We start from the raw sequence: 72,089 nt of genomic DNA, 5'->3' as shown, positions 1-72,089 counted from the left end.
TCTTAATCCTCTTACTAGAGCCCTTTATAAGAGGATAAAAGATAGAGAAAAACATAGATAAAAGCTCCAGAGAAGCTCAGAGAAAAAAATCCAGAGAAGCTTAGAGAGAAGGACACACAGAAGCTAAAAGAGATAGAAGCTAAAGGAGTGAAACACACAGACGCTCAGACAGGAAGTCACTGAAGACTGGAACTGGAAGCAATGAAACCTAGAAAAGAAGGAAGAGACAAGCAGACACACCATGTGCCTTCCCATGTGACAGAAAAGCTGAGGATGACAGCAGCCTTCTTCACAGTCCAGATATCATCTTGTTGATGCCTCAATTTGTACATTTTCATGGCCTCACGATTGTAGACTTGTAAGTTAATAAATCCCCAATGTAATAGCCAATCCATTTTTGCTATATTGCATTTCTCAGCTTTAACAACCTAAAACATTCTTATTGTGCAGGCAAGGCTCTCTAGTGCTCTGTGGAATAGGAGTGGTGACAGTGGGCATCCTTTATTTTTTTTTGTAATATTTTTTAAATTGTGGGGCATATACACAGCATAAAATTAGCTATCTTAACCATCGTAAGTCTATGATTCAGTGACATTAATTACTGCTACAATATTGTGCTACCTTCACCACCATTCATTACTAAAAATTTTTTATCATGCCAAATAGAAACTCTATACATTAAGCAATAACTCCCATTCCTTTTCTCCCAAGCCTCTGATAAACTTTAATCTACTTTCTGTCTCTATGAAGTTGCTTAATTGAGATATATAAATGGATTCATACAGTAGTTGTCTTTTGTGTCTGGCTTATTTCACTTAGTATGATGTTTTTAAAGTTCATTGATATTGTAGCATGCATTAGAACTTCATTCCTTTTTATGGCTGGATAATTTTCCATTATACACACACACACACACACACACACACACCACATTTTGTTTATCCATTCACCTGTTGATGGACACTTGGGTTGCTTCTACCTTTTGGCCATGGTGAATCTGCTATGAAGAGCAGTGCTTAAGAATTTGTTTGAGCTCCTGCTTTCAATTATTTGTGGCATGTACCTAGGAATAGAATAGCCAGGTCATAAGGTAATTCTATGTTTTTTTTTTTTAAGGAATGGACACATTTTTTCACAGTGGCAACACCATTTTACATTCCCACAAGCAATGCAATTGTTCCAATTTCTCCATCGTCTCATTATCTTTTTTTTTAATAATAGCCATTGTACTGTGTGCAAAGCAGTATCCCACTGTGATTTTGATTTGCATTTCCCTAGTGACTAATGATGTTGAGCATCTTTTCATGTGCTTTTTTTGTCCATTTGTACATCTTCTTTGGAGAAATAGCTATCCAAGTCCTTTGCCTATCTTTTAATTGGGTTGTTTGTCTTTTTTGTTGTTGAGTTATAGTATTTCTTTATATATTCTGAATATTACAACTTTATCAGATAAATGGTTTCCAAATATTTCATTCCATTCTGTGGGTTGTCTTTTCACTTGCTTGATAATATCCTTTAAGGCATTTTTTAGTTTCCTCATTGCTAAAGTAAATACCATGCAATAGGCTGTCTTAAACAATAGGAGATTTTTGGCTCATGATTTTGAGGCTAGGAGAAATCCAAATCAAGACTTCATCAAGGTGATGCTTTCTTCCCAAAAACTGCTGTTCTGGGGCTGGCTGCCATTGATCCTTGGTCCTGGGCTTCTGTGTCATAGGGTAACACATGAGGCAGCCTCTCCTAGCCTCTTCCTAGCTCCACTGACTTTCGGCTTCTGGCTGTTCCATCTGTGACTTTCTGTCTGTCTGAATTTCATTGTGCATATAAAGGACTCCAGTGAAAGGATTAAGACCCATCCTGATTGAGCTGGGCCATAACTTAACCGCAGTAACCCCTCAACAGAGGGTCCTAATTACAATGGGTTCACACTCACAGTATAGATTAAGTTTAAGAACATGTTTTTCTGGGGTACATAGCTCAAAACCACCACAATGCACAAAAGTTTTTAGTTTTGTTCCTGATATTAAACTACTGATTTTCTAATCTGTCTTCTCTACTCACTTTCAGTACCCAGGGTAAAGGGACCATATTTATTGGTTAGAATGTCTTTGGCTGCAAAAAAAATACAAGTGTTCCTCTTGAGAATGGCTTAAACAATAAAGACATGTAATAATTTACATAATAAAAATATCTGGACCTAGTCTCTTTTTGTCATTCTTCTGTGTCACTCTGATGTATTTGCCTTTGGCTTGACATTTGGGCAAGAAAAAGAGGCAGGCCTTCTCACTGATTTATATCTTTTAGGCAGGGAACAAATTCTTCTCTTATGTACATTAAATATATTTTTCCTCACATTTCATTGGCCACAACTGGGTAAAAAAGTATGTGTGGGAGTTGGTGTTGGATACCATACCTTGATTAGACAGATCATGATTCAGCCATGGGGTTGGGGTTCCTTCCCTGAATATGTGCAGCATACTCAGCAATAGTCAAGATTCTCAAACTAAAGATACAGTATATGCTGGGGGGGGGGGGGCGGGTAGTAGGGGGAGAGAGTAGGAGAAAGGGTTTGTTGTGCCATGAGCAATGTCTACCTGACATTTGATTGACTTTGTATTCCTGTGCCTGGCAAGTGAGGCACCTGGTGGATACATCTGGAGGTATTTGTCCAACTTTTTCCCCTTCTTTAAGAACTGCCTCCGACCCATGAATCTAGTAGAACTTAGGAGCCTGTTTATACCATACAACTTGCCCCCAGCCATAGTTCATCAGACCATTAATTTAGTTAGCATATATTTATTGGACATTAACAACCATCAAGCCACCATGCTGCACTATAATAGAATACGAGTGGTGTGTTCTGGAATTGTACTTCATGGAGATTCTGACCACTATACTGGGCACTTGGGATAGAACAGTGAGCAGAAGCAGATGGTCCTGGCCATGAGGGAATCTAGTGGTGAATGCAATTCTCAATCAAATATTAAGTTATATTTGAGGTAGACACTCTGGAGAAGTAGTAGCACATAGTGCTATGCAAAGTATGATAGGATTAGACTAGGAGTAGACTGCTCAACCAATCAGATCTTTTGGGAATCAAAGATAATAGCTAACACTTATAAAGTATTTACTGTTTTAAATGCTCATAAATAACTTAATGGATTTAATTGCTCCCATAATCCTATTGAAGTATGTTTTAGTTTCCTAGGTTGCTCCAGCAAATACCATGAAATGGTTTGGCTTTAAACAATGGGAATGTATTAGCTTACAGTTTTGAGGCTGCAGAAACGTCCAAATCAAGGTATCATCAAAGCAATGCTTTCTTCCCAAAGACTGGCTACTGGTGCTTCTTGGCTCTAAATGGCAAGGCACATGGCTGCATCTCCTGGTCTTTCCCTTCTCTGCCTGGGTATTTTAGTTTGTTAAAGCTGCCAGAATGCAACACACCAGAGATGGATCAGCTTTTAATAAGGAGGCTTATTTAGTTACAAATTCAGTTTTTCTGAGGAAAGGCAGCTGGCTTTCCTCTGAGTTTCTCTGTCACATGGGAAGGCACATGGCGATCAAACATCTGGGCTGAGCTGTGAGTGCTGAGATGAGGTATACTGAGCTACTGAGCTCTCTCCTGATTTCTCATTTTTATGCCTCCAGCTAATTAATTATTGCTAATCAACTATTTGCTGAAGGCATTCCCCTTACCTGATTGCAGATGCAATCAGCCATAGATGAATTTCATATGCTGGTGATTTAAGTCCACAGCAACAGAACAGGGCATCATCACCTGGCCAAGTTGACACTGAACCTAACTATCACATATGTACCCCTTGTTAACTTGGCAACTACACGCATCACCTTAAACCATACTTAATCTCTAAATAGAAAACAATAACAGACTTTTTTTTTTCACCTAACAATGATCATCTGTCTTGCATACAATGTACTAAATGTTTCCATATACAAAATACATTCATTTCATCATAATGTCACAAAAGCCTTAAATCATTTCAATAACAATACAAATAAAATACCAACAAGGGCGGGCCACAGTGGCTCAGCAGGTGAGAGTGCTTGCCTGCCATGCCCGAGGACCTGGGTTCGATTCCTGGTGCCTGCCCATGTAAAAAAAAAAAATACCAATTCAAAAATAGTACAAAATCTCAAAGCCATTTGTCCTAAAGAAAAATTATCCTCTGGCTGTGGACCTGTGAAATTAGAGCAAGTTATCTGCTTCCAATATATAAAGAAGGAAGAGTCATAGGATAAATTATCTCATTGCCATAGTGAGAAACTGGAAGGAAAACAGGGATTACCGATTCTAAACAATTCTGAAAACCTGCAGGGCCAACTCCATTAGATTTCAAAATCTGAGAGTCATTCATCCTAGCGGCTTTAGAAAGCAGCAGTCTCACCCTTTCCAAGGGTGTTTGCAGTGGCTTTGCTCCCCCAAACACTGGCATGGTTGCAATCTTTGGGGACATTGGGGAGACCATCTTTTTCTCAGCTCCACCCTTTCTAAGCTTCGGGGCAGCCTCTGGGATCTCTGCCATCTCCAGGGCACATGCTCAACCTCTCCAGAACAATGGGGTGGCAGCCAAGCTCCCCCAAATCCCTGGTTTATGTGCTCCACCCTCTCCAATGCCTGGCTTGGCACAACTCTTCCTGAGCAATGAAGTGGCAGGCCTACCCTCTGCTTCTGGGGGCAAAGTCGCTCTCTCCATGTATATGGGTGGGTCTGCTCTCCTGGCCCCTGGTTTCTTAGCTTCAGACTTTAGCTTCCATGGTTCTGCCTCCAAAGCTATTTTTCCTTCAGTTTCTCCCTTTTCTGTCACTTTTAGTCCAGATTGGCAGTGGTTCCATTTACACAGATCCCACAACATTCTTGTTGATTTTCTATGCAGTATGCTGGGATCATGCCCATTAGACAAAAGGACTTTCCACAGATCCTTTCTGGATAACACCATCTCAAATTCTCACTTGTCCAGTAATGGCTAACTACTTCTAATCTTGGTCAAATCCTCACATGGGGCACTACTCTTGGGTCTCCCTTTCTGGAAGCCCAGAATTTTCCAGACCATCGATTTCTGGTTTCTTTGTTTCAGTTTTCAATTTATCTCTTTTCTATCGCATTTCATTATAAGCTACAACAAGCAGCCAGACTGCATTTTCCACATTTCTACCAACAGTCTTCTCAAAGCAATTCAGGCCTTCTCTATCAAAATCCTCACATCTCTTCCAAAATCTTCTTATCCATTTAATAAACTGTTCTGATGTACTGGTATTTGCAAACTGCAGCAGCACCCCCACCTCTCTGGTACCAAAATCTGTTTTAGTTTGCTAAAACTGCCAGAATGCAACACACCAGAGATGGATCAGCTTTTTGTTTTTTTGTATGCTATATTGCGGAATCACATTTCATTATTTTTCCATGTGAGTTGGGTGTCCCATTATTACAGTACCATTTGTTGAATTTTGTTGTTGTTGTTTGGTTTGCTCGTTTGTTTTTTGGGGAAGTGCATGGACCAGGAATTGAACCCAGGTCTCCCACATGGCAGGCAAGAATTCTACCACGGAACTACCCTTGTATCCTTTGGATTGGCTTTTAATAAGGGGATTTATTTAGCTACAAATTTATAGTTCTTTAGAGGAAAGGCAACTGGCTTTCCCCTGAGTTTCTCTGTCACATGGGAAGGCACACAATGATGACTGCTGGTCTTTGCTTCTGGCTTCTTGGGTGCTACAGCTTTCCCTGGGGTGATTGCTTTCTGAATTTCCAAATGTCTGGGTTGAGGTACGAGTGCTGAGATGAGGTGTACTGAACTGCTGAGCTCTCTTCTAACCTCTCTGTTAAGCCTCCCCTAATTAAATTAAACGTCACTCATTGCAGAAGGCACTCCCCTTACCGGACTGCAGATGTAATCAGCAATAGATGCATTCGCTATGATGATTTAAGTCCACAACCACAGGACAGCTGGGCATTATCACCTGGCCAAGATGTCACCTGAACCTAATATTACAGTGGGTTTCGTTGATTTCAGCTTCTTGCTTCTGTGGCTCCTCTTTCTCTCTCTGTTCATTCTGCTTACAAAGGACTCTAGTAATAGGATTAAGACTCATCCTGAATGAGGTTGGTCACACATTAACTGAAGTAGTCTCATAAAACGGTCCTATTTACAATGGGTTTATATCCACAGTAATGATCTGATTTAAGAACATGCTTTTCTGGGGTACATACAACTTTAAACCACCACAAGATATATAGTATTATCACCAATTTGGTGATGAGGAAATTGAGGTACAGAGAAATTGCTCCAGATCATATAGCTGGTTGGTGGTGGAGCTAGGATTTGAACCCAGGTAGCCTGTTTCCAGATCCTGGGCCCAGCATAACTGGGAATGGGAGGTGGGGCAGACATCTCTCACCATCTCTGGGAGAAGCACAGAGTGCCAGTTCTCAAACAGAAGAATTAACTGAGAAGAGGAGAGAGATACAAAAGTGAAGTCCCTTCTCTCATTCTCAATTACCTCCTGTAATATCCTGAGACACCTTCACCAGGCTCTTCTAGAAATGACATAACTTCTGAATTTCACCAGCAGGTGTATCCGTCTATCAATCCATCCACTCATAAAAGGTATATATTGTGTCAGGGTATGTTCTGTTGCAAAGTTCAGAACACCCCACCTCCAACAGCTTAAGTAGAGTTTCCCATCACTTTGCTGCCACTACTTTGTGCCAGTAATGGGTTACAGGTATGGCCAACTTTTTGATCCTTTCAGCTTTTTTTTGGTGCAGCTGGGTAGAGTCTGTGGTGAACTGAGTCTCTAGATCAGTTAGCTCTGGCTGCAGGCAGCCTGTCTGTCCATCCCAGTGTGCCACAAAAATAGTATCATTTTCTATGTGTGCCATGACCTGACAAGGTGGGGAAACAATGGCTTAAGGAACGGACTTCGAATTTCCTCATGAAGTAAGATGTTCAGTGGTAGGAATTTCCAAATTTGGATGTAGCAGCTCAGCAAGGTCATCCAGTCTCTTTCTCTGTGCTTATTTTTCTATTTCCAGAGTTCTGGGTTTGTCTTAGGCCTTTTACCTCATAGTTATAAGACGGCTTCCCCCACCCCAAGTACACCTTCCTACACAACTGTTCAAAGGAGGACAGGATGGTACGAGGGGAATATAAGTCATCAGCCTCTTCTCTCAGGAAGCCACCTCTATCCTAGAAGTCCCCCATTAGGAATCTCCCTCACATTCTTCTGGCCAGATGCACGGGGGCCTGGGAGTTTGAATATTTGGCTTTTCTGGTCTCTACTTTGCAAAATCCACAAGGGAGGAGGGGCTTGGGATAGTTGGTAAGTAACCCATTGTCAGTGTCTTATTTTTCTTTTTTTGTCTATCATTTTTATTATTTAATATTAAGAGATTTGTTAAATGACAATTCCTGGATTTCATTCTAGTGGATTTTTAATAAGGTTTTTTTGTCTTGGAGAATCTACCTCCCTGTGTCATTGAATATATAAGTTGCTATAACTCTCCCAGACAAAACAGGAGTTGCCAAGTCCACCCTGAACTGCAGATATGCTGGGGCATTTATTACCTCTGTTCTGCTAATTTTGTTGTCAAGAGATTTCTGCTCTATGTTATGGACACCATTTATTTAAAAAACTTGTCCTTTAAAGTTCTTATGAATAAAAAGTTAAATTTTAAAAGTCCATGTGTGACAATGCAGTCTTACTTGTTTTGGATTTTTCTAGGATAATTATAAATGTCATCTGTATTTCATTCATGGCTTGTAATTAAAAAACTTCATTGCTTATTCCAAAGATAATGGAATAGAAAAACAAGAAATGATCAGAATTACAAGATTAGGAGTGATTGTCCAGCAACTAGAATATTGGAAATCCAAGGATTTTGATTTCCCCCTACACCTCCAATTCTGTACCTATCTCCATCTTACTTGTACTAGCAAATGGTATTACCAAATCTAGTTGCTCAAACCAGATGACTAGAGGAGTTTTTCCATAGGACTTTCCCTGACCACCGACATCAAATCTATCAATAAATTCTATCCATTTGTTCTCCAAAATTTGCCTAAATTGTATCTACTTCTCTCCATCTCCACTATTCCCACTCATTTCTCTTTTGGACTACACAATGACAGCCTAACTGTATTTCTGCTTTCATCCTTAAGTCCCCTATAATTCATTTTCCCCACAGCATCTAGAGCATGTGCAACAGTTATCTACCGCTGTTTAACAAAACCACCTCAAATCTTAACAGCCATTTTATCAGCTCACAATTCTGTGGGTTGGATAAGCAGGGATAAGCTGGAACACCGCAACTCTGTTTCATATGGTATGAGCTGAGCTTGTTCATGTAGAATGCTCTTGCCTTTGCTTGCTTCAGGAGGGAATTATTAAACCGGGACATGACTTATAGGGATGAGCCTGGTTTCTGGCATCATGGGATTGACAATGCCTTCTTGAGCAAGGCATTCCCTTTGATCAAAAGGGGAAGAGAACTGAAACAAACTACAGTTTCAGTTGCTAACAGGTTTCAAATAGAGTCAAGAGGTCATTCTGGAAGTTACTTCTATGCAAACTTTGGCCAGACATTGCAAATTGCCACAGTATGCCAAGCCCCAACCAACAGTATTCCTGAAAACCCTAAAGAATACCCTGGGCTCTAAAACTCTATACAAGTTTTACCTATTAAGCTTGTTTTTACAGGAACTTAAAGCCTCCAGGGGGCTCCAATGCCAGATAGATAAACCCTGAAACCCAGAGGTATCAATCTCTCCAAGAACATCAACTAATTTCATTCCACTACCCCATAATGTTGACACCCATTTTCAGCACAAAAAGTTAGAATCGTCATTGCCCAGATAGCCCTGAAGATTAAGAGAATGATCAAATAAGAGAGATCAAATAATTGAGAAGTTAGGATTTAATACATGATTTTGACTATTGACTCATTATAAAGATATTTCTTTTAGTTTCCAGTGTATTAGAATAACCAGAAGGAAATACCTGGAATTGTTGAACTGGATTCAGTAGTCTTGATCTTTGATAATGATTGTAAAACGATATAGCGTTCATCTTGTGACTGTGTGATTATAAAAACCTTGTAAGTGACAACCTCTTTATCCAGTATCTGAGTAGATAAGTAATAAAATAAAGACATGCATGAAAAAAGAGGGTTGGGAATATGGAGAAAAAATACTCCTACACAAACTGTGGATAGTAGTTACAAGTACAACTTTAATAGCCTTTCATCACTTGTAACAATTGTAACTACTGTTAAAAAAAAGTAGAATTACTGTTAAAAAAAGTGCTATCACCATTTGTAACAAATTTTCCTCACCAATATTAGTGTTGGTTCTGGGGAGGTGTATGGGAATCCTGTATTTTATGCATGATTATTCTGTAAATCCACAACTTCTCTAATAAAAATTTTTTTAAAAGGGAGAATTATTAGTTTTCAATACATATATATTTTTTAAAATTTTTAATTAATTTTAAATTTAAAAATATGACAACAGAGAAACACAAACATTCTAATATATAATCATTCCATTCTACATATATAATCAGTAATTCACAATATCATCACATAGTTGCATATTCATCATCATGATCATTTCTTGGAACATTTGCATCAATTCAGAAAAAGAAATAAAAGATAACATAAAAAGAAATAAAATGAAAACAGAAAAAGAAATTATACATACCATACCCCTTACCCCTCCCTTTCATTGATCACTAGCATTTCAAACTAAATTTATTTTAACATTTGTTCCCGTTATTATTTAATTTTATTCCATATGTTCTACTCATCTGTTGACAAAGTAGATAAAAGGAGCATCAGACACAAGGTTTTCACAATCACACAGTCACGTTGTAAAAGCTATATCATTATATAATCATCATCAAGAAACATGGCTACTGGAACACAGCTCTACATTTTCAGGCAGTTCCCTCTAGCCTCTCCATTACATCTTGGATAACAAGGTGATATCTACTTAATACATAAGAATAACCTCCAGGATAACCTCTCGACTCTGTTTGGAATCTCTCAGCCATTGACACTTTGTCTCATTTCACTCTTCCCCCTTTTGGTCGAGAAGGTTTTCTCAACCCCTTTATGCTGAGTCTCAGCTCATTCTAGGGTTTTTCTCAATCCCTTGATGCTGAGTCTCTGCTCATTCTAGGATTTCTGTACCACGTTGCCAGGAAGGTCCACACTCCTGGGAGTCATGTCCAACGTAGACAGGGGGAGGGTAGTGAGTTTACTTGTTGTGTGGGCTGGAGAGAGAGGCCACATCTGAGCAACAAAAGAGACTCTCTTTGGGGTGACTCTTAGGCCTAATTTTAAGTAGGCTTGACCTATCCCCTGTGGGGTTAAGTTTCATATGAACAAACCTCAAGACTGGGGGCTCAGCCTATAGCTTTGGTTGTCCACAATGCTTGTGAGAATATCAAGAATTCAACTAAGGGGGGTTGAATTTTCCCCCGTTGTCACCATTCCCAGAAGGGGACTTTGCAAATACTTTACCACTCACTGATCAAATCACTCTGGGATTCATCGGGGCATCACTCTGGACAAACCAACAAAATCTCATGTCCTACTCAAGGTTCCATGTACTTATGTTGTTCAATCAACTATCTACATAAGTTATATTAGGACATGCACTAGTCAAAATATAAATTTTGTACCAAATAAACATTTTTTGTTTTAGTCTCACACATAAGTTGAAATTTTAAAAATTAATTACCGTCAATTTTCAGCACCCTGCAGTAATGACATTCCTTTATTCTTCCTCATGCAAAAACATTTTTTAAATTTGTACATTTAGTCACTATCATTATACACTCTAGGCATTCCTAGATTATACCATCTCAATCTTTATTGTCTATTTTTCTTTGTGATTTCATTTATGCCTCCAGCCCTCCTCCCTCTATCATTCTCACATTCAGCTTCATTCAGTGTTTTAACATAATTGTATTACAGTTAGGTAGTATTGTGCTGTCCATTTCTTCAATACATATTTTAATATGTGAATTCCAGGAAAAAGATACAATGCTATCAGCTGCCTCAAAATATGCAAGATGCAGATTCTATTTAATCACTTTTCCTATTTAGAACTGAAATTATGTTGCCTAAATTATGCAGGTTTCTTTTAAATGGTTCCCATGCTCTTGGTTACACAACACTATATTGATAATAGGAACATAATTCACTGAAATAAGGACACAAATCTCTGGCTTTTGAAATTCAAATTTTAAAATAAAAATACATTTAGATTTTATATTTTGGTTTAGCCTATGGTACATACAAATATTAAAGGTTACTAAATAACTTGCTATTTATGTTCCCAGTGAAAGGAATGATGATAATCAACAATTTTATTACGACAAAAAGTTTTCTAACTTTTACTACTTAGGAGACTATCCAATCTTTTTTCCTTTTGGTAAATCATGTCAGGCTGTCTGAGTTCCAAAGTAGTTCCACCATCTACTCCATGTGACACATTGGGTAAATTGTTTAATCTCAGTTTTCTAATCTATTACGTGGGGAGAAGAGTAGTGCTTACTTAATAGGAATATTTTGATGTTTATATTATTTTGGAATAGTGCCTCACTCACGGTAAATCTCAGTGAATGTTAGTTTCTTAACTTTTAATGGGCAATAGGCAAGCTCATCTTTCACAATATTATAAAATGTCTAAAAGGTATACGTTTTTCTAGAAGGTAGAATTAACAAAAATAAAATCATCATTTATCAGTCATCACATTATAATCCCTCCCAATCTTGAGTCAGTCTTGAACTGATAATGGTGTAGAAGTTAAGGGTAAGAGTTATACTCTCTTGCATGCTAGTTCATTCCTGGTTGGTTTTTTGTAGCTACTTATTAATATCAGTAGAAAATTTGACCTCTGTCTCTTCTTGAAATTTCTCTTAAAAATATGCCAAGTCTGTGTGGACACCTCGCTTCTATCTTCCTTCCTCTCACTCTTCTTTCCTTTTTTCATTCATTCCACAAACACTTATTAAGCATCTATCACGTATAAGGCAACTTGCCATGGTTACAACGCAACAGCAAAAACCCTGGAGAGCCCAGAGACAGATCCTCACAATCTTGAGAATGCTCTCCCAGGGAGACATCCACAGACACAGCCTGACCTCCTGGTCAGAGCATGGTCAAGCCAGCAGCTAACTCACTGAACAGAGCCCACACCGAGTTTATCAAAGGTTTCCATGGTTCCCTTAGTGTTTTTCAATTTATATTTAAATTCTGAAGGAAAAAAAAAACCCATAGATGATTTTCTTAAATGGAAGAACTTCTATTTCTAAGATATTTTTCCACATATCTCTTTTTTTTTCCTGAAAGCTGTCAGTGGTGAAATAGTAAAAGAGAAAGGGTATTTTTCTGCACTGTTTCCTCAAACTTTATCAATATTACACATTTCTGAAATGACAGCGGATATTGCAAGCCCATTATGAGATTCTTTTCATAAATAAGAATTTGTTCCTCTTATTTTCTCAAACAATGGTTGAATTCTCAAACATCTTAGAGTATGCTTCCATCTACTGAAAGGGTTTCCTCCTAAGGTCTCTTTTTGGGAAAGGCAGAGGACCATCAAACATTTCTTCCCTCCTGGGTCTTAGGTGGGACTGTCCAGTTGTAAACTGTCCTGTCCTGCACCTCTGGGGCATACACACTGTGCATCCAACCCAGAGATGCCCTGAAGATTTGGGGTGACCTTGGGCAGGCTTTCTAGGATCTCACAAGTAGCCTTCTTAATTCAGGCCAGGCAGGTGGGCTAGTAGTTCTGGGATAGCCCAAAGTCTTCACATCCTTTTTAGGAGAGCCTTCCTCCTTGCAACTTACTTTTATAGAACAGATGAAAAGAGTCAACAGTTTTTGAGCACGTATCTTACACTCTTTTTCTCATATAAGCCTCCTAATAACTCTTGGAGGGTAATGCTAGTTTACTGATGAGAAATCTGCTGTAGACAGGTTAAGTAACTTCTCTGTGATGAGAGTAAATAGAACCTACTTGCCTTGGTTATGTCGTTTTACCTCCTCCCACGCTCACCCCTACTGTCCTGGAAACTACTGTCTGCCCTTCCTACCCAATCTGTGTCCTGAAACTGACCTCCGTGGACTAGGTTCCAGGGCTCCTTTGCCCTCTGGCTTCCAGCTGAGTTTGGCCAATAGATGGTACTTATAGGACAGTAGAGGGTAGGAGGGGAGAGAGGTCGTGGTATTTTTTTCCAGAGCTGCCCTCTTGATGTGCGGTGGTTCTGGCAGCTCCCTCTTTGCAGCTGTTTTTCAGGACACCAGCTCCCTTCTTTAATCCCTACAAATTTAGAGGTAATAATCTCTTCCCACTGCGTGGGTTTCCTAAACCCTGCCCACACCCCTGTAAATTGTCCCTTCACAAAAAGTCTTTTTAGTTAAAAAAATCTCTGCCTGTGCCTTCTCTTTCTTGCTAAATAGTCTCTCGACCGATGCAGTTATAACAAGTTATATTACCTTCATTTGGAAAACTCGGAGAACGTCTCCAATTAGAAGCAGCCACACCCTATACAACTTTAACACTCAGAGCTACTGAAAAATCCCGGACATAGATCGTGATTTGATCGTGTGTGAACTCCAAGGATGGAGCAGCTTTGGACCCCGATTTACCCACTGAGCTCAGCAGGAGCAGCACCCTCAGACACAAAAACCTCCAGACTCAGCTCCCTTCCCGTTCTCCTCCCCCACACCACCTGCTGAGCTGCTGGCACCTGTAGGATCTGGCTCACCAAGCCAGGCAGCCGGTTTATTTTGTATTGTGCCTGACAGAAGGAAGTTCATCCACGTGATTTTTTTGCAGTACTCTGAAAGGGTGGGTACAATGTGTCCCGTGGTGAAAAGCTTATGAAGAAGAAATACAGGTTTTAGACTCACCCCCACATTGCTGCTATTCCTGAGACACTCCCCCACTCCCCTACATAAAAGCCTTGAAACATTTTATTTTGAGATGTGGGATTACAGTCTGTGTAATAACGAGACATGAGGAGGTGACACACGAATGTGTTATAGACCTGAGACATCTTCCAAAAGTCTGTAGAGGAATTATTATTCCGTCTAGTCAGCCGCGAGGCATTTCTTCGGAAACACTTACATCTGGGTAGGCCTTTTTTTTTTTTTTTAGTATTCCTGACGGGAAGCACTTTGAACAAAAAGACACAGTAAAAGGCAACTGCTATGGAAACTGCGCCTCTGCTGTACATTTTTTCCCCAGTTCTCTTCCAGGGGCGCTTCAGCACCGAGCGGGTGTCCTCGGCGCGCTGCTGGGGGTGGAGGCCTGGGCGCAGCGTGAGGGGTGGGAACAGCTCATTTGGCACCGGAACCCAAGTACAGGATTGAAAGCTGGAGACGCCAGCCAGGGTAGAGGCATTGCCGGTGTGTGAATATCTGTGTGCACGCGTGTGTGCGTGTGTGTGGTGGTCTGCAGGGCGTGCAACCCCCACCTCGCCAGCCTGTGCGGGGAGCACGTGCAGGAGCGGCCGCTGGCGCGCAGCCGCGGTGGAAGACTGCGCCGCGTCCTGAGGGCCCCGTGTTCGGGGCGTGTGTCTGTGCGTGTCTGGGCGGGTGGAGGGGCCCTGCGCGCCGCTCCCCTCGTGAGTGTGTGGCCTCGGCCGAGCACCCCGCCGAGAGCGCGCGCGCCCGTGCGGTGTGTGTGTGTGTGTGTGTGTGTGTGACAGTGTGTCAGGTGACTCGGGTCACGCAGTCTCTCTCTCTCCCTCCTCGGGAAGGAACTGCCGCGCTCCGGTTGACTCCTCCGCCGGCGGGCGGGGCGGGGGAGGGGGCTCTGGGCGTGCTGGGAACTGCGGGACCCAGACCTGGCAGCCGCGGGCTGCGGGGAACGCGCGGCTCCCGCCTCCTCCGGCTCCAGCGAAGCTCCAGGCAAAACCCAAATTCAGAAATAGATTGCGGGCGGCAGACGCAGAGGATTGAACCCCCAACCCGGGACTCCCACCGTCCCCAAGACGGCCGGCCCGCGGGCGCTATGAGCCAGGTGCTGGGGAAGGCGCAGGCGGAGGAGGACGACGACGACGAGGAGGATGAGCTGGTGGGGCTAGCGGACTATGGGGACGGACCCGACTCCTCCGACGCCGACCCGGACAGCGGGGCTGAGGAGGGAGGTGAGCGCCTGCCCCCCGCCTCGCGTCCTTTCCCTTCCTTCGGCCTCTTTCCTCCCCCGGCGGGGCCAGGCACGCGGGCCGCGGACTTGGAGGGGATCCAGTGGCGCGCTGTTGAGGGGAGGGGGTGGGGGTGGGGAGGGGCGCCGGAGGAGCGACCGAGAGCTGAAAAATAGGGGAGCGCGGATCAGCGGAGATGGAGGGAGGGAAGATGGAGGGAAGCGCCTGGGCTAGAGGAATGCGTGCTCTCTGGTTCCTCCTTCACCCCGAGTTCTCCGTAGGATCTGGGGTTGGGCAGGGGAAAGGAAAGGGAAGCGCCCGGCGCGCCCTGGGACCTCTCCTTGAAAGCTGCTGTTGGAGCCGGGGTCAGATATCGCGGCTAAAAAAGGCAGCCGGCTGCAGCGTGACTGGCAGGGTAGTCAGCAGCTGCGGGTGTCAGTCTTGCCGGTGTCGGCGGCGGGGGGGGGGGGGGTCCCGAGGGCGCCCTGATCTGCAGCGTGGGGAGACCCACGGGGAGGTGGGGGAGGATATACAGGTGATCCCGAAGCCGCCGAGTCGCGGCGGGTTTCTAGGGATCCGGGCAGATTACGGTTGTTAGGACACCTTATCTGCGCTCGGTGTCACCACCTGGCCCAGGCAGTTTCTGCCCGGGAGTGAGCGCAGGGCGGGGAAATACATTGCCCCTGAGAAGCAAACTCGATTTCCTGTTCAAGAAGCGGGATTTAGCAGTCGTTCAGCCTGCGGGGGTTTCCTGCCTTTTATTCTTAAGGCCTAAGGAAGCTGAGGTTTTTAGGATTCCAGAGAAGCTATTTTTGTTTTCCTCAAAAGCAATGTAAAGATCCTTTATTGTAAGGTCACTTGAAAAGGTCAACAGAATGCAAGTGTTAAACAGAACTTCTCGGGGAAGCTGTGTGCATTCTAGAGAAAGAACCAACTTTTTCAATGTTTCACATAGAAAAAAAAGTGTGTGAGGGGTAAACGTACCTTTGTGACTGTTGGTTGCTTTTTTTTTTTAAGAACTTAATTGAGAATCCATTGAATTTATTTTAAATTCCTCATACAAAGTCTTTCTCCCAAGGACACTGTTTTGCATATGGGAGGCTCTACTTTCAGTGGATCAGAAAGGCAAGAAAGTTAACTCAGCCTTGCCCCTGATAGATGAGAAAGCAGCTTTCTAAGTCTTTTTTTTTTTTTTCGTGTCCTGTCCACAGGGAGAATTTGTGCTTAAACTGATGCATGCACTTGTGGGCTTCCCTCTTCGCTCTGTTCCTAATTGGTCCCACGGTTGAACACACTGGCCATATTTTTGTGGAAAAGGCTTTCAACTGCTTTATTGGAGTCTCTGGAGCTACCTTTTGTAATTAAATTGTTCAGTCGCTTCATTATTATTCAAATTGCATTCCTTAGCTCCTCCTGGATTCTTAGGAGACAGCACAGATTTAAAATGGGAATGTATTTGCAAGGTATTTGAAGTGGTAGACACAGGGTGAATATGTGATACTCTTAAAAAAAAAAAAAAAAGAAAAAGAAAGAAATCACTACGAGGAGGAAAAGCCCTGTAATTTGATATTGTCTGGAGGGTCAGAGGGGTTCCAGGAAAAGCACAGGATCTTCCTATTTATTTTGCAATTTTTGATGGGGTAAACTTTGAGATTTGATTTGAGGGGCTTGAAATTTAAGTGCAAAGCCCTGCCTGAGGGGTGGGATTTCCTGAACAAAGGGCTCCCTAGAGGCTCTGCTGCTAGCCTACAAGCAAATTCACCTGTAACTGGTACCTTTGCTTCAGTAATGAAATCCTCCACATGAGTTCTCAGGATCAACTTGGAATCTTACTATAAAGGATTGAGTATATTTATGTGTAAAGAAAAATTAATATTTATTCTGGCAGTCACTACTTAAACCCTGGCCTCTTCTCCTGGGCCTGCTGTAGACAGGTACCTGTTTCTTAGAAGTCTTCCTGCAACTATCACTTGGCTCCTGTTCTTTCCAGGTTTTTCTGATTTTGATTTTGGAATTTAGGCCTTATGCAGAATTTCTATTAGAATATTGGCTTTGTAGAGTAGCAGATAGAAATCTGAGTCAGCAGTTCTAGATAGGACTATCTCTGACAACTTTCCTGCCAACCGGGGAGCTGGGATTGGTGGTGTTACATCTGTTCTCAAAACTGAGTTGTGGAACCCCAGAATTCCTACAGTGTCATCCTAATTTCTGAAGGGCTCTGGGCACATTTTGCATTATAATCCTGTTCTATTTTTGGCAAAATACATATTTATCTATTCCCCAAACTCTAAAAACAGAAAATGAAAAATAAATGGACTTGTTTGTTCTGAGAAAAGATGGGTATAGGTGTCATTTATCTAATGAATGCTCATTGGGTTAGTACTTGGGCTTACGAGAGACCTGGGGCTTTTCCACGAGGCTCCCCAGGTGAGTTGCAAAGCAAGTTGTTAGGAGCTGCATGAAAGAACGTGGTTTGAAGGTGCATAATGTGATTTCCTTTTCCCTTTGTTTTATAAGGAAAGCTCTGATTTTTTAAAAAGCATTTTGTAGGTTTTACCATATTGTGCTAAGTTTGAAAATGTGGTGCAAATAGCAGGAGACTTCTCTTCTGGCTTCCCCTCTGAATTTTATTCATGACTGGCAGGAGCATTCCTGGGCACTTTAGTTTTATTAAGGACTGATTTGGGTACCCCACCTCTTTCAGGGTAATTAATCAGAGATAAGGTCTCTCTCTCCTTCAACTTCCCTCCCCCCCCCCCCCCCGATAAAACGACAGAACCATAGAGCAATAATTAAGTCATTAAAAACAATTGTGCAGAAGATAATGATTTTTTTTTAGAGGCATGACTGTTAAATCTTTAGTAAATACTCTATTTCAGTAACAAGGAAAGCAATGAAAAGATGATATTTAATCAGAGCGTGAAAAACTTTTCCCTTCAGAATTCATCACAGTTTTCAGGGGAAACTTGACTAAGGCAGCTGCCCACCCACAGTCTGGCTAAGTGCGGTCTTTGTTTCCATGGCATCCTGTGCATTCCCTTTGGGTCAGAGGAAGTGACTTTTTTTTTAAGTGTTTACTGGGTGCACGAAAGATGCAGGAGGTCAGCAGTTGATACTTCCCTGATGGGTGTAGATGGGGTGAATCCAGCAGTTCACATTTCCTTATTAATTGTTAGTCACAGCTTTTTTTTCTTCTTAAATAATTTGAAAATTATTGGTACTTTCATCTCCTCGTTATCCCTTGCAGATATGTAGAAATAATTATTCTGATACTGAAACCGTAGTGCAGAGATGCCAGGGGACCTTTCTAAGGCCACAGCATGAGCTAAAAGTGAGCAGGGTTTAGAAGAGAGTCAAGTACATGGTGTGTGGAAATGTAAACTCTTTTCCTTATGATTCTGTCTTGTCCAAAAAAAAAAAAAAAGTGAATTGACTGCAGTTCTTGGCCACAGCTGCTACCCCCTTGGGTTTCCTTCTGGCCCCGAAATTCAGAGGTACAGAGCAGTTGGAATAGATGGAAATACATAATAGTTAAAATTATTTGACCAAGGTCACACTGTGCTTGTTCAAATAACTATATTAAGGGAGTATATTTTTATTAGAAACTTGCTTCAGTGATTGAAGATATAAAATTTTGATTTTCTATTTTTATCAGAAATCTTGTACATTTTAATATTAAAGCCAAAGATAGACCTAATGTAAATAGGGGTAGAAACAATAGGTTCTGGAGTTCTGGACTAAAGACTAGCTTTTTCAGTCCTCAGATGTCTCTACCTCATTAGTTCAGCTACCATGCTCTTCCAGAGCAATTATCAGTGGCATTCCCTACCACAGCTCCCTCTTCCTTACTCAGGTTTCTTATTTTCTTTCTTTTCTACCTCTTTTATTCTTGTATCTCTTACCTTTTTTAAAAAAATTTTTTCTTGTGGTAACTATATTGACGCAAGTTTTCCCATTTTAACCGCTTTCATTTATACAATTCAGTGATACTACAAAATATTGTGCTGCCATCACCACCATCCTTTACGAAAACTTTTTCATCACCTTGACGGAAACTCTGTACCCATTAAGCAATAGCTCCGTATTCTTCTCTCCTACCATGCAGCTGGTAAACTTGTAATCTACTTGCTGACTCTATGAATTTGCTTATTCTAGGCATTTCATATATGTGAGGTCACACGGTATTTGTCTTCTTGTGTCTGGCTTATTTTACTAGGCATGAAGTCTCCAGAGTTCATCTGTGTTTTAGCATGAATCAGAACATATTCCATTGAGTGTTTATACCACATTATGTTTATCCATCTGCTGAGAGACATTTGGGTTACTTCCACTTTTGGAAATTGTGAATAATGCTGCTGCGAACCTTGATGTGCAAATATCTGAGTCCCTCCTTTCACTTCTTTTGAATTTATACCTAGAAGTGGGATTGCTGGGTCACATAGTAATTCTGTATTTGATTTTTGGAAGAATTGCCAAACTGATTTTCACAGTTGAATCAGTTTATATTCCCACTAGCAGTGCATAAGGGTTCCTATTTATCCCATCCTCTTTGTTCTCTTTTTTAAATAATAAATAGCTTTTCTAGTGGGTGTGAAGTAGTGGCTTTGTTTGTATTTCTTTAATAGTTAATGATGTTGAGCTTTGTTTTATTTAAAACTTTTAAAATTCTCCCTTTTTTACCAAAGCTTTAAAGCTGTCTTTTGACAGTGACTTTCCCTAGTTCTGCTGTGATACTCAAGACAAACAGATTTCTTACTCCTGTTCTAAAGCTTCCACAAACCATACCAGTTTTCTTTTAAAGACCTCTAGGGAACACTCTAGTTGGTTTTTTAGTGTGTAAAGTAGAACAGTACATAAAACCAACCTTGATTCATTGTCAAAGCTGTTAAAAAAGAAAAAGAAAGAATCACAAGAACACCTTTTGCTTCTTGTAAGACCATTGGTAAATTGGAATACATTAGAAATATGTGATTAGGGAGGACCCATAGAGAAAGATTTGGTCTTCATACAGAAATAAAAATGACCTTCAAAGTCCTTTATGCCTATGTAAATCTGTTTGCATTTAATTTTCCTCCCTAAGTAATCAAATGGACAGTGGGGTTCATGACTTTTGTGTGAAACCCACTATGCACTTGGGTTGGAATTTCTTATTGAATTCTAGGTCTTGAATGTATAAGTAATTCATTGACCAATCCACCACTCTAAGAACATAAGGGAGCCACATGTGATGTTGCAAACAGAAACAAACCAGAGACCCCTTCCTTAAACTGAAAGTATATAGCCCACCCAGCAAAATACTACTAGCAAAGAGATTCTAACTTTCCCTTCAGACCCAGTGAGCTTCACTGTTGTTAGATTCCTAGTTGCCTAGCCTTGGGTTGGGAAGAGAAAGAAAAAAAAAATGTGCGTATGCCGGTAGATGAGGAAAACTCATGGGTTACGTACACATCTGGGATTACACAGCTAGTAAATGGCACAGCTAGTACTTGAAACCCAGTCTGGCACTAATCCAGTAATTTTTCACCAATTCCATTTGCCACCACAGTTTCCTAATTGCCTCGTTAAATTTTTATTTTGTTTTCTGGTTTGAGACATGTTCAAAGGTGACATCTCTTAGATAACTGTAATTATAATAGCTTACAAATACAGGGTTTCTCATTCTTCCTGGAGAGATCCCTTGAGCTCAGCAATGCAGGGCCAACCTAAGGAGGTGCGCTTTGGCCTTCAAGTTCCATTTTCCTTCTTCCCAACCCTCAGGTGTGTCCCCCATGCAGCCCCAGGCCTAAAAGTGCTGGTTCCTTCTCTCCTTTCTGTATTTACAAAGCCTGTGAGCTTTGACCAGGCTTTGCCAATAACTGGATGGTCGTTGGGGATTAAGTAATCAGTAGAGGTTGATAATGGCTCAATTAGATGACCCCTCCCCATAATGGTGTTCCTTGTGTGATTGAGTTTTGCTAGGGTCTTCAGGAGCCTAGTTACAAAGTTGAAGTATTTAGGAATTTCTGGTCCTGAAAGGACTAAGGGTCAGTTCCTGACCGTAGTAAATAAACATTACCTAGGCATAGAGCTGATCCTTTTGATATGCATTTGCAAGCGCAAGTCTGGGCCAAAGTCAAATGAAATTTGTTTTTAAAGTTTGGGTTAATTTTGCTTCAAATTCTGCTCTGTCACTTTATTTAGTCCAACCAACAAATGTTTTTGGTATTGTGGTAGTCAGTGAGGCCTCGGTTTTTACATTTGTAAAGGATAAATAGTATCTCCTTGAGGATCAGAGATGACATTGCCTGACATGTAGGTGGTCAGTAAATTGTAACTGCTGGGTGACCCTGCCCCCCCCCCCCCCAACTCCTTGGAGCCAACAAGATTAGAAAAATAAAGGACCTTCAAGGCATGGCCTGCCTCAGAGACCTCCATTCCCCCACCACAGGTGTGTCTGCTTCCTCGCATTTGTACTGCCCTTCTGAGGCACCAGATCCTTTGCCTACCCAAGCTGCACACTCACGGGTACCTCAGATTCCACTAATTCAAACACCCATTCAGCCTCTTCTCCTTCACCAAGTTGGTGGACGGGGCCCTTGTTCACTCGGTCTGCCAAGTTGGGAAACCAGGACTACTCTTGTCCCTCACATCCGGTGGGTTGCTAGGTCCTGTTGAGTTTATTGAACATCTCAAGTAGGGCTTGTGCCCTATTTCCATGGCTGTCTTGGTTTGCCTGGGCTACTGTAACAAAGTACCGGGTTAATTGCCTTAAGCCACAGAAATTTATTATCTCACAGGTCTGGGGGCTAGTAGTCCAAAATCACATAACCAAGAAATTAAGACTTAAATCATTCCTATGACAGCATCATTGTATGGATGCCCTTTTCTTTCTTGTGTATTGTAGAATAGCCAAAAGGAAATACCTGAAACTACTGAAACCTACTCAATTGAAAATTGTAAAAACCTCTTGACTGCCTTTGTACCCCCTTATCCTGTTTTATAACGGTAGAATTTTATGATCACAAAGACGAACCCCTAATGTTAATGAAGAAACTGGAGTCACCCAAAACTAACCAAGGACTTGTTACTGTAACGGTTAGCTTAGTTCTAGTTTAGCTTCACTCGTTTACATTTATAAATTGTAGTTGCTTACACTTGTAATGGCAACACGTCCATCTCCCCTTGTTTGAATCCGTAAAGAACACTAAGCTCAGACTGGGGAGACATATTTGTAGGTAGAGAGGCCTTCTGATCTGCTTCCTACTTAGTAATAAACACTTTGTCTCTTTGAAACCCCAGTGTCATAGATTGGCTGCTCCTTGTATCAGGCAAAGAACCCCAGCATGTTTGGTGTCATTTAGGGTGTCAGTAGGGCCAGAATCTGTTCCATGCCTCTCCTGTGGTGTTTGTTGGGTGGCTGGCCCCTGGCTTGTGCCCGAAGCAGTGCCTGCCTCCCTCACATGGCCATTTCTCTGTCTCTTTTGGTGCTCAAATTTCCTCTCCTTATAAGGACTCCAGTTATATTGAGTTAGGGCTCACCCTAATCCAGTGTGACCTCATTATAACTAATAACATTTTCAGTGACCCCATTTACAAATAAGCTCACTTTCACAGAATCGGGAATTAGGACTCAAACATGTCTTTTGGGGACACAAGTCAATCCATAACAGTGGTCTGTGCTTGGTTCTGATATTTCTCATTTGTGTGCTAGAAAAACTTGCCAACTGCCTCTTCAATGACCTTCTCACCCCAGGGGCCCTCCTTCTTCTGGAGTGAATTTCCTGAAATGTAAATCTAATAATGTTAGTCTCCACCAATTAGTGATTTCCTTATGGTTTTCAGAGTAAAGTCCAAGTTTATGAGGGTTGAATTCAGGAGCTAGCCTGTTATCTTTCTGTAAACTAATTTATTTAAAAAGTATTTGTTGAACTCATGCCACAGACTTTTGTTTATTTTGCTTGTGTATATGTGAGAAAGGCAGACAATAAACAATAAATATGAAAACAAACATAGAAAATAAAAAGGTAATTTTGTATAGTGATAAGTACTAGTAAAACAACAGGGTTATGGCACAGGAAGTGATGGGGCCTGATTTAGATCAGAGGAGGTGAAATTACAGCTGGGCTGAGTGGGGAAAAAAAGCTAGAAGTCTGAGGGGGTGGGGGAAAGCATTCCAGCAAACAGAGGAACAAGATAAAAACTCTGAGGCTAGGTGCAGGATGGCTAGTGTGGCTGGAGGTTAGGGAATGAGGAAGATGGACCAGGTGTGAGGTGAAATAGGGGAACAGACCATGTAGGGAGGGCCTTTGAGGGAAGGACGGCATTTAGATTTTATTCTAATTGCTGCGGGAAGCTGCTGCATACAGTGTAGCTTCCTCTGACCTTTTAAGTATATACTTCCCAAACTCTACTTACCTTAATCAGCCGAATTCTGACTGAAATAACCTTTCCTCCCGTTCATTCCATCTCTTTTGTGCTCCCCTTGAGTCCCAGATGTTGTTTCCCCAGGGAGCCTCCCTTTGAGTCCACTGCACCTAGATAGTAGTGCATTGTAATTATCAGACGTTCCTGTCTATTTTCTTTATTGGCTAAGGGATGAATCCTTTTTTTCCCCTTTTATCTTCATCCTCTAGCTCAGCCGTGCCTAATAATTGGCAGGCACTCAGGGAACCTTTATGAAATGAGAATAAAGTGTCTTGTAAATTTCACCTCATTCCAGCAACTTTCCAAACCTACCTAGCACTTAAAAAAATTTTAATAGGTTTTTTCGCACACTGTACAGCTCATCCAGAGTGTACAATCAGTGGCTCCTGGTTTAATCACAAGGTTGTTATGTTTTCGCCACCACAGTCGATTTGAGAACGTTTTCATTGCTCTAAAAAAAAAAAAAAAGTAGAGAAAAGAAACCCCATATCCCTTATACCTCTCACTGACATTTAGTTTTGGTTTAGTACCTTTGTTATAATTGGTGAAAGAATATTACAATTTTTCTGTTAACTGCAGTCCTTAGTTTGTATTAGTTGTATTTTGTTCCCATATACCGCCCTATTGTTGAACACCTCGTAACAGTACGTAACAGTAACTAACGTTTGTTGTAGTTCGTGTAAGAACTTTCTCATTTGACAATTAACCACAGTCATTTTCCACGGTAGCCTCCAAGCACCTTTAAAGAACCCATTCTTAGGGCAGCATCTCTTCTGAAGTTCTGTAGTAGTTTCTCATTTTATATTTTTAAGCACCAGCCCTTTTATTCCTCCCTTCAAAGTATCTATCATCCCCTATTCTCTTTCACACTTTGACCTTTCTTAGGTTGCTCTTACCTAACTACAAGACAACAGAGTGGGTGATACTCAGGGAAATGCTGGTGTCACCGAGAAGTTGATTTAAAGGATAATTATGATTAATGTGTCATTATATAGATATTTCTTCATACTTTCTGGTATATTAGAGTAGGCAGAGGTAAATCCCTGAAATCTTTGAACTGTGGTCCAAGGTGTCTTGCTCTGAAAATGATTGTATAGCCTTTATCATGTGCCCTTCTGATTTTAAAAACCTTGTGACTAGCCTTCACTTGTATGCATTTATTAGTTTTTGACTTTACAGTGTGGTGCTCACTAAAGACAGTTCCTTATGTTTATTAATGAAGGGTCTTTGGTCAACCTGGAACTAACCCATCCCAAGTTCAGTTACCTTGATAACAAACTGGATTGAACAAAATGGGCCAGCCTGACATGTGCAGTAGTTTAGACTTGTTATGCAAGTCACCTATATCTCATTATAATACTTAAAATCACACCCATCATCATTTTGTTACATACATTCTGTGACCAAGCATATAATCAATCTGCATATGCTTAATAATTAGTTCACCTCTAATCACATAATCTAGAACCATTGTGCTCATTATCTTAAAACCTACCCATCTCTGGATACCACAAAGCTAGCAGAATTACTGCAGTTCTGGGAGACAGATTTTTGTGCCCATAGACCATCTGATCTGCTTTGTACCTAGCAATAAACTTTTTTTCCTCTTTGAAACCCTAGTGTCTCAGGAATTGGTCATTGAGACATCGGGCAGGAATCCATCACCTTTGTCCTGTAACGCTGGTGGAGGGAACACAGCCTGATTGAGGGGTCTAGGAGGTTGAGGTCTTTCCTCTCCCTGCTTCTGTCATGCCCAGGATGGAGTGGAAGGCTTTAGGAAACAGAGCTGCAATCTGTGGGATTTCAGAAGTAGAGGTGCTTGAGGGAAGGGTAGAGAAAGGACTAGAGGGGTATATTGTTTCCACAGACCTTTCCTGATTCAAGAAACCTTCTGATTTTGCAGAAGTGGCTTACAAATATTTTTTTATTGTGGTCCATAGTTAAAAACATATTTTACATTGTAAAGCAATACCCACATACAATTAAGTAAACCTTAAGAGTTTCACTAAGCAATCTTTGTTTGCGTGATGCATTGTTTTCTTTCGTTCTTAGTGAAGTCATAGATGTACAGAAAAATCATGTAGAAAATACAGTTTCTATATACCCCCCCCCAGTTTTTCCTATTAACACTTTGCAGTAGTGTGGTACCTATGGTACAGCTGACAAAACGTTGTTATAATTATACTATTACCTATAGTCCACAGTTTACATTAGTATTCACTGTTTGTATTTATATAGTCTTATGGGATGCTTCACAAATTTGTGTGTCATCCTTGTGCAGGAGCCATGCTAATCTTCCCTGTATTCCGGTTTTAGTATACACGCTGCCCAAGCAAACACCTATGGTTTCTTCTTAAAATTTTTATTCTAGTAATATACAACCTAAAATTTCCCTTTTAAAACCACTGTATAATTCAGTGGTGTTAATTATATTCACAATATTGTGATACTATCACAGTCCATTACCAAAACTTTTCTATCATCCAAGGCTGAAACTCTCCATTCCTTACTCCCATCCTGATGACCCCTGGTAATCTGTATTCTAGTTTCTGACTCTATGAGTTTGCTTATTCTAATTATTTCATATTAGTGAGATCATACAATATTTCTATTTTTGTGTCTGGCTTAATTCAGTTAATATGATGTCCTCAGGGTTCATCCTTGTTGCGTGTATCAGAACATTCCTTTTTATAGCTGACTAATATTCCATTGTAGGTATATACCATATTTGTTAATCCATTCGTCAGTTGATGGACACATCGGTTGCTTCCATCTTTTGACAATTGTGGATAATGCTGCTATGAACATCTATGTGCAAATATCTTTTTAAGTCCCTGCGTTCAGTTCTTTTGGTTTAGGCTTAGAAGTAGGATTGCTGAGTCACATAGTACTTCTATATTTTCTGTAGAATCATGAAACTGTTTCCCCAGGAATTGCACCATTTTATATTGCCACTAGCAATGAATGACTGTTTCTGTTTCTCCATATCCTCTCCAACACTTATCTCCCCCCTTTTTTAAATAGTAGCCATTCTAGTGAGTGTGAAATGGTGTCTAATTGTGATTTTGACTTTCATTTCCCTAATGGCTAATGATGTTGAGCATCTTTTCCCATGTGCTTTTTGGCCATTTGTATATCTTCTTTGGAAAAATGTCTAGGTCTTTTCTGCATTTTCAAATTGAGTTGTCTTTTTGTTGTTGATGTGTAGGATTTCTTTGTATATTTTAGATATTAAACCCTTGTCAAATACATGGTTTCCAAATACTTTATCCCATTCCATAGGTTGTCTTTTTACTGAGGCACAAGTTTTTAATTTTGATGAGGTCCCATTTTTTATTTTTTCTCTTGTGTAAAGTCTAAGAAACAATTGCCTAACACAAGGTTTTGAAGATGATTTCATATTTTCTTCTAAGAGTTTTATAATTTTGGTTCTATGATCCATTTTGAGTTGTTTTTGTATATGGTGTGGGGTAGGGGGTCCAACTTTATTCTTATGCATATGGAGATTCTGTTTTCCCAACACTATTTCGTAAGACAATTTTTCCCCATTTAGTGGGCTTTGTGCCCTTTTCAAAAATAAATTAGCCATTGATTTGAGGGTTTATTTCTGAACTGTCGGTTAGATTCCGTTGGTCTATATGTCTGTTCTTATGCCACTGCCATGCTATTTCAGTTACTGTAGGTTTGTAAAAGTTTTAAAACTAGGCAGTGTGAGTGCTCTAACTTCATTCTATTTATGATAGTTTTGGCTGTTCAAAGTCCTTTACTCTTCAGTATAAATTTGATGATTGGCTTTTCCATTTCTGCGAAGAAGACTGTTGGAATTTTGATTGGGATTGCATTGAATCTGTAAATCACTTTGGGTTGGATTGACATCTTAAAGATAGGTAATCTTCCTGTCCATGAGCATGGAATGTCCTCCCAATTATTATTATTATTATTTTTTATTAATTAAAAAAAGAATTAACAAAACAATTAGAAATCATTCCATTCTACATGTACAATCAGTAATTCTTAATAACATCACATAGTTGCATATTCATCATTTCTTAGTACATTTGCATCGATTTAGAAAAAGAAATAAAAAGACAACAGAATAAGAATTAAAACAATAATAGAAAGAAAAAAAAAACAAAAAACCAATACCTCACATGCAGCTTCATTCAGTGTTTTACATAATTGCATTACAATTGGGTAGTATTGTGCTGTCCATTTCTGAGTTTTTATATCCAGTCCCGTTGTACAGTCTGTATCCCTTCAGCTCCAATTACCCCTTCTCTTTTTTTTTTTTTTTTAATTAACGGAAAAAAAGAAATTAACCCAACATTTACTCCCAATTATTTATGTCTTCTTGGATTTAGCAATGTTTATATCCTTTACATCCTTGGTTAAAATTTATTCCTTGCTATTTGCTTCTTTTAGATGCTATTATTGTAAATGGAATTTTTTTCTTGATTTCCTTCTAAGATTTTTCCTTACTAGTATATAGAAACACTGCTGAGTTTTGCATATTGATCTAGTACCTCATCACTTCTGAATTAATTTATTAGCTCTAGTAGCTTTGTTGTAGATTTTTTTCAGGATTTTCTCTATATAGGGTCATGCCATTTGTGAATAGGGATAGTTTTACTTCTTCCTTTCTGATATGGATCCCTCTTTTTTTCTTGCCTAATTGTTCTGACTAGAACTTCCAGTACAATGTCGAATGATAGTGGTGACATTGGGCAGGCATCTTTGTCTTGTTACTGATCTTAGAGGGAAAGCTTTCAGACTTTCACCATTGAGTATGATGTTGACAGTGGATTTTTCATATGTCTTTTATCATGTTGAGGAAGTTTCCTTCTATTCTTAACTTTCTGAGTGTTTTTGTTAAGGAGGGGTGCTGGATTTTGTTAAAATATCTTTTCTGCATCAATTGAGATGATCATATGTTTTTTTCTCCTTTATCCTATTAATGTGGTATTTCATTAATTTGATTTTCTTTTGTTGAACCATCATTGTGTAATAGATAATTTCACTTGATTCTGGTATAAAATTCTTTTAATGTGCTGTTGGATTCAGGTTTTTACTATTTTGTTGAGGATTTTTCCTTACCTAGCTTTGGTATTAGGGTGATGTTTGCTTCATAGAATGAGTTAGGAAGCGTTCCCTTCTCTTCAGTTTTTTTGAGGAATTTGAGTAGGATTGGTGTTAATTCTTTCAGTGTTTTGTAAAATTCACTAGTGAAGCCATATCCTGGACTTTGCAAGGAATTTTTTGAAGATTGAATTAATCTCTTTACTTAATATTGATGTGTTCAGATCTATTTTCTTCTTGAGTCAATGTAGGTAGTTTGTGTTTCCAAGATTTGTTTATTTCATCTAGGTTATCTGATTTCTTGGCAAACGGTTGTTAACAGTACCCTCTGAAGTTCTTTAATTTAAGTGGGATCGAGACTATGTCCCCCCTTTCATTTCTGATTTTAGCTATTTGTATCCTCTTTTTTTTTCTTTGTCAGTCTAGTTAATTTGTTCTTCAAATAACCAACTTTTGGTTTCATTGGTTTTCTCTATTGCTTTTTTTTTTCTATCCTATTTCATTGATCTCTGCTCTAGTGTTTATTTCCTTCCTTCTCCTAGCTTTGGGTTTAACTTGCTCTTTTTCTAGACCTATCAGTCACATTGTTAGGGCTCTGATTTGTAATCTTTCTATTTTAATGGACGCATTTAGAGCTATAAATTTTTCTCTCAGCACCTCCTTAGCTGCATCTCATGAGTTTTTTAATGTTCTTTTCATTTTCATTTGCCTCAAGATCTTTCCTAATTTCCCTTATGATTTCTTTGACCCATTGGTTGTTTATGAGTATGTTGTTTAACTTCCACATATTAGTGAATTTTACAGTTCTTCCTCTGTATAACTGATTTTTAGCTTCATTTTATTGTGCTTGGAGAAGATACATTGTATGATTTCAATATTTTTGAATTTATTAAGAGTTGTTCTGTTACCTAATGTATGGTCTATCTTAGAGAACAATCCACGTGCACTAGAGAAGAATGTGTATTCTTTTGCTCTTGGGTGAAGTGTTCTATATATGTCTATTAGGTCTATTGGTTTATAATTTTCAGTTGCTTTTTGTTGTTGCTGTAATGCTATTGCTGTTTAATGCCCACTAATTGATTTTGTGACCACTAATGTCTTCTGACTTAAGGTTTGGAATCATGAATATAGACTATTTGAAGAGCCTCAGATGGAATGAAGCTATTTGTAGGACATTTCAAGGGATGGTCTGTGTGTTAGTTAGATTCAGTTGTCAACTTGGCCAGGTAAGCATACCTAATCTTGTTGCTGCGGACATAAGCCAACGGTACGTGAACCTCATCTGTTGCCAATTACATCTGCAGTCAGCTAGGAGGTGTGTCTGCTGCAGTGAGTGAAGTTTGACTTAATTGGCTGGTGCTTAAATGAGAGATTGCAACGTAGCACAGCTAAACAGCTCGGCATTCCTCATCTCAGCACTTGCAGCTCAGCCCAGGCCTTTGGAGATGGAGAAAGAAGTCACCCCAGGGAAAGTTGTTGGACCCCAGGGGCCTGGAAAGAAGACCAGCAGAGACCATCCTGTGCCTTCCACGTAAAAAAGAGCCTCAGTGGAAAGTTAGCTGCCTTTCCTCTGAAGAACCAACAAAATAAATCCCCTTTTATTAAAAGCCAATCCGTCTCTGGTGTGTTGCATTCCGGCAGCTAGCGAACTAGAACAGTCCGTATGCATTTTAATTCATGAGTTATGCAAATTAGTTACCATTTGGTATTTAATGTGTCAGAGAGACAGAGCTGACTGATGGCTAGGGTGAGGACTTTACTACACACCAGCCATGTAGCCTTGGGCAGGTTATTTTCCCCAGATTCCTCAGATATAAAGCAGAATTGTCCCTCGCTGGGTGGGTAAAATTTGTGTAAATGGCAACATAACCCCAGGCACAAAGTGTATTTCCAGTACATTCCAGCTTAATATGATAAAATGTATCTGTGTGGGGTTAAGGGTTCCAGAGGGTCTCAGTAGGGTTGGTGGTACTCTTGCTGGTCTGGTTCACCATTTCCCAATTGTTAACCCATGCGTGAATTTTGCAGGGAAAAGGAAATACTTCCAGTTGTCACCAGCACAGCTGCCTGAGCATTTCACTTCGCAGCCACACTCTGCGTACATGAACGCGCAGACACTTCCTCCCCTTTCACAATGGCCTGCATCCACCTCCCCAGCCTCCCAGGAAGTGGAGACACAGACCTCTGCAGGGCATCAGAGTTGATGATCGTGCCGCAGAGAAATTTGTAGAACTTGCTGAAAACAAGTTAAAATCTATGCCAACATCTAACAGTATAAATTGGGAAGAAAGCCATTTATAAACAATGTTTTTGTGCTTGTACATAATTTAAGATGGGATTTTGCTTTCGTTAATTGAAGGCAATGTTGCCCAGTAGAATAAGCATAGGTAGACATTGGATGCACCAGCACTCAGTTTGAATATTACTTAACCTTTCAGAGCTTGAATTTCTTCACCTATAAAATGGGGTTGATAGCATTTTCTCTTGAAGGATTGTGAATGAGGTGAAGTATGAAGGATGCCTGGCACCATGCTTGGCACATGGTAGGCACCTTCATTATGTGGTTGCCATGAATTTTTATTGCATGCATGTTTTCCTGTTCCTTTCAGGGCATTGTGCCTTTCTAATAATTGGGGTTTCCCTCCCTCTCCCATAGGGCCTCCTGCTTCTCTTCTCCTCTCACCTCATCTAACTCCAGTCCTGCTTCAAGTCTGTACTATGTTAACTACTGGGTTCCCCTATCCCAGCCCACAGGTACTTGTGCCCCACATTACACCGATATAGCACTTTGTATTTGAGGGGTGATCATAGAGCAGCAGTTAATCTCTTGGGTTTCCATTCTTCTTTGTGGTTACATCTTTTAAACAGCTAGAGTAGGGTATAATTGACATAAGATAACTTGCACATATTTGATAAACAATGTACACCTGTGAATTTATCATGACAATCAAGATAAAAAACATACCCATCATTTCCAAAAGCATACCCATACTGTTTGATAGTCTCTTGAACCCTTCTGGGCTACAGGCAACCACTGATTTTGCTATAGATTAGTTTACATTTTTTAGAATTTTAGGTAAGTGGAATCATAGAGTATGTACTTTTTATGACTTATTTCTTCCACTTTTCATTATTTTGAGATTCATCCATGTTGTTTTTAATCAATAGTTTATTTTTATTGCTGAGATATACCCGTTTGTTTATCCATTCATCTGTTGATAGACATTTGGATTGTTTCCAGATTTTGACTGTTAAAATAGAGCTGTCATGAACCCTTTTGTGCAAATCTTTATATGGGCATATGCTTTCTTTTATCTTGGGTGAGTATCTAGGAGTGAAGTGACTGAGATACTATGGTAGGTGTATATTCAACTTCATAAGAAACCACCAACTGTTTTCTAAAGTAGTTGTATCATTTTTCATTTCCACCAGTAACACCTCCTTGCCACTCTTGTTACAGTCTGTTTTTTTTTTATTTTAGCCATCCTAATGAAGGGTATCTCACTGTCATTTTGATTAGCATTTACGTTCATAAATTTTCTTGGTGAATTTCCTGTTCAAATCTTTTGCCTATTTTTTAAAAATTGAGTTTTCTTATTAACAGGTTTTAAGCATTCTTTATAATCTGGATAAAAGTCCTTTATCATACATATGATTTGTAAATATTTAGTCTGTGGATTATCTTTTGTTATTTAACAATGTCATTTGAAGGGCAATTTTTTTTTAATCGATCTTTTCATTTTGGGGTATTGTATCTAAGAAATCTTTGCCTCACCCAAGGTCACAGTGTAATATTCCATCATATGTATATACCACAGCTTGTTTAGCCACTCATCTGTTGATGGACATTTGGGCTGTTTATATCTCTTGGTAATTGTAATAATGCTGCTATAAATACTGGTGTGCAAATGTCCATTTGTGTCCTTGCCCTCATGTCTTCTGAATAGATACCTAGTAATGGGATTGCTGGATCATATGGCAATTCTATACTTAGTTTCCTGAGGAACCACCAAACTGCTTTCCACAGCGGTTGTACCATTTTACATTCCCACCAACAGCGCATAAGTGTGCCTCTTTCTCCACATCCTCTGCAGCACTTATCATTTCTGTTTTTTTTTTAATGGCCATTCTGGTGGGTATGAGATGATATCTCATTGTGGTTTGGATTTGCATTTCCCTAGTAGCCAGGGAAGTTGAACATCTTTTCAGTGCCTTTTGGCCATTTGTATTTCCTCTTCTGAGAAGTGTCTGTTCAAGCCTTTTCCCCATTTTGTAATTGGGTTGTCTGTCTTTTTTTGTTGAGTTGAACAATCTCTTTATATATTCTGGATACTAGACCTTTATCTCATATGTCATTTCCAAATATTGTCTCCCATTGTGTAGGCTACCTTTTTATTTCCTTGACAAAGTTCTTTGATGGATGAAAGTGTTTAATTTTGAGGAGTTCCCATTTATCTATTTCTTTTTTCAATGTTCTTGCTTTAGGTGTAAGATCTAGAAAACTGCTTCCTATATAAGTTTTATAAGATATTTCCCTACATTTTCTTCTAAAAGTTTTATGGTCTTAGCTTTAATGTTTAGGTTTTTGATCCATTTTAAGTTAATTTTTGTATTAGGTCTGAGATATGGATCCTCTTTCATTTTTTGCATGTGGATATCCAGTTCTCTAGGCACCATTTATGGAAGAGGCTGCTCTCTCCCAGTTGAGTTGGCTTGACTGCCTTATCAAAGATCAGTTGTTCATAGATGAGAGGGTCTATGTCTGAACAGTTTATTCAATTCCATTGGTTAGTATATCTATCTTTATGTCAGTACCATGCTTTGTTGACCACTGTAGCTTTGTAATACGCCTTAAAGTCAGGTAGCATGAGACCTCCCACTTCATTTTTCTTTTTCAAGATATTTTTAGCTATTCGGGGCACCTGCCCTTCCAAATAAATTTGGTTATTGTTTTTTCTATTTCTGCAAAGTAAGTTTTTGGGATTTTAATTGGTATTGCATTGAATCTATAAGTCAATTTAGGTAGAATTGACATCTTAACTATATTTAGTCTTCCAATCCCTAAACACAATATACCCTTCCATTTATTTAGGTCTTCTATGTTTTTTTTTTGTTTTGTTTTTGTATGGGCAGGCAATGGGAATCGAACCTGGGTCTCTGGTATGGCAGGTGAGAATTCTGCCAACGAGCTGCCATTGTACCACCCTCTATGATTTCTTTCAGCAACTTCTTGCAGATTTCTGAGGGATCATCCATTGTTAAACTTTGTATTTTCATTCCACGTTACAGTTTTTCCTCAAAAATGCCCTGCTTTGAAGTCAACCTTTTTCTTTCGAGTGAACTTTCCCCAACAGGCAGTCATGTTGTTGGACCTGTGGCTTCCATGGCCGTCAATGTTGCCCCTTGGTTTCTTTTTTAAATTCCTGGCCTGATTTTGTTAAGATTGGTTTGTAATGACAGTACGATGAGTTGGTAAACTGTGTAATCAGTGATGAAGAAGGAGAAAGTCAATGGTGACCTTTTGGGGTAGTTTACTTTCACATTACTGTTTTAATAGTATATTATCAGCAATTTTTTGAGTGGGTTAAGTTGAACTAGAAAAGTGTGTGTGGGTAGGGTAGAGGTGAGGTGGTGTTATATTGGAATAGTGTTTGTGTGCATGTGCACCTGCTTAATTTTTTTTAATCATTGTTTTAGTTGAAACTTGTGTGCTTACCTATACCTATCTCCAATTGAAACATCAAAAATTACATATATATAGTAAATGGGGTTTACTATGATATCATCAAGTATTAGCATGTATTTTGGACAGTTGTAGAGTTCTGAAAATAATTGTGAGTTACAATAGGGGAAAAAAGGATTACTTTCTATTCTCTGTTGGATTAAGTTAGATTGGGAGCAAGGACTGTGAAAGACATAAAGAGGTGTAGTTCAGAAAAAAAGAAACTTGAAACAAGTTTAATGTATGTATACCTTTATGTTTGCTTATATTCTGCCTATTTTCTGAAAAAGTTGGTTTCTCTTCATAGTGTTTTTTTCTTATTTAATTGAGGTACAAGTCACATACCATAATATCCACTCTTATAAAGTGTATCCAGTGGTTTTTAGTGTATTCACAAAGTCATGCAATTATTGCTACTATCTAATTATAGAACGTTTTTATCACCTTGAAAGTAATCTAACATTCATTAGCAGTCAATCCCTGTTACCCTTTTCTCCCAACCCTTGGAAATTACTAATCTACTTTCTGTCCCTATGAGTTTGCCTGTTCTAGACATTTTATCTAAATGGAAGCATGAAATATATGACTTTTGTGCCTGACTTCCTTCACTTACCATAATGTTTTCAAGGTTCTTCTGTGTTATAGCTTAAATCAGTACTTCATCTCTTTTTATGGCTGAATATTATTTTATTGTATGGATAATACCACATTTTCTTTATTCGTTTCTTCAGTTGATGGATTTTTGGTTTTTTTTTCCCATTTTTTGGCTATGCATAATGCCGTTATGAACATTGATATACATGTTTGTGTACAGATATGTTTTCAGTTCTCTTGGGTGTTTACCTAGGAGTGGGAATCCTAGGTCACATGGCAATTCTATGTTTAATATTTTGAGGAACTACCAAACTGTTTTCCAAAGTGGTTGTACCATTTTATGTTCTCACCAGTAATGCATAAAAGGTTCCAGTTTCTCCGTATGTTTACCAACACTTGGCATTGTCTTTCTTTTTTATTATAGCAATCCTAGTGGGTTTGAAGGGTTTTATTTCATTCTGGTTTTGATTTGCATTTCCCTAATCACTAATGATGTTGAGCATCTTTCTGTATGCTTATTGGCCATTTGTATCTCTTTCCTTTGGAGAAATATCTGTTTAGGTCCTTTGCCCATTTTTAAATTGGTTTGTCTTTTTAATTATTGATTTGTAAGTATTCTGTATGTATTTTGGATTCTAGGCCCTTATCAGATAGATGGTTTACATTTTTCCCATTCTGTGGGTTGTTTTTCACTTTCATGATGAAGTCCAATTTATCTGTTTTTTCTTTAGTTGCTTGTGCTTTTGGTGACATATATAAGAAGTATTGCTTAATCTAAGGTTATGATTTATACCTATATGTATTTGAAGAGTTTTATACTTTTAGGGTTTTGATTCATTTTAAGATTTTTTCTTTTTGGTATGTTATGTGAGGTAGGGGTCTACCTTCATTCTTTTGCATGTGACTATCCAGTTGTTTCAGCACCATTTGCTGAATGAGTCTTATTTTTAATAACTGTTTTAGGTATTTGGTCTCATTTAATTACCACAACAGTCCTATAGATGTTTATTATTATTGGCAACTCCATTTTATGGTGTTTCAAAGCTAAGTATCTTGTTCAAGGTCTCAGCAACTCAAGCCTGTGGTCTTGTTGACTTCAGAGCCCTAATACTTAACCAATAGGCTATACTTCGTTTGCTTCAGCGAAATGTGCATGCTCTTAGTCAAGCAGGAAGGCCGTGAGAATTAAGTAGTTGCCTAGGACTGAATAACATTGGGGAACTAACACTGTTGTTTCAGGAACAAAGAAAAGAGAGAGCCTTATAGGGTTTGTGCCCTTACAGCAATTTCTACTTTTATCCAATGCCTGATCCCTTTAGGGTCCTTGGTGAATAATTTTAGGATTGAATTTCTGCTCCCAGGTACTAGATTGGTACTGACTTAATAGAACTGTCTGTGATGATGGCATTGTTCTGTGGCTGAACTGTCCGATTTTAATGGACTTTAATTAATTTACATTTCAGTAGCACATGGCTAGTGGCTTCTTCACTGGGTGACACAGGTTTAGAGCCAGGGTAGGCCTGGGAGAGGTCTGCCTCTCAAAAAATCTGTATCTGCTGTCTAGCCCAGTCTAAGTACAAAGCATCTAGTATATGCCCATTTTGCAGGCATTTGTGGCATGTGAGAGCACTGGCCAGGGTAGGGTAAGTCAGAGAGGCATAATGTAGATAAACAAGCATCTCTCTGATGCGTAGACGCTGATGATCAAGGCAGAGAAGATCCCTGCTCTGCAGTACTGAGATCTAGATTCTGTGCTGCCGACAGTCTGCTTCAGGAAGTCTCCGCTTTTCACACACCAGGTTCCCTGTTTGTACTATGGAACTGCACAGTTTTTCTGGTCCTCTGTGATAGTGGAACAGCATTTTTCAGTGTGCATTTATCTAAAGCTGTCCTCTCAGGGAGTGCAGAGATTCTGTTAGCTCCCTGTGTGTTTGGAAGAGCATTGACTGTGAGTCATAAGTCACATTTGAGGTGGAAGTGAAACTCCCCTAATTAACCACTATGAAAGCATCTCACCCTCATTCTTGTTTTGTGGTTTTCTCCAGTTCTGGACTTCAGCGATCCCTTCAGCACTGAGGTGAAGCCGAGAATCTTGCTCATGGGCCTGAGGAGAAGTGGCAAGTCGTCTATTCAGAAAGTTGTCTTTCACAAAATGTCTCCCAACGAAACCCTGTTTTTGGAGAGCACTAACAAGATATGCCGGGAAGATGTTTCCAACAGCTCCTTTGTTAATTTTCAGATTTGGGACTTCCCAGGGCAGATCGACTTTTTTGACCCTACGTTTGACTATGAGATGATCTTCAGGGGAACAGGAGCCCTGATATTTGTCATCGACTCCCAGGTAAAGCTCAGAGTCTCAGCAACATGTATGGACAGCTTTCCGTGTTAAAACAAGTCCATGTCTGATGGTTTTGGTTTGGTTTGGTTTTAAAAATCTGGATTAGGTTTTCTGCCATCAAGTGTTTCTCAGAAGGGCTGTGTGACTCTGCAAAGAAAAAAAAAGTTTCCTCCATCTAGCCCTACCAACAGCTGACTGTTAGAGGGAGCTGTTTATATCTCAGCAAATCATAGACTTAGGAAACTTCATAGATGGAGGGGGCCACCAAGGCTGAGGACAACAAATATGTGCCATCTTCCCTCTGGTAATCTTGACAGACATCAATAAAAGATCACAGCTTCTCTGCAACAAATATGTGCATGCATGCTTGTGTGTATTTTTTACACTTTAATATGTCTGTTTCCTGTGAAGATCGTGCTAAGTTTGAAAAGTTTTCTTCTGAATCCAATTACTCTATTACTAGTATGCAGTTTATTGAAAGTGTTGGGTACTTTTATAGATAGTTATTGAATACTAAAAGTAAAATTTGGTTGGAAGATATATCTCTGAATAAGATGAATATTTTTCCATTTAATTCATTCATCCATGCCCAAATGAGACAAGATTCTGCATCAATTTCAGTTTTGTTTTTCTATCTAGATAGATGTTAAGCACTGAGAAACCTTGTTCATGTAAATAAGGAGGTAGATATGGGGTGAGCTTTGTCATAGCATCACTCAATTGCTTTATCTCCTTTCAAGTTATCTACACCAAATTACCCTGTTTTCTTTCATGAAAAATTATTTTTAGTATTTATCAACAGGTATCTTGATTAGGAGCTCCTTTAACTTTGTTGAAAGCAAGGAATTGGGAATTCTTTGACCTGTGAAGTCTTATTACCTAATCATTAGAGTGAATCTCTTTATCACTATTCATGTCAGCATTCTGGATTGTCTCTTTCATACTCTGAGTTTTTAATATGCTGAGGCCACCACGGATGGGGCAGTTGGCTAAGGAGTGTGTCTTCCTCCCATAAAGTGTGAGCTGGGCCGATTGTTTGAAGGGAAGGTAGGAAAAGGCTAGGCTAGGCCACAGGTGCATCTCAGGCAGTTCTGTTCTAGGGAAGAGTACATGTAGCAGCTTTGGGAAATTGATACTCTTAAAACTCTCCTTCTCCATCTACACTCACAAAATGTTCATGGCGCTTGTCCCAGCCTGAGACATTCCTGATGAGTCTCTTTTATAGCTGTGGGGAATAGAAGAGCCGCAGGTCCTACGGGCATGGGCTATACGCAGGTTGCCCAGCTACTGGCGTGCGTTGCCTTTGCTGGGCTGGTGGCTGTTCCAGGAGCACCAGTGGCGTTAGAGAGGAAGGGTTAATAAAGATGTTAGCAGTTATGGTTCTGAGCTCATGCCTGAAAAACCATTTTCGAAGAAGACTGCTCATGCCTGAGAGGATCATAAATTTGTTCGGGGGGTCTAGGTGCCTGTCATTAGGAAATTTTCAACTAAGCCTTTCATTTCCAAGTGACTGCACTGTGTATTTTCTGTATAGCGGTGGGCACATGGCTATATATGGTTGAAAGGGGTTCCATCCTTTTTGTGAGGGTGTAGGGAGAGACTTTAAATCCAAATTTCCTGATCTGTGACATTTCCTGGTTCCCTACAGCAGTTCACTCTTCTCCTGGGGTGTGCGTTGTGCTTGCAATGTGCATGCTCGGTCCAGGACCTGCTGTCAGGAGCTGTTTTCCTGGTCATCCGATTTGTCCTGACCTGTTTTCTGAACCATCTGTGGCCTTGGCAGTGTCACCTGCCTTCCTGCCTTAGGTCTGACAGTGCTGTAAATGAGGGAGCTTGGAGCTCGAGGGGATTGTCCAGGTGTGCACTGCTGCAGGGGGTGCTCCAGAATGTTCACACTCATCTGTCTCTTCTAAACTCCACTTTTCTCCCTGTCACGTTACCACTGTTTCTGTAGCTGTTGAACTAGATGGCAGTAGCAGCTCTATCCATGAGTAAGTAGATTCCAGGCAGATTGCTTATCATGTCAAGACAGTGGCTTAATAAGTACTTACATACGACGTAGTGCTTACATAGCAGTTTGTATTTGTGGATATCACATTTCCAATGCAAATCTTCCTCAGGTGTTTGTAATATGGCTTAATATATTACCTATAATATAGGTAATATGTAAACCAATATGTAATGTGGCTCATAAAACTTGCCTATTTTTAAATTGCAACTGTAATTCAGTTTTAATTTTACCTGAAAATGAAAAGCAGACCTTCAATTTGGATTGGTAATTATGTTTTGCTGTTGTTTTGTTGCTTTTTGTTTTTTAGTTGCAGAGCAGAGAAAGGCAATGAGAAAGTATGATAAATCATTTTTTTAAGTTATACTTTTTTAAAAATATAGGAAAAACATCTTTGAGATCTTCATTTGCCAAAAAAAGTAAAAAAATAATTAAATAAGCAGTTTCAGAACCTGTCTAGTATACTTTTCTGATGAATGCAGATTGTGAAAATCATGTTTGCAGGAATTTCCATGTAGCATGATTACAAGCACTAAAATAAAATGAAAAACTTTAGAGGAATGTCTTGGGAGCACTTTAGTTTCATTTCCTTTACTTGTAAGCAATGCTGTGTTGGTCTGACATCTCACATTTTATTTTTTGCTCATGAATTCCTCATAATCATAGGGTTGCCAGATAAATACATCACCAAGGAGAAAATATCTTCACAGAATGCTGTGAAATGAAGGAGAATGAAAGCATCAAGAGTGATTTCTTATGAGCTAAATATGTAACCCCCTCCCTGCTCTTCCCATCTCTCCGTTCCCGCCTGCTCCCCCCATAGAGCCCGCAGAATATGCCACTGTACTATGTGCCACTGCCTCCAGGACCACCCTGTCCCCTTGAAGCCATTCCACACATGCCTTTGGACCTAAAAGAGTTTTGACTTGGCCTGTATAACACAATGATTGTGTGACACAATTAGATCTCATAATTCCTAGATCTAATTTTAGAGGAGAGACTAGGCAGTATGTTTTTCCTTTATTTTTATGCATGGACAGGCACCGGGAATTGAACCTGGGTCTCCAGTATGGCAAGTGAGAACTCTGCCTGCTGAGCTGCCGTGGCCTGCCCTTTCCTTTATTTTTATTTGTCGCAGATGATAATAGCAAATGCAGACATTTAAAATGGGAAAATGCATCCATAATTCCTCTACTCTAATAAACCAGATAGTTTTTTCTGCTTTTAATTGCCATTTTTTAGCCCTTTTTGTATATACCGCTTCATCACTTTAATGGTAATCAGACCACAAGTATAATTTTATATACTTGGCAGGGAGATAGAGTAGCAATTTCAAATAGTTTGAGATGTGGTGCTCTCTTGCCATTGATTTGTTTTGCTCACAGACATGCCCCCTTTACTCTTAAAGATGTAAGTAATTACAGAAGTTTGGGATTTTTTTTTGAGGTATAATTTGCATGTAGTCAAATGCAGCATTTTAAAGTACACAGTTGAATGAGTTTTGACAAATGCATACACAATGTAACTAGCCCCTTCCCACAATGGGTATAGACTGTTTCCAACCCCCACCCCCCCAAAGGTTCCCTTCTGCTTTTTCTCAGATAGTTGGCCAATCCCAAGACCCAGGCAACCACTAATATACTCACTTTTGCTATAGATGAGTTTGTCTTTTCTAAAATTTCATATATGTGGAACCATACAGTAAAACATCAGTTTTTATTTGAGATATTTTAAGGTATTAAAAAAGTGCTGCAAGGCTTTAATCTAGCCTTTTTTACTTCTAAAATGTCTAATCTGTTGGCTCCATTATCCAGTATTTTTGCCTTTCTTTTTTTTGTGTGCTATATGGTGGGGTCACATTTCATTCTTTTTTCATGTGAGTATCCCGATATTGTAGCACTATTTGTTGAATTTTGTTGGTTTCTTTCCTTGTTTGTTTGGGAAGTGCATGGGTCAGAAATCGAACCCAGGTCTCCCAAATGGCAGGTGAGAATTCTACTATTGAACTACCCTCGCATCCCTGTCTTTCTTTTTAAACCTCTCTTTAGAGTGTAAGAACGGCTCCATTTGCTGTTCTTTTCTTTTCATAGTTTTCTATTAGTACCTTTAATGTTTTGATTTAAATAGAGACTAGATATATGTTTTTATTACTTTATTCTGAGCATCAGAAGAATGCCCCCCAAACTGTCCCATTATATTGGCTTTCTGCATTTGCCCAGGTTTAGAGTCACAACAGAATGAAAAATCCTTTGTCTTACAAATCTCTTTAGTTTAACTGGTCATTTTGAAATAAATTTCAGCTTTCCTTTTTTTTTTTGCTATAAAAAAACCTGTTCATACCTTCCAGTTGGCAAAAATGAAGAGAACTGAGACCACCAGCTGTTGGTGAGGGTTTGGAGCCTTGGGCTCTCTTGCTCTCTAGTCAAGGGGATGTCTGTGAAGACTGGCAAATGAAGCCCTCACAGCGTAAGGCCTAGAAACTAAGCGCACCCAAAGACGTGTGCATGAGACTGTTCTCGTGAGCATTGTCTACCACAATGAGAAACATTCCCAATGTCTATCACCAAGTACAGCTGACCATTCATACAATGAAATACAATAGAGCAGTTAAAAGGATTATGTACTGGAGTTACTTCAACATGACTCTCCGTTGACTGTTGAGTGGAAAAGGCAAATTGTAAAATATATGCAACTTGATAGTTCTGTACATTATTAATGATGTAAATGAATGCTGCATGTTGTTTGGGGGTATAAATATATGTATTAAATGTATAAAGAGATGAGTGAATAAATACTAAGCTCATGTTAGAGGTTGTTTCTGGAAGGTGGGAGGCGACTAGAAAGATAGGTGGACTCAGAGGATGGGGAGAAACACAGGGCTTCAGTGTCTGTCTAATGTTTTATTTCAAAGTATGAGATGGATACCCAGGTAGGTTGTTCATTATGTTATTGTAAAGGTGTTGGTAGGAAGGACAAAAAATAGTATTGTGTAATTTGGGGCAATTACTCTAGACCAGGACTGGCAAGCTTTTTTGGTAAAGGACCAGATGGCAAATATTTTAAGCTTTGCAGATGGTCCTCTCTTTCAGGAGTTTTCACAGAGGAAAATCACTGAACTCTGCTGTGTAGCATGAAAGCAATCTTAAACAACAGTAAACAAATGAGGCTGTGCTCTAATAAAACTTCATTTACAAAAAACAGATGGTGGGCCGAATTTGACCTGTGAGCTATGGCTTGCTGCCTTAGACCAGCAGTTTTCTCCACTTTTTTCTCCTGACTCATTCCCCATCCTCTGGTGACCTATCTCAAGTTTCCATAATTCCATAGTTCATCACAGTCCACCAAGAGACTGGAAAAGCTGGGAGGACTCGTATCCCAGGGAAGGTCTCGGGTGGTGGGTTAGTTTCTCTTCATGAGACCCAAATTCTTGACAAACTACATAGAGGCCCACAATTCTGATCTTTATGACTGTCAACCTAAGTCCTAGCTACCTACATCTGTATCTAGTAGCCTTTCTTTTTCTTCTCTTTGATAAAAAATTTAACTTTTCAAACTTGAATTCTATGGAACTGAGTTTTATTTGGGCCCTTGCAAAATATTTTTGGGGGTTGAACCTACGTAGCTTCCAGAGACTAAGGGTATGTGTGAAAGAGAGCGTGGAAGCTTCCAGACCTCTAACTGCTGAGCCTTTCTTCCTAGGACGACTACATGGAAGCCCTGGCCAGGCTCCACCTCACGGTGACCCGGGCCTACAAAGTCAACACTGACATCAACTTTGAGGTATTTATTCATAAAGTGGACGGCCTCTCAGATGACCACAAAATTGAAACCCAAAGAGATATTCACCAGAGGGCAAACGATGACCTTGCAGATGCTGGGCTAGAAAAAATTCACCTCAGGTGAGAACAGAAACCACTCAGGAAGCTCAGTAATAGACAGATAAAACCAGGTTTGGGGTCCAAAGTCACCATGGTTGGCTCAGCCGTGGGCAGTAATTTATCTTGTTTTGCCCTATTTTGTGCTGTAGACATTAGGGTGGGATTTGGGAAAAGTGAGGTTTGCATGTGCTAATTGTAATCTGGTGAAAGCAGTGATTTTTTTTTTTTCCTTTTACATTTGGTCAAAGCTAAGGTTCTCCCCTGAAACAAGAAACATGCGTAACATACGATTCAGTAAGAACTATTTGATGCTGAAGTTTCCAGGTCTTGATATATATGATAGTAATTATCCAATCATAAAAAAAATTTTTTTGAATTAGAAATAGCCATAGAGGAAAATTACTTCTCCATCATTTTTAATTGGGTGGTACATGCATCAATCATTTTACAAATTGGAAAAATAAATTAGGTGCTTCAGTATCAATATGGCAATTACTAACTGGACAACCAGGAGGAGTATGTAGAGATAATCTGGTGTGAATTCTCTCTAAGCTTTCCAGTCAGCGAATCAACAGCTGGGAATTTGCATAGTTCTTACATACGGCATAGGCGTGGCTTGCTAAGACATGTTATGTTCATTTTTTACTGTGGTCGTTTTGAATTCTAAAGGGGGCTAAGGACTTGTGTTAGAACTGTAGCTACAGATGACAGGTATTATGACATAGCCTAAGCATCCTGTTCTTCAGTCAAAAGGAAATATGATGAAATATTGTTTCCTCTTTCAGCTTTTATCTGACGAGCATATATGATCATTCAATATTCGAAGCTTTTAGCAAAGTGGTCCAGAAACTGATTCCACAACTCCCAACCCTGGAGAATTTGCTAAACATCTTTATCTCAGTAAGTAAGCAATATACTCCTGTTATCCATTTGCAGAATTAAAGAATAACATTGCAGAAGTGAAAAAGTTCTTCTTGCTCTTAGGGCATTTCAGGGTCATTTGGATATTGCTTTTGAAGATTATTCCTACATATTGTTTTAGATTCTTTAAAATTTCACTCCAAAAACAGATTCCTGTTCTTCACAGGTATAATTGGAATGTTTATTCAAGCCGTAGACAGTCATCCAATGTTAATAGAGCCCTATCAGAGGTAGGGAGCATAAAGCTTGATTTGGCAATAAAATGTATGTTGTTGAATATTTAATTTTGAATATATTTAACACTGCGCAAATGATGTGCTAAATGAGTCCTATAAACCATGAGCTCCAGGCACACTCTGCAGAGTTGCAATTGAAACAAGCTTGTGGTAGGGGAGTTGATTGAACTTACATGTACTCGGTCATTGTGCCATTTTGGTTTAGATTTTTTTTTTTAATTTAAAATTCATAGCCAGTGATAGCCACCATTTTTGTTATCTAATACTATGTAGATTTAGTGTTATTACTTGACCTTCTAACTTTTGATTCATTTCTAAGAATTTGTCTAAAGATAAACTTTATCTAAAGCAAATAATTTCTACTTTTCATTTCTAATGCAATTCTGTTATAAAGAAGATTATGACAATGAAGTTTAAATAGTAATAAAATGTACAACTTAAATTTTTAGAGACTTAATTTTTGCTTGTCCCTGTTTTACATTGAGAATGGCATTTATATAACTATGATATAGAAGTCTGAAATCAGCTATCACTTTAAGGCAGAATTTTTTTATTTCAGAATTCTGGAATTGAAAAGGCGTTTCTCTTTGATGTTGTCAGCAAAATTTATATTGCAACTGATAGTACTCCAGTTGATATGCAAACCTACGAGCTCTGCTGTGATATGATAGATGTGGTTATCGACATCTCTTGTATTTATGGGTAAGTAAAGCATTCTTGAAGGCCACAATTAAGCCTTACTTTTCCTTCATAACCTTTGAGACATTTTGTATCTGCTTATTTGATTTTAATACTTTTGTTTTAAATGACTGAGATTTCTAAATAACAGTACCATTTTACCATTAAAGTAAAATAAAATATTTTATTACCATTTAGTAATAGTAATAAAAGTTTGTTTTAGTTTGCTTAAGCTGCCAGAATGCAGTATGCCAGAAATGAGTTTGATTTTTTCAATGGGAATTTACTAGGTTACAAATGTACAGTTCTAAGGCCATGAAAATGTCCAAATTAAGGCATCAAGAGGGAGATACCTTCTCTGAGGAAAGGCTGCTGGCATCTTGGGTTCCTCTTTCACATGGGAAAGCACATAGCGACGTCTGCTGGTCCTTCTTGCTTGGGTTCTGGTTTCAAAAATGGCTCTCTCCAAATGTCTCTGGGCATTTTCTGAACTTTATCCTCATAAAGGATCCTACCCAGTAAAGGGATAAAGGTCCCATCCACAAAAGGCCTGCCCCCACAGGGATGGATTTAAAGAACATGGCCTTTTGTGGGGTATATAACAGCTACAAACCAGGACACAGTTACTGAGCAAATGCTTGTCAAACTAATAATTTCATTACATATATTATGTTACTCAATTTTCACTGTTCAGTGAAGCAGGAATTACTGTCCGCATTTTACAGATGGGGAAAGTGAGGCTCCTGCTCACAGTGCCAAAAAGGAACAAAACTAGAATTTGAACATAGATCAACTTGATTCCTGGTATTTCTGCTGAAAAATCTGTCAGCATATTATGATGTCATATACTCTTGTACTCTAAGATTAACAACAGTTCTATTACCATCTTAGTTACAGGAAATAACTCCTGGGCTGTTTTTAAATATACTTTTGATTTTCTTCTAATATGGGCAGCAGAGAATCATAAAATTAAGCAAACAACATTACCTGGTTATTATTATTATTTATTATTATGGTCTTATTATATTGTTAGAAAACAGAAATTGATGTACATTTAAAGTAATACAAAATAAACAAGGAATAGGGAAAATTGTTACCAGAGGAAAACAGTTCCATGTAATTATAAATTTGCTGACCAGGTATTATCAACATGAATGTGTGTGAACTAGTTTGAGTTTATTTATCTTATCAAGGGGTCAGGGTGTTGCTATACTGTTTATATTGACTCTTACATCTTTAGCAAATCATTGATGAGGGAAAGGTTTTGTAAATGTCCCTGCAGAAGTTCAGCCTGAGTTCTTTTTTTTTTCCTTTTTCTTTTTTTAAAAAAATAATTTTATTCCGAAAACTTCACACACACACAAGTCCATACATGGTGTACACTCAGTAGCTCACAACAATCACACAGCTGTGTATTCATCACCATGTTCATGTTTAGAACATATGTATCACTCCAGAAAGAGAAATAAAAAGAAAAAACTAATACATCTCATACTCCTTACCCCTCCCTCTCATTGACCACTAGTATTTCAACCTACCCAAATTGTTTTACCCCTTATCCCACCTATTATTTGTTTTTTTTTCTTTAAATTTTCTTTTACTGAATGTCTCTGTGTTCATTATTCCAGATATATTTCTAAAGTACAAATATATTTGCCTATAATACATAAGTTTAACCCTTCTTGACTTTAAAACCATGGATGTTAATCACAATTAGCCAGTTATGAGGGGCAGTTTGAATCTTAGGGAAGATTAAGGATCATATTCAGAATTTATACCTATGGAAGTTGATGAGAAAAATTTAAACCATTTCAATGATATGTTTTGGTTAGTGTGCCATGCCTCTGAAATAACATACCTACTGGCAAGTCTGAACTTCTTAGGAATTTAATCATTGGCATTGTTCCGTTGTATGGTAATGGTCTGGGTGGAGAGTTGCAAAGTATTCAACATACTTCTCTCATATTGCAAAAATGTGTACAGTCTACTCATTGGGCTTTATAATAAAAAAATGACTTAAAATTGTTCTAGGAAGTTTTTTCATAAATGAAATGAGATTTCTTAAAACGTATATAATATTCAATTTTATATATAAAGACAATTTGGCACTCCCATGAGGCCATGTAAATGAAAAAGTCTTAATAATCAACAGAATTCCTTAGAACAAAAAATTACTTTCCAGCCCTACAATCTTTTGAACATATGAAAAGTTGTAAGCGAATATTTTAACTGCTTATCTTTAGACAAGCTTAGCTGTGAATGTGTGATACTTCAGCTTGCTCACTGACCACACTCCCTACTTATTTAGCTTCTGAAAATATAAGTGGAATGTTTTGCTTTGAATGATTCTGTATTTTGGGTTTTTTTTTTTTATTAATTAAAAAAATATTAACTAACACAACATTTAGAAATCATTCCATTCTACATATACTATCAGTGTCAGCCTGAGTTCTTGTTCCCTTTGTTCCTCTTGCTCCTTGCCTACAGGCTGTTATCTGTTTTGCACAGCCTCACAGTTCTCCTTTTTCACCTTCTGCTGAGTTTGTTATACATATATACATTGTATGGTTGTGTGGTGCATGTGTGTATTTGCACAACATGCTTTTCTTTTTTTAACCCTTTAAAGTAAATGCTTGATATGTACAATGCCCTTGCTAATCATTAACGTGAAAGTCATTCTCAGCTGTGAAGCCCGTGTGCCCATTTCCTTTACGTTCACTTCTTTGTACCCTTTCTCCATCATTTGAGTAAGAGGAAAGACAAGCAGATTGGGGTATGAATCCCTGCTCTGATTGTGACCATAAGTAAGTAATTTAATCTCTCAGAGCTTCATTTTCTTCCTTGTCAAGTAGAGAAAGGTGACGCTTACCTCACAGGATTGTCGTGAGGATAAACATCATTAGGTTCATAATGTGCTTTCTTCTGGGAGAACCTGGATAAAAGTAGCTGCCATTACTGTCATCATCATCATCATCCCTGGCTTTAGAAATAGACCTTATTTCCCAAGATTACTACCCTGCAGTATTCTATTAATTTAAACAGTGAATGACCTTGAAATAGTCGTGAAAGCTGAATATACCCTGATTACAGTTTAGTTTACAGTTGTAATCAAATGCAGTGAACAACACAATTAATCTGGCACGTATTTAACAATGTGCATAATCATTATTGTGCCATATGATAATTAGACAGGAGTGGTGAGTTGTTCATGTAAAGGATGTTAATCAGAGTTACTTTTTTACCAAGCTAAAACAAACCGGGTGACTGAGTGTTGGGAGGGGGAAGAAGCTGAGCTTTGCTGTCACATTGTTTTCCCACAGTAGAGTACAGTGTTTCTGAAAACCCACTGAGTTCAGTCAGAACCAGTCTGGGTCACAGGTAGGGCATCGGCTCTGGGGTTTCACATTTTATTTGCTGGAGCAGCCCTGAGCCAGCCCAGGTAACCTGCAGCAGGTGGGGATGTGTGTAGGAGTTGGGGCCCTCATTAGGCAGTCGAGGAAGCAGGTGACCTGATTCCTCGGTGGATCTGCTCAGGAGTTTCACTGAGGTTTCAGCTCTGTACACACACACACACACACACACACACACACACTTTAAAATATGTTCCATCTTCATATGTTTTCATTGCTTTGTAGATGAAAACTTGAGTAGTAGAGCATGGTTTTAGAGTTGTAAAACTTCATTAATATCTACTTGCAATTTTTTTCTTTTTTATTTGTTTAATGCTTATTTTTTCTGATTGTGAAAGAAGTACATGTTTATTGTAGAAAATGTATAAAGAGTAAAATTAAAATAACCCATAATTTCACTACCTAGAGGCAGTCACAGTTAACATTTTTATATATTTTATTGTTTCATTTGTGTATAATTTTTTTAGGTTAAGATCATTTTGTACATTTAATTTTTTATCCTGTTTTTTTTTCCATTTAACATTATCACCTAAGAACTTTCATGAGTTGTTAAGTGCTATTAATAAACACGGGGTTGTATCTATATAATATTGGATTAACTTGAACATACAAATTTTAAATGCAGATTTTTTCATTGTGTAAAAAAATTTTAATATTTCAATTTATTGCTCTCAGGGCATTACTTATAAGTCAGAGAAGTGCAATCTGAACAGTAGCCTAAAGAAGTACTAAGGAAGTTTAAAAATTCTGTTTAAAGCATTGTTAACATCTGAGATCTAACACTTCTAAAATATTTTTTTAGGGTTTCAGTAGATTATAGTGGGCTGAATACTGTTTTTAAAAACTAACTTTTGCATTTTATTTTTTAGTAGCCATCAAATAGCTGTTTAAAATAACAAAGCTTAGAAATTCACATTTCCTTTAAAATACTCTACAATTCAGGCTTTTCATGAAATCTGGCTTGCCACCCTGTCCCATTATGGAAAGTGACATGTACAAGATTAAGAGCAGTGACTCTGCAGTTAGACCCAGGTTTGAGGTCCCAGCTCTACTCCTGATCTTCAGCTTTAACCAAGTTTACCCTTTTCTTCCCCAGCCTCAGTTTTCTCAGTACTAGCTTAGAGGATTCTTGTTTCAGATAGTGGATAATGGATGGTAAAGACTAAGAATGATGCTGGCCACATTGTAAATGTTTAATAAATGCTAGCTTTTGTTATACACAAATGGTTTGGTTTAGCACCAGCTAAATTATAATGCTGCGTTCATATGGTTCAACACCAATTCTTATAGGGACAAATTTCTGGTCCGTTATTCACAGATTGGTTGGTAAAAATAAATCAGAAAATTTATACACGATTTCAGATTGGGGAAAAGGTAGAAGTGCTCCTTTGTCTGTGAGGAATGGGCACATTACTCAGTGATTACATCATTGTCTTCAGAGGGTCCAGTTTTGATGACTAAGGCAATAATAATCATAGCAGGTAACATTCATTGTATACTTTCTTGTCCAAACTCACATAGTAATAGAGCTAGGAGTCAAACTGAAGCCATGTGTTCACAGATCACTTGTTTTCTTAAAAAAGACCAGTGCATTTAACTTTTTACTTGAAAAAATTTAAAACCTACAGAAAGACTAGTACAATGAACTCCTGTATTCCTTTTGCTGGGATTCAGCAAATTTAGCATGGTTATGTTATTATATCATCTGATATTTTTATCCCTATTCAGACTTTACCAGTAGTAGCAATTCTATCTTTCATAGCATTTTTTCCCCCTCAATGTAGGATCTAGTCCATCATTTGACTCTCACGTCTTTTTAGTCTCCTTTGATTTAGAATTGTTCTTCAGCCCTTCTTTTATCTTTCATATGACCAGGCCTTTGAAAGCCTGGTTATTTAGTTATAAGAAAACAAGAAACCCTTGTGGGTCACAGAAGGAAAAAGAGTTAACCTCCACCCCTGTTGCTCAGGTGCTTGGAGAGTTGCCCTCCTGCCGTAGCAGCCACTCATTGTTTCAGTAGGAAAGGGACTGCCATACTGTAGATGATGCCTGGCTGGCAGTGGTGCCTGCTGAGCCCTGATCCAGGTTTGGGGGTCTTGCTGCTAAAGGAATTTAGACAAATGAGGGGGCCAGTAGGATTAAGTAATGAAGTATATTAAAAGAGTTCACATTAAAGAGGTTAATGTGGATGTGCCCAAGGGAGGGACACACACTGAATGGGTAGCTTGTTTATTGGAAGTTTTATAGGTAGCAGGTTCCCATAGTAACTTGGAGCACCAGGTGTCTTTTTTGTGCAGGTTCCCACGGTGGCCTTTGAATGCCAGGCAGGCGTTTTCTTTGTTCTAAAAATTTTGTCTTTGGGCAGATGGTTAGCAATCTTTATGACCCTATGCTTCCTTTCATTAACTAAGAATTTGTTTGGGGCCCAGAATTTTGCAAGTTATGGTTTGGGGAGGTTTTTGGGGGGGTTTAGCAGAAATTTTTGTCCCAGGAAGTTTGCAGCTCTCTATTAACTCTTTTGAAACTGAGTGGAACACCAGGGACCACAGCCTCAATGCCCTATTCTATCCTGCCTCAATATACTGTGTACATTCTTGTGATTGTGTGTTTCTGAGATGTTTTACTGACAGGCACTGTAAGTGTAAACTACTCATCATCGTGATTATTTTTCTGCATGTTAAAGTTGGTCTCTGTCACTAGGTTATAATTTCTAATTCTTTCTCAATAGCCAAATACATTTTGGTTTCTGTCCCCATTTAGTCTCAAGGAAGATGGAGCAGGAACCCCCTATGACAAGGAGTCAACAGCGATTATAAAGCTGAATAATACAACAGTTCTTTATTTAAAAGAAGTGACAAAGTTCCTGGCTCTTGTTTGCTTTGTCAGAGAGGAAAGCTTTGAAAGAAAAGGTAAATTTTTTGTTTTGATTTAGAGTAATACTGCCTTTATTACTTGTTGAGTGTGTCCGTACAGCAGCATGCCCCTTGCAGCTTTCAGACTTTAGTCAGACTTCTGGATAAGAGAACAAGACCTGCCCTCTTATCCCACAGCTAGGGTGAGGTGGAAATGGGACCAGTTTTCTCCCAGGGGCCTTACTTACCTTTTCTGTGAGTGAAGCTAATTTGGGCATTGTTGTCAGGCAGTGAAATCTTTTGACCAGGGAGGATTCCCCAAGCCTGCAGTGAGGGCGGAGAGGCCTCCACATCTTGGTCCATAATAAGGAGGTCTTAGGGACCATGCAAGCATTTGCTCTTCATGTAAAGGAGTGGACCACAGGCCTCAGACGACATTAGAGCTAGACAGTGTGTGGCTTCTGTTAGCCCTCGTGTACTCTGAGGATCTCAAAGCGTGGGCATCATGATTCCAAAACGGGAAAAAAAAAAAAAAAAGGGTATGCTTAATCTCACATAATTATAGGACCAAATAGATTTTAAAAAATAAAATAAAAGTTTAATCTCAAAATGATATTCCTACCTCCACCCCCTTATTTGTCTAAATTGGAAAATAGCTGCATATTGACCTGGCCAGAGAGCTTTGATTCATGGCTAGGGTATGTTTTACCAATTTTTAGTTTAAAGAAATTTCCAACAAAGTGTAATTATGTTTACTGAAATAGCCTCCCTCCATAAGCAAGTTCGGTATAAAAATACTTTGAGTGTTTAAAAAAGTATAAAGTTCAGAATAAAATCACTGTTTTACCATCTACAGCTGAAATCTGTGTTTAATTTCTATGATTTTTTTTCCTCTTCTGAAAAAGCTGGGGCCATGTTGCCTATATATATATATTTTTCAGTGTTTTACCATAATTGTATTACAGTTAGGTAATATTGTGCTGTCCATTTCTGAGTTTTTATATTCAGTCCTGTTGCACAATCTGTATCCCTTCAGCTCCAATTACCCAATATCTTACCCTATTTCTATCTCCTGATGGTCTCTGTTTCCAAGGAAATATTCCAAGTTTATTCACTAATGTCAGTTCATATCAGTGAGACCATACAGTATTTGTCCTTTTGTTTGTCTATATTTTTTATATCTTGTTGTTCCTTAATATTATACCATGAAAATTTTCCTAATTTGTGGACCATAAAAATATAATTTAGATTTTATTGTTTTTATCACAAAAGTATTATATTCATTTAGAAATAACAAATCAGCAAAAAGTGAAATAATTATTGATGTCTCTTACTCAGATAATCACTCTTAACACTTCCTATATACTTTCTAGCCTTTTTCCTGTACATATATATTTTAAAGAACTTTGGGATTGGATTGTAATTTTCATTTAAGTTATTTATTACATACAGGCATCTTTTCAGCTCAATATATCTTCTTTTACTGCATCATTTCATATAACAAGAATGTGTTACATTCTACAATTGTTAAACATTTATATTGTTTCTAGATTTCGATGTGATAAATAATACTCTGATTACCTTTGTAGTAAATATTTTGTGTACATCTTTGGTTTTTTTTCCTCAGGAAAAACTGCAACATGTAGAATTACTTAGAGCCATGTTTTTTGTGGTTTCTGATGCATATTACCTAAATGTCTTTCAGAAGGATTTTTATGGGTTTTTGCTACTAAGACTATCCTTTTTGCTGCATTCTTATCAGTTTTGGGTATTAGCATTTAATAAATGGATAATTGAAAACTGGTGTAATTAAATTTGCATTTCCGTGCTTCTTAAAGTTGTGTATTTTCCTGTGCCAACCATATTGCCTTTTGTGTCCTTTGCCCTCAGAACTTTTAATTAAATGTGTTAATCTTTTATTCCTCATTTTCATCTTGTGGAAAGCTAGGACAGATTATATAATAGATTCATGAGATTTTGAAAATAGTGGCCCGTGCGTGTTTCATCCTCTCGTTTTACGGATGATTTGACCTTTCCTAAGGTTATATCAGCAGTTTATGGCACTCAAAGCTAAAGAGTCCTGAGCAGTTCTCTATAGAGGAGTCAGGTTTTTTTTGTTTTTTTTTTAAGATTATACACATATTCCCTTGGTTAAAGTTATTTCCAGAATTTATTGGTGACTGATATTTCATGTTGATTTTGGAAGCTAAGAAAAATAAATGTAATACCACATAGTAAGTACAACTATAGCCTAAAAACCATTTCGGGTGGCTGGTCCCAAAGTTTAAGGTATATGAGAAGCCACCTGGAGAGCTTGTTAAAAAGGTAGATTCCCAGGTCTAGTTCCCAGGTGCTCTGATTCCATAGATCTGAGTTGGGCCTTGGCAGGTGTGCTTTTGAGCTCAGGTGATTCTAATGTCAGCAATCCTCCAACTAAGCTTTGCAAACATGGGTGTTAAGAAAGAGAGAACATAAGATTTTACCAGGCCCCTGAAATGAGTTGATTTCTACTATCGGATACTAAGTTACCAAATTTCCTGGCTGCTAAGACAGAACAGGTAATGTGAATTTATATAACTTTGAATAAATACATTTTCATGGAACTAAATTGAAAAAAAGTTTTGAATTTTATGACGTGACAGAAGCGTTGCAAAAACAATACAGAATTTTCCTATACCCTTATTCAGTTTCTGCTTTAACATCTTTGATACATGTCCAGTTTTGAAAACCAGGAAATTAACATTGGCACAATACTGTCAAACTACAGACCTTATTCAGATTTCACCGGTTTTTCCACAAATACCCTTTTCTTGTTCCAGAATCCCAAATTGATTTAGTTGCTATTTTTCGAGTCTACTCCAATCTGTGATAGTTCTTGTCTTTACTGACCTTGACACTGCTGAACAGTGCTGATCATTTATTTTGTAGAATGGCCCTCAGTATGGGTTGGTTCGATGCTTTCATACAGTTGGAATGAGGTTATGCTTTTTGGCAGGAAGACCACATAGAAATGCTGTGTCCTCAGTGCACCATATCAAGGGATTCACGATGTTGACATGTCATTGCTGGTGAACCTTGATCCTTTGATAAGGTAGTGTCTGCAGGCCTTTTCCCATAAAGTTCTTAGCTTTCCCTTTGTAGTTAATGGATACTTTCAAACTATACAAATCCCGTCTCCCAAATTTTTGCCCACTAATTTTAGCACCCATCAGTGATTGTGGGATTAAATTTAAGCAGAAATTTATTATGTGCATCTTGGTAAATTATTCTTAAACCACATGGGTAGGTCATCTCTGATGAGAGGCAGATTTTGCAGAATTTATTAAACTATAAACCTAAGTATTAGGTTTTATTATTTTTTTTAATGTTATAACTAAGTCAACAGGCTTAATGTTTAATCTCATGATTTTAAACTTTTGTTAAACAGGTTTTGCTGGTACAGGGGAATTTCACTGCTAAAACTGAAGTCATTGGTAATCTGGGATGAGTTAGTCATCTTAGCTGTTATTCCTTGTCTTTAAAAAGAACTCACTTGTAAATGCATGGAATAGTTTGATTGCTTTGTTTTCATTTTAATCTCAAGTGTATTGGAGTCCTGTTGATGCTGATAATCAGTGTTTTGCAATTAGCTTTTCCTCATCTTGTGCTCATTCTGAGTTCTTACTAATGATCTCCGTGCTGCTTTGGCAGAAAGGAGAGGATTGAAAGCAGATTCAGAGTTCTCAGTCTTGGCTGCACATTATAGTCACCTTGGGAGGGGGGCAGTTAAAAAGTACAGATATCTGGGCCCTATGCTAATCAATTAGAATAGAATTCCTGGGAAAGAGGTCTGGGCTTTAACTTTTAAGAATTTCCTGGGTGTTTCTAATATGCAGCCAGGGTTGAGAGCCACTGAGCCGGAAAAGGATGTGGTGTGGGGTGGCATTAACTGTGTATGGCCTTGAAGATAGTGTTATTCTGTTTTTGTTTCTGTTCTTATATTTTCAGTTGCTTTTAATGGCAGGTATTATAAAACTGAGAAATTAAGAATTGACAAATAATTAGGATGACTGAGTCATTATATAGATGCCTTTTTCTTACCTAGTATATTGTAGGATTACCAAGAAGAAATACTTGAAATTATTGAAACCCATTGAACTGCAACCCGGATGATTTGATCTTTGATAATGATTGTATAACTGTATGTTCTAGTTTGCTAGCTGCTGGAATGCAACACACCAGAGACAGACTGACTTTTAATAAAAGGGGATTTATTTAGTTAACGTATAGTTCTTCAGAGGAAAGGCAGCTAACGTTCAACTTATGTTCTTTCTTACATGGGAAGGTACAGGGCAATCTCTCCTGGCCTTCTCTCCATGTCTCTGGGTTCCAACATCCTTTCTGCATCTCCAAAGGCCTAGGCTAAATGAGTGCTGAGATGAGGTATGCTGAGCTGCTTGGGCTGTGCTACATTGAGCTCTCATTTAAGCACCCACCAATTAAATCTAACATCATTCATTGCAGCAAGCACGCCTCCTAGCTGACTGCAGATGTAATCAGCAACAGAAGAGGTTCACATACCATTGGTTCATGTCCACAGCAACAGAACTAGGCACCTTCACCTAGCCAAATTGACACCTGAATCTATCTACCACACTCTGTAACCTTTATCTTGTGATTATAAAAACCTCCTGACTGGCCCCACTTTATACCACCTTACCTGTTTTACAACATTAGAGTTTTATGATCACAAAAGACAGCTCTTAATGTTTATTAATGAAGAAACTTGAGATGGAACTAACTCTCCCAAAATTCTAAGTTATCTTACGAAACAGAGCTAAATCTAACCAAGATTGGCCCACTTGACATACACAGTAGCTCAGACTTTAACCTATAAGTGACCTATACCTCATTATAATATTAAAAATCATATCCGACTTCATATTAAGGCCACCATTCGCTTACATATGTTTAGTGACTAAGCGGTAATCATTCTGCGCATGTTCAATCATTGGATCTCTAACTTCCTCATCTCTAACTTCCTTTATACTCATTATCCTAAAACCTGCCCATTTTTGATACTTTAAAACTATCATAGTTACTGCAGTTCCAGGAGACAGATTTTAGGCTGATAGGCCATCTGTTTTCCTTGCCTTGCGTAGCAATAAACTTTCTCCTTTTGAGACACCCGGTGTTAAAGAATGCCTATTATGTGCATTGGGCAGAGAACCCAATCGGTATCAGTATTTCATTAAGCATTTTATGAAAGCTTACTTTCTTTGAAAAACCTAAGTTGTTAACTTTTGCTACTTTCCTTTTATATATAAATATATATTTATTGTATAACATAACATATATACAAAGCAAAGAAAGAAAAAAAGCAGTTTTCAAAGCACTTTTCGACAAGTAGTTAAGGATAGATCCCAGAGTTGGATTCAACAATCATACTGGTTTGTTAAACCCTAGCTTCTCTGTATAACTCCACCATCATGTTTGATCTTTCCCCACTCTTTTTTTTTTTAACTTTTTAAACTTTATAATATAACATATATACAAAGAAAAGAAAGGAAAAAGCAATAGTTTTCAAAGTACTTTTCAACAGGTAGTTACAGGACAGATTCCAGAATTTATCATGGGCTACCATACCATCATTTTAGATTTTTCCTTCTAAGTGCTCCAGAATATTGGAGTACTATTTACTTTTAAAACTTCAAATGCACTAAGATTACTGTTAAGTTTTTTTTCAACTGGCAGAACTCCTTTTATATTTCTTGCAGGGCTGGTCTCTTATTGACAAATTCTTTCAGGACTTTGTCTGTGAAAGCTTTAAGCTGTTCCTCAATTTTAAAGGACAATTTGGCTGGGTACAGAATCCTTGGCTGGAAGTCTTTCTCTTTCAGGATCTTGAATATGTCATACCACTGCCTTCTTGCCTCCAGGTTCTAGTTGAGTAGTCTGAACTCAATCTTATTTGATTTCCCTTGTATGTACTACATTGTTTCTCCCTTTCTACTTCTCCTCATCGCTTGACAGACTGATTAGTATGTGCTTTGGGGAAGGCCTATTGGATTTATTCTGTTTGGAGTTCCTTGGGCTTCTTTGTCTTGTATGTTTATGTCCTTTATGAGGGTTGGGAAGTTTTTCCCCATTATAGCCTCAACCACTCTTCCTAGCCCATTATTCCTCTCTTCTTGTGGGACACCAATGATTTTTATTTGTGCACTTTGTTTTGTCTATCATTCCCCTGAGTTTCCCATTCAGTTTTTCCATCTTTTTTGCTATTTGCTGTTTTGAGTCTTCGAAGTCAACTATCCTGTCCTCTATATCACTTATTCTTTCTTCTCTCTCTTTAAATCTGGTGTTGTGTGCCTCTAGTATGTTTTTTATTTAGTCAACAGAGTCTTTAATCTCTGTGACTTCTGCTATTTTTCTATTTATTTCAAATTCCTTTGTGCTCTTCTCCTGTCTTCTTGATCTCCTTTACATGTGTCATTTGCTCTCCCATTTATTTATTAGGTAGGGTTGTATGAACATCTGTGATTAGTTGTTTCAACATCTGTGTCTCCCTGGTGTTTTAATTTGGTCATTAGGTGGTGCTATATCTGTCTGCATTGTGCTATGCTTAGTGATCTTCTGCTATCTTCGTGGCATGTAGATATCTTGATTGATTTACTTTGGGAGTTGATTTCGTTCAGTAGTCTAAGGCCTTGTGTTTGCAGGATGGTTGTACAGCAGGGAGCAGGGCACAGGGTGGGCACTCAGTATGGTGATTTGTTTCAGGGCAGGTATGGGCGCAGGTTGGGGATGTTAGCTGATGCTTGTGAATGTGGGCACCCAGCGGCCAGGGAGGATATAGCTGTGCAGGTGCACTGGTCTGGGCGGTGTAACCCTGGTGTGCGCTGGTCTAAGGCACAGGGCCCTTTGTGCACATTCATAGAGTTGTAGCAGCAGGTCGGCGTTAGGCCTTCCTGGATTAGGGGGCAGATGTGAGTGACCCGGCTGTGCAGGTCGGCGCTTTCTTAGAGCTGGGAAGTAAGCCTGAGGCCCTTGCGCATGCACAGTTCTAGGACTGCTGTAATGTGTGCTTCCCAGAGCTGAATGACATGATTGGGGGCCAGTGCGCATGTGTGAGCCTGGGAATGCCATAAACGGATGCGCTGAGCTCAGGGAGTAGCGGTGAGGCTATGTGACACTATGGACAGGGGGCAGGGGTAGCTTAGGTATGGAGGTTAGTGCCTGCAACCTTTATGTGCTGGTAACATCCTGCAGGGAACAGGGAAGGGGAGGTAGTGCTCGGAAGGGGTGCAGGAGAGGTGGGTTGGGCTGCACTTGGGGTGCGGATGTGAGACAGGTACATGCACTGGGGGCTGGTGGGGTGGGGGTGCCTGGAGCATGGGGAATGGGAGCGGGTGAGGGGGTTCAGGTGCATGGGGTGTGGTGGGGTGAGCCGCTGGTTGCGGGGCTGCACTGGTGAGGGTAGTTCGCCCAAGGAATGTGGCCTGATGTACTGCCTAGTCCCGTGTACCCATCCATGTACTCCCGAGGGCTCCACCAGTTCCTCGCCTCTGCAACCAGGGCTGCCACATGTGGTGCAGAAGACTCTCCCAGGTCAACCGCACTCCTGAATTGCCGCCTCAGTTGCCTTCCTGTCCCTTCTTCTCTGACTTTTCCGTGGAGCAGCGCTAATCTCGAGCCACTCTGTCAGCCATCTTCCTAGAAGTCCGCTGTTAAGTTTTAAAATATGCAGAGATGAATAAATTAAGGTTTGTTAAGAATTATTAATAGAGTGTCTCTGGAATTTCCCAAGTTAGTATTTAATGGCCTCCATTCCATTGAGCCAGTTCTTTTACTTAAGCCAAGATGTCTTTTTCTTCCTAGGGTAGTTTATTGACATTTAGGCAGAGAGTTTTGAGGTTATTCTCAGATCTGATACATAAATTCCCACAAAATAAATCTTTTTTTTGATCCTTGGTTATTTCTATTATTTTTCCCTCTGGTGACTCCAAAATTTACTGTGAATTATGATTCACTGTTATTAGAGAAGTAGCAGAGGCCCCTTCCTTGTAGATTTTCCTGTTTTGGAAGCCAAGGTAGGATATCCCCCCCACCCCAGTAAATTTGCCGTTGTGTGCCTAGTTTGAAGAATTTCACTCCTTGGCTGGAATCTCAATTCTTTCTTTGGCTGGGGCTCTGGAAGCATCTCCTGACTGGATGGAAATAATTATTGGGCTATGGTAAATGGCTCAGTTATTTTAATAAATTTGGAGATAGTATATAGAACCAACTACCTTATTCTGATTGGCGTAAATAATTATGTTGCTCTCAATGCTTCTACAAACTTAGGATAGTGATGAAAATGCACTTCATTACAGTGTATTTCCTTAAGACCTCAGGTTACCTTTTGTTCTATTGTATTTTTGTACCACTAAATTATTTCTGAAAATGTGAAAAGATTCTCCTCTATTATTTCTCCATTTAAATTTACTTAATACTGAAAAGCTGTGAGTGTCATTGACTTGAATTTCTGAGCTTCGAGTTGACAAGGGGTGACTGTTACCACTCTAAAATCAGGGACTGTTTCTTATTCAGTGCTTAAGGAGTGGCTTAAATATGATAGATATTCAGTAAATATTGATTGATTGATGTGATAGCTCTGAGATGTCAGCCACACTCCACATCCGAGTCTGCTTTCACTCAGAGTCAATTTAATAACACCTTTTGGGAAAGAAAATAGGAATATTTTACTAAAGATATGTCCGAATTGTAAGAAACCCTTCATTAATTCCAAAACATTTTTAACAATGTGTACTTTGGTGTTTCAGATCTTTTGCGTCGTAGATACATACTCTGACAATTTGGTATATACTCCAGAAGCTTGCATCAGAAAAATGTATCAGGACTATGCCTGCAGTTCCTGGAGCCCAGCTGTGGGCCTCCTAGGAACCTGTGGACTTTGTCAGGGCTGCTCTTCTACCACCCCCTACTTGCTAGTCCCGGCCATAGCAGACATGAAAAGGTGGAGATTATTTCTGTGACATTTGTAAGGATACTTTTGTTCTCTTTTCCAGGGCTTATTGACTATAATTTTCACTGCTTCCGGAAGGCCATCCATGAAGTATTTGAGGTGAGAATGAAAGTGGTGAAATCGCGAAAGGTTCAAAATCGGCTGCAGAAGAAAAAAGGAGCCACCCCTAATGGCACCCCTAGAATGCTGCTCTAGGTGAGAATTCAGGGACATCTTTTGAAATCGGATCTTTATGGTGAGGCTTCTGTGCCCTGTTGCACTACAGCAAGAGGAAGGAGAAGATGACATGACAAGGATCTGTCATTAAAAAAAAAATTCCTGCAACCCACTCAGTCTTCTCTTTTTTAAATTAAATAAGCACTTTGAAGCAAAAACTTGTATATTAACAACGAAGTGAACTCTACTGTAATTTCATTATACAAATGTAAACTTTTTTGGTCTGTAGTAAGAAAAATCACGTATAAGAACTGCCAGGAACTGTATATATTTTGCACTTTTTCATGTTTTTTTCTCATTGAACTGAACTTTGATAAAACTACTTTTCTAAGCTTTTTTCTGTACTTGGTGTCAAGGACATGCATACTGTAGTCTGTATACCTGAGGCAATCAGAAATTAATCAAAAAATGATACACTGGCAGTGACTTTTTATAAATATGGGAATATTTGCTACCAATTATTTAAGAAAAACATTTTTCAGTGGAGCTGGAACAGACTGGCGCAGCAAGCCCCAGTAGCAATAAGAACTGTCCAGTTTATAACTGGTGTAAACAGGAGTTTTGTAGAATAATAATAGCACCGAACTAAAAATTTCTATAGCTGTGGCAGTACTTCCCTAATCAACAGTTTTTATGAAGCTCTTTACCTCAACATACATCTCTGAAGTCACTTTATACAAAGAGTTGTTTCTTTTTGCTGTGTTAACAGTTTTTTAGAACCTTTGGGACCAGATTTCTAAAATAGTGCCGACCATGGTAGAGAATGAATGTTGCTGAAATGCAGAATTTCTGGAGGGTTTTCTGTACCTGCCACCAGGAGCTAAAGTGATATTAGAGGCAAAAAAGTTTCCCAAATATAGATGATTGGCAACTGCAGACTAAAAAATAATATACAGTTTTGTATTTGGGCCCCTCTGAGGTGGGCCTATTGTTGTGCTACATTTAATATGTTTATTCAGGGCCGTTTTCTTATTGCTCCATGACACAGTGAATAGAGCAAGTCTCAGATCTCCATCACAGAGCTTAATCCTATCGGGCACATTTGTCACTTTAAAGTCTTCTTTTCCTCTGCAGTTGTGCCTCATGTGCTCTGGCCCTTTCCACCCTATGATTGAACTTGCAAAGCTCAGCTTGCCACCAGTGTGCTCTTTAAGGCTGAATTGCAATCCCAGAAAACCCCTAATGGTCAGTGGAAAAAGAGATGTCCATGGGAGGTATTAAAATTAGCTTGGTATTTATTTCTGTTTACTTTAGACTAACAGGAAAATGAAAAGACTCCTAAATCTATTCCCACTCCAAATCATTCCAAGTAGATTATTTGTCTACCCCAAAGATCAGTGCCCTAAGGCATACATGTGGGGCATTAGAAAATAATTTTATTTTGTTCTGTTTTAGTGGAGCCTCCTAAGGGATATCAAAGCAAAATGTACGAAGTCCCTAAAGTAACTTGTCCTTGAAAGTCTCTCACTTCGCCTATCTGTGACTCCTTTTCATTTTTTCTCATCCCTCCCCCCAAGTCTTATTCCCTCAAAGCTGATAACTGATTGGAACTTGAAGTCTGGGCCTCCCAAGGGTCTCTGCAGTTTGGAAGATTTCTAAAAATCTGTCCGGTGCCCTAACTCCCTCATGATTCCTACTAAGGAACCTGGGTGGGTAGGAACCCAGGGCTCCAGGGAAGTCTTTCCCCAGAGTTCCAGAGTTATACCCTATTGGGCCTTTGCCAACAAGCCTAACACATACAGATTATTCTTATAAATCTAATTCTCTAATTTTTTTACAAGATGTTTTCTTTTGAATAATTAAATAAAGAATCAGTTTTCTAATGTGAATTTATCCTCAAGATAGAGACATTTGCCTACCTGGTAAACCACAGAAAACTTAGGTATATAAATATATATGTTATAACCACGTGGAGCTTCCATTTTTCAAGCTGGGTGTATGATGGATTTTTGTTAAAATGTGCCTTAAAAGCCTATTACTTCAAAAGTGAATAATTCTTTGGGGGAAAGGCAAAAATAATCCTATGGCATAGGACCCAAGTTCATAGTAGTGAGTATGCTCTTTAATCACGCACTAATAAAATATAGATGACTGCCTCAAACCTGTCAGTGTGGCGATGACCTCGCAATTAAAGGAAGATGTAGGAGTTATGTCTAAGTGTAGTTTTTCACGTCTATGCTGTTGGAATCACACAATCTCTCTGATCCTTTCGCATTTTATTTTTGATATGGGCGTTAGCTTACTACAATGTGTATGTCCACCTTTAGGTCTCAGATCTAATGTTATAAATATAAAACCCAAACACGTGGCTACAGCATCTGCACTGGAACAGATTTACTTGTTTTCAAAGGTTGAGAACTTGACCTGTTTCTCTAGCAGGGCAGCCCTTTGCCTTTGGAGTCAGTTAGAATATCTATGTAGATTTGAGGGTCTTTGGAATTACAACCTCTGGTTATTTTCAGTGGTACAGATTAGTGTATGTGATAAGGTTGGAATATTTTTGAAGAAATATAAATAAAAACTACTTGATATTCACAGACAGTATTTTGTGAACATAAAATATTTTGGACCCTAAAATATGAGATGACTGAGAGCAAGCAATCTTGTTATATACGGGTTATAATGCTAATTCTGTTTGAAACATACTTTAGAAAAACAGTTGCACTGTCTTCATTATTAAATTATGGTGTGCATTCAACTTATATGGACTGGATATGATTTGTAAGCAAGTATACCATTACGTTTTACTTTAATTACGTTTTACTTTAAGCGGTACATCATTTATAAGCATTGTTAAACTATTGTTTTCAAGAATGTTAACTGCCAATTTAAAAGCATGTGCCACATGCTCATGACTTGGTAAGACTCATTTTATTTCAGGTATATTCATACCTAAGCTTTCTGGGAACAGAATGATTTCTTTGGTGAAAAGGAAGTATGACTTTTATTTGTGAGGTAACATATATGTATATCGCTGCAAAATTTATTCAGATTAACCAGCTTTCAATTTATGGAAGTGAGGATAAATTGCCCTATTTAAGTTGAATTTATACTTTTATTATTTTTAAACCCTCTTGTCTTCCTTTTTTTTTTTTCTTTTTTTGATGGGGCTTGCTTATTCAGACCCTAGAAGAATTAACTTGTTTCAGTAAACTTTAATCATTCATTCGTGTTGCTCCGTACCTAATCCCTAACATCCACTCTATCATTCTTACTTTGCTTAGTAAGATTGCACTCTATAACGACTTTATATAATTACAGATCCTCTAAGAGTTCTCACAGAAGGCTGACATCAGATCTTATATTTACATATGAAATCCTGTTTTGAATCCTGATCTGTAGTAATTATTTCCACTATTTTTATTTGTGAGGTGATGTTTAATAGAAAGAACATAGTGTCTTTAATAGACACTATGTATTAATAATAGATAATACTGATTGGATGCAATCACTATGCCAGGCATTAGTTTTGCTTTTACAAAACTAATTCTCATAAAACCTAACAAATAGGTACTATCATCAGTCCCATTTTACGCACGAGACAATTGAAGTCAAAGAGATGAAATAACTTGGCAAAGATCATGTAGCTAGTGCGAGGCAAAAGTCACATTCTCTCTCAATCACTACCTTAAGCAGACTCTCCAAATGTCTCCTGAAAAATCCTCCTGTGTGACAAATGTGAAGAGGTGAACTTGAAGACTTACTGCTCCATGGGCTCATGAAGCCTTACACTGTGATATTTAAAAAGAAATAGCTATTCGGGTGCGGGGGTGGTTCAGAGGTAGAATGCTTGCCTTCCATGCAGGAGACCCGGGTTCGATTCCCGGACCATGCACAACACCCCTCCCCCCGAAAAAAAACCTATTCTTACACAGGCTCCTTTGCACGTTTGTAGAACTTTTAGGAGCAGACTTCTAAACATACAGAGAAGAAAGTCAACAAAGATTGTTTTTTTTTCTTTTCTAATCCATTAGATATCTAATGCCAAGCAAATAATAATAGAAAGTGTTTAAATATCAGAAGAAAATTTAAATACCTTTTACAAGCATTTGGTTTTCTAAGAGGTGATAGTATGTCAAGCTCTGAGGAAATCTGCTTAGCTGTAAAATCCTCTTGAGTTTTTAATGTGTAGCAATAATTTACAGAAAACTGATGGGGATTAAGATTCAAACATACACATTTGTATCTTGATCCTTTCTTGAGTCTCTGACCTATATTTAAAATTGCTGCTAACATACCTTTGCAGGAATCTTCTACAAGAAGAGCCTCAAGTCTAACATGTCCAAAATTGAGCTTGGCTGCCTTGCTAAAGCTTTCCGTTGTTCCATGAGAGTGTGACCATCTTCCATAGTCTCCCTGCCAGAACTTGGGCCTTGTTCTTGACTCTTCCCTCTTGCTCATCTCTTACAATCAATCACCCAGTTCTGTCAGTTTGAACATATTGAATATGTTCTTTTTTCTCCATCCCCTCTGCTGCTGTCCTGTGCCACTCCATCCCATCCATCCCTCCACTGAATTTTCCACACAAGATTTAATGACCTTCCCAAATTCTAACCACATGTCTCCCCCTTACTCTCCATTACTCTTGGATATCCATCCCAATACTGAAATAAAAGTTAAAAGGTCCTGCTTCCCTGGCCCTTACCTACCTCTCCGGCTTTGCATCCCCTCCCCCAGCGAAGCCGGACAAGCTTACCTATGTAGTGTATAATAAGAAAAGAAGTTTTCATTCCTTGTCAAATCATTTTCTGAGGGAAGTTTTCATTCAATATTTATAGGGTGCCTATTATAATACTGTGCTTCGTAAAATGGCTAAAAGGAAGATACTGTTCACGGCAGGATTTTTTTTTTAATTATAATTAAAAATTTGTTATATACAACACAAAATTTTCCATTTTAACCACTTATATGTGTACAGTTCAGTGGAGATAGAAGAATTTCAATACCTAAAAGTGACAGAAGATGAACTACTTTAATTTCAGCTAAGTCATTCTAGGTTGTCAGTTTCATAAATGCAGTTGTATAGGAGTTGACCACACTCCAGCAAAGACCTTGGATAGCAATGAATAGCATCTGAGTTGTGTTGTTAAACCAACGCAGCTCATATGCTATATTTAATGTTAATTTACTGCAAGACTAGACTGTAAGAAGTAGGCTATGAAAGTGGGAATGTTTATTGAAGCAGTGCCTTTCCTTACAATTAAAAAAGGATGAATGATAAAGTTAGTAAAAGTATGAAGGTTTAAATATTTTAAGGTCCATACCCTTTAATACATATCTGAAATCAGTATTTCCAGAATTCGGTATCGTAAAAAAAATTATATTACTGTTTCTCCTCATTTCAATCTGTTTGTATCAGGGAACCGTGAATGTTGCCTGAAGTATGGTTTTGTTCTCTTAATATGTTACCATGAGGAGTGGTGGGAGGTATGGGAAGGATTTGATTGTAGAATATAGGTCTAATACACAGTTTTTAGATCATTTAGGATTTTGAAAGGCTGAATGACATTTTAAATGTGTTAATTTTGGCCTAGCAGATTCTTGACATCTTTGTATCATAAATTCAAGTTTTGTTCAGGCAGTGATCTTCAATTGTCATCAATATCCTCACTGTTTCCTGTAATAGTTGTGGTAAAGTGAAAATAAATATAGGTTTTACTGGTTGCTGTCATGATTTTTAAAGATACTTCAAACTATCATATTATTCCCACAAGGAATGATTCAATTCCATGATTTGAAAAATCCAGAATAAAAGATCTTTCAAGATGAGTCCAGTATGTACCAGTCTGTCTTTTGTAGAATATTGCGTTTTTAGTTTCAATAAAAGGTGTAGCACTTAAACTGAGATTGAGTCTGGTCCTCAGTATTCAAAGTTCAAAAAATTAACTATCTTAAAGGGCAAAATGCCCATGTGAATTCCTATACCCAAATCAACATTTGGATGGTGTGCTTAAACCTGCTTGGGACAGAACTATGGGAGTTGATTCATGTTCTCTTTAAAGCCTATATTGAAATCCATTTTAAGCTTTTTTGTTGTTATTGAGACATAATAAATACATTTCACATCGCAAACTATCAAACACTCATATTTACAAATAAAACCTAAAAAAATCTCATGAAAAGATATCCTTTCAATATGCAGTGTGTTCTGGTAGTTTCTGCACAGTTGTCTTTTTCTAGGAGATCTCACGATCCACTAATGAATCATAACCTGCTAAAGTGAACCCATTGGCCAGATGGGGGATACCTGAGAATTTTTCCCTAGCCTAAAATACTTTCCTTCTCTCTGTTACTTTTAAGGTCTTAACAATCATAGGGAAAGTTCTTGAATTTTTCTTTCATTTGATCAGGGCATTCTTTGTGTGTATTTTTTCATTGCCATTCCTTGGATCTTTTTGTATGCAGGATTGTATTAGGAGTGAGAGGGGGGAATTCTGAATATGTCCTTGAAGTTTCCTCTTAATTTGATCAGAGCTTTATACTGTATTTAATAGAGCAGTTATACTTTTCATTGTTGTAAGATGTGGGCTTGCATTAGAGGTGGGGATTAGGAATGTTGTAGTCTTGAGAGGATGATTTTTTACTATAGACTCTCATCTTTGACTATGATGATGACTTGACTTGGAGTTAGTGATTCAAGAACTCACATTGAAGCTTCCATGAAGTTCTTTCTTAATTCAGCTGACATCGGTTTTATCCAGTATCAGGAGTCCTTGGGTTTGCCTTTTTGTGCTATTTTGACACCCTCAAAATCCAGCTGGACCAAACCCTTCCCCATGAAGAAGAGTCGATCAAATGAGTATAGTCGGGGTAGAGCAGGGCATTCATTAACTTAGCTGCCTGAGCACTTAAATACTCTTGTTCTTCATTTTTTCCTAATAGGCTCCAGGTGGGAAAGGTATCTGTGCACTCCCTAAACCAGGAGTCAAAAATACACTATGGCGCCTCTCCTGAAAGGTCAGCTACAGTAGAACAATTTAGACCTCAGCCACTTATGTGCTAACAATCTTCATCACTAAAGTGAATAATAACTCCTTTTCTGTAATCTGTTTGTTTGCCTGCTCCATCCTTGATTGCCCAAGTTCCTCAGGCTTCTCTCCATTTTTCTCTCCGACACTGTGGGGAGAGCTAACCCATGTAGTTAGTGCTCAATGATCCTCAATAAAAATAGTACAATAACCTGGAACTAATTCCAGGCTCCTCCCACACCTCTTCTAAGGTGGATTTAGTAATTCAGGCTTTCACTTCCCCTCACTGGGAACCCGCGGTGAAGGGGCTGACTGGGAAAGACCAGCCTGAGTCCTTTTCCATCTTGGTGGAAGACTAAGATCTGTGATGTACAAGGAATGGTCCCAATTCATGTAACACTGTTCCATTTAATACTCTAGACCAGTGTTTTCCAAAGTTACTGGTTTTAAGAATCATTTAGAAAGCTTACCAAAAAGTGAAGATTTCTAGCCTTCAACCCCAGTCCTCTTGAATCAGATCTCTAGGAAGATCTGGGAACCTGCATTTTAAATTAGCATCCTAGGCAATTTGGGAGATGGTATTTGGCCTGTAGTTGTTTAAGGGGGTGGGAGATGAAGCATTCGGATTGAAATCACCTGGGGGAGCTTTTTTGCACCACCTCCCCCTTATATACAAACAGCTGAAATGCTTTTTCCAACATAATTTATGTAGTTTTTTAAAATCTACGTTATTTAACCTAGATTTAAATGTAAACTTTTATATTAATTAAATTAAAAAGTCTCTTTAAGCCACTTATTTATATACTCATTCACACTATCACAAATTTTTAAAAAATGGTATTAATTTAGAAAAATGCTTTTTTTCTACAATTTTATCCAAACTTTTCACAGGCATCTTCTGTAGCAGTCTTTATCATCACTGGAGCAACACTTCGAGTCATCTAAAAGTTACTTCCTAGTTATTTAAAATAGAACACGTTTTAAATCAAATAGGATGCTGTTAATGGAGATTTTATTGAGTCTCAATCATTTGTTAAACTATTTTTTTATCTGCATATTTATAATCTACACTAATTTCTACTTCTTGTAAATCTCTAAGACTTTTTAAAAGCCTACCAATAATGATTTCCAGTACTATCTTCAAGGTCATATCCCCAGGAATGAATGATAAATGTTTTCACCTCTCCCCACCCCAATTTTGTTAGGTAACCTTTATAAGAGAAAACTGCCATTGCTTGAGGCCTATTCGAGACGTACTGTCTTGCTAAAAGGTGTTTTGGTCCCAAAGGACTTTGTAAAGATAAATAAGGTGACTCTGTTTTCTGGAGAATAATATTTTCAGGAAAAAATTTGCCTTTATTCTGGCATATATGGTGTATACCTCTGTTTAAGAACTTCTGCACCTAAACCCAACTTCAAATCCCCGGGGAAATCAAACTGGCCCAGCTATTATAAGATACTAGGAGGCAGAGAGATAGATTGTGGTATACCTGACCCTTTTATTTCTTGTGTGTGCTAAAAGAAATTGTAGGGAGTCCAGGATTGCTTTAGAAGTTGATGGCTTGGTTATAAATCAAAGTTTGCTTGTAATTTTTCATTGGATTTTAATGGGAAGCAACATAGGGTTGTTTGCTCTGAAGACATTATTAATGTTGCCAAAATGCCCTGTTGCCACAGAATTACTGTAAAAAAGTCCATAATTCATGTGTGAACTGAGCAGTCTGTAGGAAATTGTCTCACATATCTATGAAGTTTTTTTTTGAGGTTTGTGGATGCTATAGTGATGAATAAAATATAAATTTGTTTCAAAATATTGAATGCATAGTAATTTTTTATCATTTTGCATTTTCCCAGTGAATAGAAACTGAAACGGTTCTCATGGTGGCAAGCAGATTTCTGAGCCATTCAGGTTAGTTCGTCGATGAGCAGGTTTCATCAATCAGCAGGTGCTAAAAGGGGTTCAGAGGACAAATTGTGGTGACAGGATATGGGGATAAAAGAAAAAACAGCATAGTTAGAGTGGCAGAGGGCCAATTAGAGGACTCAGAAGGAGGGAGTGAGAAGGCTCGAGTGTCACAGCTGTTCTGCCAGTACGTTTCCAATCACCCATGAACAACTTTTATTTATCTTAGTTGCAGGTGTTTCCTTTAGAGCTAAAATTTAGAAAACGAAATAACTTGTCAAACCCATCAGTTTATCAGAACTAAGGAGTAAGAATGATGAGTAGCATAACATTTGTTACTAATTTTAAAAGTACCTATAAATTAAGAAAACAATGAATAAATGCAATCCACACAAATAAAGCAAAAGCACCATACTAAGCAGGGGTTTTTTCTCCCTCTCCCCAAATGCCAAGGTAATTTTGGAGGAGAGGTCAGATTATTCAAAGCTATGATAGCAAAATAGGCCTTCAAGAAAAGACAAATTAAGACTATAGTAAAAATCATTTTAATCATGTTACAACTATTTATCATTGTATGCAGACAACAGTTAAAATATTAATAGGAAAAATCTTTTCAAGTGAGATATGGTGCCATGTAAATCACCTGGTGGAAGAAACCTATTAATTCCACTGAGTTTCAAATATACTCATTTGATGTCTTTCAATATTTTCTTCTGAAATGCAGTATTAGAAAAGCCATTTTTAGGATTAAGATAGAATGAGCAGGTAAGACAGTCACTTGAAACAGGAAAATACAAAGGAGCATTTTCCCTCTTGGATCTCTCGGCTGGCCACCAGGTGGTAGGCTGCAGCAAAGCTATTGAGACCTGCATTGCAGTAAGGTGGGGCCCACAAAAAACAAAGAGCTGGGCCACGGTGGCTCAGCAGGCAGGAATGCTTGCCTGCCATGCCAGAGGACCCGGTTTCCCGTGTGCCTGCCCATGTTAAAAAAAAAAACAAAACAAAGAGCTGCTTCCTGTGACATTTTTATTCAGGGAACAAAAGTTTACATTTATGCCCATGATGGTGACATAACACCTCCAATACATTAATACCAAGTACATCATCTTAGAAAATTATTCCCATGTTACTAAACTACTCCAAAGGGAACATCCTGAGGGGGGAAACAATAGGAAAAACCATAGCAGGTGTTTTGTTTTTTTTTTTTGGAAAAATCAAAACATTATTCTAAAATATTCAAAGTAATTAACAAAATGTTTACGATAAAGTTCATTTGTGGCTTCCTGAGGTGTTTTTCTTTTTAAATTTTACTCTAGAAAGACGATGGAAAATCAGCCAATTTATTTGCAAATTGGGAATGGCAGTGCTACTTGCAAAGCAATCCAATTAGCTGACAGCATATATTCTTATTACAAAGAAGTACATGCAGTAGGGTTTCAACTCTAAAATACCTATGCTTTATAAATAAAGGCGCAAAGTAAATATATCATGGCCATTCTGGGCAGTAGGGTTATGAGAGATTTGCACTTTGTTCATATTACAAATATTGAACAATCATGTTTTGCTTTTATGATCAAGAAAAAAGTCATTCTTAAGAAATAAGAAAAGTTTTAAATGCTGAAGTCTCAGTATCTTAAAACTGTTCAGTCCAGGAATAGAACTGAGATTCTAAGAAGTACATCCCTCTTTTCAAATTATGGAAAAAAGTCCTTGTGTGACATAAGACAGCCTGGCTCCTTTTCAGTATAACAGAAACAACCCCGGTTACTGTTAGAACTAGACATCTACTTTGTATCTAGCTAAGCAGCCTTCAGTAAGCATTGAAACTTTTAAGAGCCTCTGTAAAAAGGATTTCAAAGTATTCCAACCAATAATAAATCAAAATCTAGAAAAATTTCCTTTCATCAATATAGTAAAAACCACATATGCCAGATAAATAAGAATATGTAGTTGAAAAAACTGAGAGTCAAACGAAATCAGAAGGAAAGATAGACAATAAAGACTGAGATGGTATAATCTAGGAATGCCTAGAGTGTACAATAATAGTGACTAAATGTACAAATTAAAAAATGTTTTTGCATGAGGAAGAACAAAGGAATAGTCGATATTGCAGGGTGTTGAAAATAGATGGTAATTCATATTTTAAAACTTTAACATGTGTAAGACTAAAGCAAAAAATGTTTATTTGGTACAAAATTTATAATTTGACTAGTGCATTTCCAAATATAACTCATGTGGACAGTTTAATTGAATACCGTAAGTACATGGAACCTTGAGTAGGGCATGAGAGTTTGTAGGTTTGCCAGAGTGATAGCCTGATAAATCCCAGAGTGATTTGAACAGTGAATAAACAAGTATTTGCAAAGTCCCCTTGGGGGAATGGTGAGAAAGGGGGGAAATTCAACTTCCCCATGTGGAGAATTCCTGATATTCTCACAAGCAGTGGAAACAACCAAAGCAACAGGCTGGGCCCTCAATCTTGGGATTTGTTCATATGAAACTTATCCCTGCAAAGGATAGGCTAAGCCTACTTAAAATTAGGCCTAAGAGTCATCCCCAGAGAGCCTTTTTTGTTGCTCAGATGTGGCCTCTCTCTTTCAGCCAATCAACAAGCAAACTCACTGCCCTCCCCTTCTCTACATGGGACATGACTCCCAGTGGTATAAACCTTCCTGGCAACATAGGACAGAAATCC

At 38.6% G+C, this 72,089-nt stretch overlaps 1 protein-coding gene and 1 pseudogene across 1 annotated transcript; one reads left to right on the top strand and one right to left on the bottom strand.

Annotated features, from left to right (window-relative positions):
• Positions 1-14,769: 14,769 nt before the first annotated feature.
• Positions 14,770-66,292, top strand: RRAGD (Ras related GTP binding D). Its single transcript, XM_077162404.1, has 7 exons — positions 14,770-15,190; positions 37,028-37,323; positions 43,028-43,227; positions 43,992-44,106; positions 44,923-45,065; positions 51,212-51,360; positions 60,351-66,292. Exons 1-7 carry the CDS (start codon positions 15,055-15,057, stop codon positions 60,500-60,502), a joined length of 1,191 nt encoding a protein of 396 aa, XP_077018519.1. The 5' UTR covers positions 14,770-15,054; the 3' UTR covers positions 60,503-66,292.
• LOC143685405 (U6 spliceosomal RNA) lies at positions 25,827-25,926 on the bottom strand (annotated as a pseudogene).
• Positions 66,293-72,089: the final 5,797 nt, after the last annotated feature.

This window comes from Tamandua tetradactyla, chromosome 5 (assembly GCF_023851605.1).
Source record: "Tamandua tetradactyla isolate mTamTet1 chromosome 5, mTamTet1.pri, whole genome shotgun sequence".
Taxonomy (NCBI): Eukaryota; Metazoa; Chordata; class Mammalia; order Pilosa; family Myrmecophagidae; genus Tamandua; species Tamandua tetradactyla.
Note: the sequence above shows the minus strand (reverse complement) of the source record. Positions and strands in the feature narration are given on the sequence as shown.

Coding starts and splice junctions, on each gene's coding strand:
- RRAGD (XM_077162404.1), top strand. CDS start 15,055: ATGAGCCAGGTGCTGGGGAAGGCGCAGGCGGAGGAGGACGACGACGAC. Junction 15,191..37,027: donor CAGCGGGGCTGAGGAGGGAG/GTGAGCGCCTGC, acceptor GGTTTTCTCCAG/TTCTGGACTTCAGCGATCCC. Junction 44,107..44,922: donor TGCTAAACATCTTTATCTCA/GTAAGTAAGCAA, acceptor TTTTTATTTCAG/AATTCTGGAATTGAAAAGGC.